Consider the following 72,089-nt stretch of genomic DNA (forward strand, 5'->3'; position numbering starts at 1 on the left):
TCATGGCAATGTGGCATTAAAATTATTTTTTTTCTCTGTAAATGCATTTTGAGCAAATCCTATGATAGCAATTGAGAGATCACATTCAGAAAAGCTTCCTAAAATCTCAAACCCTTCAGTTCAGAAATCTTGCAAGCACTGTAATTTATAGATGGGATAAGAACATTCCAACCTCTATTTGGATTCTGCTTTTCCAACTCTCAGGGGTAATGAGATGATGAACGAGTTAATATTTGTTCAAGGATTTGAAGAACAGCAATGTCTTAAATGCTTATGTGCTATGACCTCAAATTTCATTCCTACAGAATTCCCTTTAAGTGAGAAAAAGAAAGGAGAGAGTGGCAGAAACCATATAAAGTATTTCTATCTACTTCTTCCCAGACGTGCAGAACTCCATGGAGAAAGACAGGAAGTGCCCAGGGATGACAATGCTTGCTCAAGAGAGAGTCTTGTTGGACTTAAACAAAGGACAGAATCTATACATGTGCCCTCAGTGGCCACTGCCTTTTTCTGGGTGAGTCCACTTTGCCATGATACCCAGAGTCTCTTTAGTGTCCGGCAGTGTGATCCTTTACCAGCACTTTTCCATCACAAGTTGATACTATAGTGTCAAAAATTCTCTGTCTTCTGTCCCTCAGAGCCCAGACAGATGACTAAATAGCTTCTCTGCTAAAGTAATTTGATCCAGGGCGTTAATCACGGTAACTATCTCAGGAAAGCTTTTTCAACAGTTATTATGGTAAGGAAAACAGATGCAAAACCCAGAACAATAAAAACAGTAACAATAGTATCATTCATCAAGTCCTGACCGTGGGTGGAGGTCTGTACAAAATGCAGACATTAATTAAGCCTCACAGTGAGGCTTATTCTCATTTTACATATAGGGTTGATAGGCTGAGAGAGGTTCAGTAACTTGATTGCAGTCACACAGCTAGGAAACACCTGGGCTGGGATACACACTATAAATCTCAGGTTTTTTAGATTTGTAAGTGGTCCTCTCATCCCCAAAACCTTGTATGTGCCTTGCAAATAGAAGGGGATAAATCAATGTTTATTAACTAAATAGAGTGGACTTATTTGCTATGTGATTTAGGGAAGTCTCAATTTTCCAAAGCAAACATTTTACATTTAACAAATAAAAGAGTGAATATTATCTGTGTTTTAAATCCCATGGCTGAATCAAAGGGAAGGTAATTTGGGTGCTGAGGAATTTTTCACTCATTCAACTGAGAGTTATTGAATGATCTCTCCCCCTCCCTCCACCCCATGGCCTTTGAAGTCATATCACATAAACAAGCACCCGACTACATTGACAAATGACTTAGAAAATGTTAGCAGCACCAACTGAATGATCAAACATTTACTAAGCACACAGACAGCAGGCTGAGGCAGAAACATGGATTCCGTCTTCAAGGAATGCGAAAGCTGATAGAAAAAAGAAGGACCTCAGTGAACTTCCTGTGTCTGGTTTCATTTTCAAGCACGCCCTTGGCCACTACGTGGGGAAACTCTGGAAGTGAATTCTAGGGGGATTTAGGACTCCTTCGTGAAAATTTCAGGAGATGGGAGTTTCTGCTTCGCTGGGTGAATTCCCCATCGCCCCTATGTCAAGAAGTGATGCAATCCCAAAGGAATGTGGCACTGTATTGCATCCAGCAGGAAACCCACGGGGACCATTCCTTTTCCTCCTAGAGTGAGAAAATGAAATGGAAAGCTGAAATGGTCACACTGTGAGGCCCAAAGCTGTGCTTTTACCAGCAAAGGCTGATCATGAGATGGACTCTGTGTGGTCCCGCGATGGGGGGACGCCTCCTGAAGGTCCCATGAGCCACCAGCACCATGGAGTCTCCTCAGAGCTGTTCCTCACCTCCTCCTGGGCCTCCTTAACCAAGAACATTTGAGAAGGGCCTGAGACCTATTGTCTGCACGGGTGTAGGGAATGCAAAGATAAAAAGATAAGGCTTGTCAAGTGTAGGGGTTGTCCACCTATCGTGACTTCCAGGAAGGCTTCCTGGAGGATGAAACCCAGAACTCCTGTTGGTTCATGATTCTTTCTGTGTGGCAGGTGGATCCATTTAGAAATTCGCGGTGGGCCTGGGCCCGAGCTCAACTTTGCAGCAGCCCTGTGGGTGGGTCAGGGACTGGGTGCTGTCCATTTCTTTGCATCCCTTCAGACCAGATACAAAGCAAACTAAAAGGAAGATCTGTGCAGCTCTTTTACTGAAGGTGAATAGATACCATGGAGAATGGTATGGGCTGGGATGGAGATGAATGGAGATGAAAGGAGACCAGGACTAGGAATTCTGAATTCATCTGATGAACTCATCCCTTCAGACCACCCACATAAGGAGGGCTGAGCAGGGATTGGAACACATCCTGTTTCTGACTCTTCCCTCTTTCCAGCCTTCCTCTGTGCTTCTGTCTCCTTTCTCCCTATTCTCCACCCAGAAAATTCTTTCTTTTGCTTTATAAAACTCCAGAATTCAGATTTGGGTCAGAAACTGGTCGGCTCTGCCTCACTTTTGCTGACTCCAAAGGGCTGGGGGATCAGCTGAGTTCTCTTGGTGGGGTAAGAGAGGGAGACTGTTCAATTTTTCCAGCACTAAGATGGAAAATTAGTATTCACCTAATTTCCTGATGAATTGTGTAAGAGCAAGCACACCTCACCACAGTATTTGTTTTTTTCTGAGGAGAGTACAGGTTTGTTGGAAGTTAGAAAAGCTTTTCCTGCCTCTCGAGATGACTTCCACCTTATTCCTTCTGAAATAATATTCTGGTATTTTTTTCCCTAATTCTTGTCTGGCTGCCTCCTGCTTGCATTACAAGGATGAGCACAGTATCTGAGAATGGCCTCGGTGGCTGCTGGAACCATATGATGCAGAAGAGGGCGTCAACTTCGTACAGACACCTCATGATCCCCAAACCTTGCCCCATACCAAGTTTCTGTGTGGAGAAGCCTCCAGCCATCTGGCTGCTGTTCCATGGAATGTGTTAAGTGCTATGTGAGCTATACAGAGGTGTGGGTAGGTGGAGAGAAGAGAGATTCTGATGGGGCGATTAGAAAAGATTCCTTCACTTTTGAGGACAAAATCAGCCGTGGACTTTATTGAAGAAGTAGAATTTTACCTGAAGGAGACGAGGTGGTGAGTAGCTGTCAGGAGTGAAAGTACTTGAGAACCAGGAAGGAAAACACCTAGAAACACTGAGAGTGGCAGTAGCTACCACTTCTCCTTACTAAGAACTCAACTGTGTTCTAGGGGCTGTTGGGAGCAATTTGTATGCTTAAAGCAATTAAACTTTCATAACAATGGCAATGCTGTAAATGCAGTTAGGGAAGACACCAACTGGATTGAAGGAGGAAGAGCAGAGAGAAGGACATAACAGTGGGTGGAGTTGTAGCCCAGAAAACTTGTCCCGTTGAGTAACTGGTACTTTGTTTTTCATGTAAGAAGCTATAGACCTTCTGTATTTTGTTTTTTAACAAGGTAGTGGCTTGGTTGCTATTGTGCTTGAGGATGGTAGTTCTGGTCGCCACGCGAAGGAGGGATTGGAAGGGAGAGAAACTAGCACAGAAGACCAAGTGGAAAGGCTGAAACAGAAAAAGAAAAGAGAGGAAGGGTCTGAGAAACTTAATCCATTCTGTCACTCATATATTTATTCAACAGCACTTGTTGGGAGCCTATACTGTAGGCTAGGTGTTGAGACACAGTGCAAGGTGCTTAAAGGTCAGATTATGAGGACCAGATTGGGGAGTAGGAGTTACAACGTGGACTTGAAGACAATCTTATTTTGGGTTCCCAGATATCACAAGGAGGTGACATCATTAGCTGAGAGTGGAAACATTAGATAAAGAAGGAATATGAAAAATATGACTTACGTGTTTTCATTCCACTATATATTTTTCTGTACACTCCTAAAATGCTATTTTTTCATCATGTTCCTCCCCTGGTCAAAAAAAAAAAAAAAAAAGGATTCTATCATTTGCTTTCAAGTTGGCCTTCTAGGCCCCATGCTGTAGCTCCAACCTACTTTTCCAGTGACACCTACCTCTTTGTACTACATCACAAGCACCCTTCATTCCAGCCAGGGCTGTTTATTTAGACTCCTTCTGACATAAACTTCAGGCTTTTGTGAATAGTGACTCTTCTCTACACTTAAAAATTATGTATCCCAAAATCTTGAATTGGAGTCCCACATCCTCCTTTAATATCTTGGGACCAAAAACCTAAAGCCTCCTCTAACAATTCTTAGCCCCAGAAATGTCGCCTCCTATAGGTGCCTTATTTCTTGTAAGTGTTCTGTGGAAAGATGACGCCTGCTTAGTACACCTTTGGTCCCAAGCATCCCCAGCATAATAACCTCCACGTTACACACGTCCTTAAGTGTGCAGTGGTTTACTAAGTGAGGTAAATTTGTAATATTCCTGAAAGACATCGTGTTACATTTGAGATCGCCAGAGTGATGTTTCTTTTTCTTTGGAGCTTGGTTTTTCAGATTCCTCTGAATGCACTAATCCTTTGTGGATGCATGGAGCCTGACTTTGAAAATCACCTTCAGAAACAGCAGCGTGTTTATCAGCAATCATCCAACACAAGCCCCTTAGATAAGAACACTGCTTACTTCCTGCTTCAGTGTTCAAAGATATATTTCAGCAGTTGCTGGTATCATCTTTTAAAAGAAAGAGAATTAAGTATTCTTCCCCAAACACACTGGACAAACTTGAAAATAAATGAATTTTGTGTTTCCTATCCTGCAGCCCAATATTCTAGATGTGATATCTGCTAATAAAAATATTATGTTCACAAAGAGAAATAATGTCTTAGATGACCTCCAACAATGGGTAATGGTGCTAATATGACTCGTTGATATCAAGAGATTTGAGAAAAACATGTCCTTGTGAACATGAGTTTCAAAATTAATTGCAAATGAACAGAAAATCCAAAGCAATTTGAACTCTCAATTTTAAATGTTGTAATTGGGTGCCTAATGCCAAAAAGAAAATTGGTTTACTGGCTTTTAGAGAAATCACAGAGTCTGTTACATATTTAAGTTTTTTTAAGCTCCAATAAGACTGTTTTTGTGAATGTATTGATTTGTATGTATTTGTCAAAATTAAATAGAGTTGAATAAACCTGAAATACCTAGGGAACAAATATTCAAGATATACATTTATTTTATATTTATAAGTAAGGTGTCTTTTGTTATAAATGGGGTGTGTGTGTGTGTGTGTGTGAATTAGTATGTATTTATTGAGTATCTGATTTGTACTTATTATATACGAGTCTGTTTGCAGTGGGGATGCATAAATGGATTATAGATTTATAACCTACATGTCAGAATTACCTTTCCCCTTTAGACATAGACAAGATAGAATTGAACCTCATTTTGCTACCTGTGGAAAGTCAATGCCTTTGTGGATGTTAAACAAAAAACTGAGGATGGAGTTTACATCTAAGTTGGAGTGGGAAGAAGATGTTATTGGAGAAGATACGCAGGGAACTTTAAATATTTCGATAATGTTTCTTAGGCTGGTTGGTGTGCACATGGATATTCATTTTATTCATCTCTATACTTGTGTTGCATGATGTCAATGCTTCATACAAAACTTTCAGAAGGTCCAATTCCTTTTTCAGAATGTTTGCGAATTCTTAGATGTCTTATGTTTTCATGCTCACCGATTCCAATATCCTGCTTTTCCTGCATGTGTTCTATTTAGGAAATCATTCCAACATGCTGGTGGGTTGTCCTTCTTCCATAATAACTCAATGCAGACATGAAGCTGGTCTCTTTCCTGGATTTACACACACACTGAACCCACAAATGCAGTAGTCTGAACTAAAGTTTACAGAGATAGAGTCATTTACCTCTCAAGAATGCTAACAACTTAAAAGGCAATGCTGCTCTTCTTAAAGAACTTCTGGCATTGTATCACCAGAACTTTTGTCACTAGCACGACCAGACTATGCAGCATCCCAGCCTTTCCCACTGTGTTGTGTCTTTTTTTCTTTTTTACTCTGCCTCATTCTTCTCTCTCAAGCTGCCTTCAGGAACCCCAAGTTCTTCTTGCTCTATTATGAAGAGCAATTTTGGTCTTTCCAGTCTTGATTCCTAACATCACATCATAGGCATTGCATAAATATTTGTTGAATGGTGAGTAAAACTTGGTTTCTTGTCCACCTGCACACATCCAAACCCTCCAACATATTCAAAATTTCATTCCACAAACAACAAAGGCCCGCAAGGAGCCCCAACATTTCTCTTTATAGGTGCAAATGCCCTCAGAAAGAATTATGGTTTAAAGTAGTAACTTTTCATTTGGTCCATTATAGTAGTAAATTATATACTCATCAAGGGGTTTCAAATCTACTTAGGTTGGCAGGATATATATATATATATATATATATATATATATATATATATGTATACATATATATACATATATATACGTATACATATACATATATACGTATATATACGTATACGTATATACATATGTATATATGTATATGTATATATACATATATATATATATATATATATACACACAATCTTCAAGTTTAAGGCAGATAGGAGTAGACGTAAAGATCACAGGAATTTGGGTGAGAGAATCCCTGTTGATGTTTGGGGGGAGGGGCTGGAAAAGGATGATTTAGGAGGTAAAATTGCATTGATACCTGAAATAGAGTCAGACTTAAATTACTGGAGAGAAGAGGGCATTCAAGGCCGGGGGAAGCATGTGATTGTAAAGGAAAGGAACAAGAGTTTATCTTCAGGTTAGCTCCATTAACAAACCCATAAGAAACTGGTAAAGAATGAGGGATCAACGGTGTGTGTGTGTGTGTGTGTGTGTGTGTGTGTGTATGGGTTGGGTGTACCTCATCATGTTTTACAGAGGAGCATGATTATAAGTGAAATTGCAAGGTCTTACGCTCCCAGTTGTGTTTTCCTGAAATTCACAAGTGGAAGCCATCATCCCAATACCTCAGAATGTGTTATCTTATGAAGATAGACCCTTTAAAGAAGTGATTAAGTTAAATGAGGCCTTTAGGGTGGGCCCTAAATCAATCTGATGGGTGTCCTTATGCGAAGAGGTTAGGATTTACAGAAGGACACCAAGGATGCACACAACAAGCAATACACAGAGGGAGGGACCTATGGTCATAGGACCCTGTGAAGACATAGCAAGAGGGTGGTCATCTGGAAGCCAAGGAGAGAAGTATCAGAGGAACCCAACATGCCAGCACATAGGTCTTGGACTTCCAGCCTCCAGAGCCATGAGAAAATTAATCTCTGTTGTTTAAACTCCTCGGTCTGTGGCATTTGTTAGGTGGTCCTAGCAAACTAATGCCTAAGGTCTTAGAACAGGAGAAAAGGATGGAATTACAAATAAACAGTAGTTTTGGTGAAACTAGAAGTCTCGTCATTCTCAGGGAGAGTATAGTTTTGAAGTTAAAAAAGAAAAGATGAGGAAGTTAATACCAGATAATTTAAATCTACTTAATCAGATTATTTGGTGGGGTGGGGAACAGCAAGATTGAAAACTGGAGTATGTGAAAAATTCATCAGGAAAAAAAACAACAACAGACTTTAAAAAATTAAAAAATAAAAAAGAGTAAATTATTTAGTATGTTTTGCACATAACAATTTTATAATTTTCTCCAATAATGCTTGAATAAGATACTGTAGGACTGAAGTTAAGGAAATTGTCATGCATGGGCAGTCAGAGGGTAAAAGGGATTCTTGAACAGAAGACATCGCATTGGAAAGATGGACTCTGTCTTCCATTTGGCAGGAGGCAATTTAAGCCAAAAGGAGGTCAACAGTGTGTGAGAGAGAATCAGAATTGAGGTATTGAAGGTCATGAGGAGATCAAAGAAGAATTTTGGCCAACAAGAAAAGAGAGAGGTGGGCAATAGAGGGGATATTTTGGACTTAAAATCTTGCTGGGATTTTTGAGTATTATCTTAGTATTACTTCTGTTTGTTTTACACGAGGTGGTGATTTGCAAAGGCATAAACTCAACCCAACCTGTTGGTAGGCATTCCATAATTAAATCATTAATAATCAAAATGGCAGGTAATCTGACACAGTAGCTTTTCTCCTGGTATGTCTTGATTAAATCCAGAATTTGGTATCTCACTGCTTAATTTTAAAAACTGTGCTCCAATGGTAATGATTAAGTGCATTAATTAAAAAGGTTTTAAAAATTTTTTTAAAGAAGAAGAGTTACAAGGCAATGCTCACTAAGATGAAAAAATATGAAGTATTATCCAGTATATTTAAGTTTTAAGTGATCCAAAGAAAATATCACTGACAAAATTCATTCTTTTATTCCAAAAGTACTGATGGCATGCCACTTGTAAGACACTATACTAGGTCCTGTGCAATTTATGACAGTATGTGAGTGCTGCCTTCAAAGCTCTCACATGCAGAAAGATGAGAAGCAGATACCTCTGAGATAGATGCCCTCCCCCCCCCCCAGTTTTTTCCCTTCTTTTGCAATATCAGGAGAAGGGATGTTCTAACAAGCGCCTGGCTCCCACTTGCAGAAGGGAGAAGCCTGCAAATGCTGAAATATTAACTCTCCAGCCCTTTACAGAAAATCTGGCTCTACATGACTCTCTCCTTCCAGGTTCTAGGTCTGTTCCGTCCCCTCCTCCCTGCTCCCAAGTGTGTGGGGGAAGCAGGAGGGATAAGGAAAACCCTAGGGTATGAACTACATTCTGTGACTTCCCCACATTCTGCCCACACCATTTAAAATGGATGTTTTCTCGAACTCTTCTCAGATTATCCTAATTTGAGTATACCATCTGTTTGCTACTGAGACCCTTACTGATAACCCTTACAGACAGGACGTTGAAAGACAGAAATTGTGTCCTGAGTATTCCTGCTTGTCCAGAAAATTGGCAGCTGGAAGCATCACTGGATGTCAGTTCTTTATTTTTTTTCCTAATAGTAGAAGTCATAGACCTTTTCTGTACTCCTTTAAAGTCACCCTCTTCCAGAAAGGCCAAGTGAAAGGAAAACACTCCTATTTTCACTGAGTGGTCATTTTTGCAAGCAAGCGACTCCTGGGATTACAGAATCATCTTACAACCACCAAGTGAGCTCTTTCAGAAGATGGGCAGAGTGAGAGAGAGAGGAAGCACTTGGGTCCCTGACAAGGGCAGTTAGTCACTGATTCATCCTGGCATTACCCTCTCTTTGGCCTTCTTGTTGTAGCAAAACATCAATTGCCAACTCTTTAACCATTTCTGGTGCAGTTTTCTGTTACCTCCAGTAGAAAGTACCCTAACTGATATAGCTTCCAATTTATTGATTCACCCCTTTCTCTCCTTCTGGGCTGCACAGAATTTTATATACAGTATTGTAACATAGTTGAATGGTGGGTTGAGAGGTCTCTTTCCCTTCTTCACCAGGATTATTTTTGTTTTATGTCATGCAGGAAGCACACACTTCCTTACACTCTCACCTTCAGAATTCAGTTTGTGGAATTTGAGAACAAATTCCATTTGAGGGTGTCTTTTCTGGGCTTTTCAAAGCGAGTCATTGAGAGTCATCTTTGTCCCAGCAGATCTTCTTAGCCAGAGAAGTGTGTGTGTGTGTGTGTGTGTGTGTGTGTGTGTGTCTGAATTATGTTTTATTTGTTTAAACTTCTGAGTAAGATTTTATTTGCACAAAGGATGTTCTTTGCCAAAACCAAAACAAAACAAAACATGAAAACAACAAACAAAATGAGACATTGGAAACCACTTTTGGAGGATCTCATGACTTTCATCCCCTTTCCATTCCCATCTGTGGTTAAATCTTGCTTTTTCTTGTGAATCAACTATTTCTTAACCGCTTAAAAGTTATGTGATTTATTTCTTTTCTCCAGTCACTCATTCACTTCAACCAACAGTTCCTGAATACTTATTATTTGTATAGTATTACACTTGGTACTAGAAATACAAGGATGATAGTCTAGCTGGGGAGACAGACACGTAGAAAGCCAGTACAATATAATAAGCATTATTAGCACCAACAACCACAACAATAACAGCACCTTACAATGAATGAGTACTTACTATATACTAGGCCCTACCAGGCCCTTTATATGTATTACCTCATTCAATTTTCACAACAACCTTGGGAAGTAGATGCCTTTTTATTTCCAAATTATAGCTAAAGGAATTGACAAGTGTTTGAGAAGTATATTCCCTTTCCTAAATACAAGAATTCATAGAGCTTCATATATGTTGGAGCCATACACTAAATCATTCATTTAGTGCTTCAGAAGTTATAATCGGTATAATTTCCAACAATATGATAATTTTGATATTTTGAAAATGTTTCTTTTTTTTAAACTTTATTTTGAGAGAGCGGGAGAGAGAGAGAGAGGGAGAAAGAGTGCAAGAGCAGGGGAGGGGCAGAGAGAAGGAGAGACAGAATTCCAAGCAGGCTCTGATGTGGAACTTGAACTCACAAACTGTGAGATCATGACCTGAGCCAAGATCAAGAGTCTGATGCTTAACCGACTGAGCCACTGAGGTGCCCCTAGTTTTATCTTTTTGAGAATGTAATTTAAATGGAATTGTTCTTATTGCCTTCCCTTTATCTTCGTTGGTGATATAAGTGTCTAAGTCTTTTGCTCATTTTTTAATTGGGTGGTTTATTTTCCTATGATTGATTTTTGAGTGCTCTTTGTATATTTTGGATGCAAACTTTTTGTCAGATATGTGATTTACAAATATTTTCTCCCGGTCTTTAGCTTGTCTTTTTATTCTCTTACTAGTGTCTTCCACAGAGCAAATGTTCATTCTGATGAAACCCAACTCATCATTTTTTAATGGATTGTGTATTTTTGATTTCATGTCTAAGAACTCTTTGCCTACTCCCATTTCTTGAAGACTTACTTCCGTGTTTCCTTCTAAAAGTTTTAGTTGTGTGTTTTATGTTTAGATTTATGATGTATTAAGAGTTAATTTTTTATAAGGGATGAAGTTTTAAGCCAGAGCCTGTTTTTATATAAGAATGTCCCAACTGTTCCAACACTATTTATTGAGAAGACTATCATATTTCCACTGAACTGCATTTACACTGTTGTGAAAAATCAGTAGACCTTTTTAAATAGGTCTATTTCTGGACTCTGTATTCTGTTTTACTGATATATGTTTCTGTGCCTTTGCTAATACCACACTCTCACGATTGCTGCAGATTTATAGTTAAGTCAAACTCAGTACAATTCTTCCAAGTTCTTACTGTTCTTTTTTCCAAATTGTTTTGATTAATCTTCATCCCTTTGCTTTTCCATATATCTTTCAATTTTTCTTAATGTTTATTTATTTTTGAGAGACAGAGACAGAGACAGAGACACAAAGTGTGAGTGGGGGAGAGGCAGAAAGAGAAGGAGACACAGAATCCAAAGGAGGCTCCAGGCTCTGAGCTGTCATCACAGAACCTGACATAGGGCTCAAACTTACGAATGGAGAGATCATGACCTGAGCCAAAGTTGGACACTTAACTGACTGAGCCACCCAGGAACCCCTCCATATACATTTTAGAATCAGCTTGTCTATATCTATAAAAGATCCTACTGGTAGTTTGTTTGGGATTGCACTGATTCTGTAGATCAATTTTTTTATATTTACTACAATGAATTTCCAAATCGATGAACATAGTATGCATCTGCATTTCCTTAAGTGATCTTTGGTTTCTTTCATTAGTGTTTGGCAGTGTTTTTGAGAATACCTTACTGAGTTTAATTTGCATTGTTGAGCACTGTCCTTCAAAGAGAACCCAAGAGTTCAACAAATGCCCTCAGGCTTGGTTTATTTGTTCTTACTTGTCCAACTTCCACGATGGCCATTGTTGAGACCCTATCATATCTTACAACTTACCTACCCATAAAATAATTTTTAAAAAAAGGTTGGGGTGGTGAGACAAATTTACCTCTTTTAATTTTACCAGGTAAAACTCAATCTCAAGGCTACCTGTAGTCAAGTCTCATATTAACATAACAAAATCATATTTTCAAGGAAGCAAAAAGAACTAAAAATAATTTCAGTAGAATTTGCATCTTTTTAAGACCCCTTTTTAAGACCCCTAAGAATTCAGTTCACATCACACAATGACTTCTTTAAAAAATCTTTCCTTTTATTTCCTTTCACAGCCCACACTGCTTCTGAGCATTTCTCTTTTCCTTCATGAACGAAATGTCTCTCCACCTAACTACTAAAAGTGGCTGTGGGACCCTCATGTCTCGTCCCATTGCCATCATCACTTTCAGATGCTCCAGGACAAACAGGAGACTCAGCCCCCTTGACCTCTGAAGACCCTTTATCTTCACAGAGAGAAGTTTGTGGAGCCTCGGAGAAAGCATAGGTCTCCCTCTTTGACTGCTTATCTCATAAGAAATTCTTCCATGACCATGGCAACCAGTACTAGCATTTTTTCACACTAATTATAAACTAGAAACAACAGGGAAAAGTTAATGTAAAGCAGTGTTTTGAATAGCAGGAAGCAGGCTGTAGTAAAGCAGAGCAACAGGAATTTGGAGCGACTTTGAGAAGGAAAAGGTCTGGAAGGAGGATAATCAACATATCCATCAAACACGCAAACATTCCTAAACAAAAGCAGGCCACAAATACTTAACAAGTACAGGGGAGAACTGTAAAGAGGGAGATTGGGAATCTATAGTCCAAAACAAGGGCCAGTCTGTGATATAGCCATGTGAATATACCATGCTGAACCCCTTAGTTTGAATAATTCACTAAAGATACAAACTGTTTTTATATTGAAAAGAGAATGTGTAATTTAGACCCAAAAAGATGCCATAAAAAGAAGTCAATCTGTTCAAGGCCAGTCTCTTTACCTTGCCTCCTTATCATCTTTTATCCTATATCTCTAGCTACTCTTTAATGCATCTTTTTTCTTAGCCCAGAAGTAGTCTCTCCTATCCTGAGAAAAATATCCTTTGGTTCTCCATCTTTCCCTCTTCTATTAAAGATGCTAACTGTCTTTAAAAAGCAGGTTATATTTACTTTAATATTCATGGTTCACTCCTGCATCCATTGTAGCTTGGTAAAAGTCATCGAGGAAATCTTTACTATTAGGCATCATGGACATGTCTCAGTGTCTGTCTTACTGGGTCCTCACTGCATTTATTTGGTTTGTGAACTACTTTGTCCTTCCTGGTACCCTCCTTCCTAGATGCCCATGTAGCACCACCTCTCTCAAGCTTCCTGGTTTGGTCTTCCCTGAGGACTGCCCACCCCTTAAGTTCATGTTGAAGATGCTGAAGTTCCCTCCTAGCATTCACATTATTAGTTCATATTATTAGAGCTTATATTATTCTGTGGACTTTCCCTGTCTTTTTTCTCCATATTTGGTTAATTATCTCCATATATTTGTTAAAGTGATCTTTTTAAAATTTAAGTTGGAACATATTTCTCTCCTGCTTAATCCCATCATTCACTCCTTGCTGACTATAAGAAAAACTGAAATTTGTTACCCTAACTTCTAAGGTAATCCTTTCCCTTGGAATTGCAACCTTTTTTTACAATGAATGTTCAGTGAGTGAATGGATAGAGTGTGTTTCTAGCCCTGAACTTTTCTTTGGGTTTTAAACTTATAGACCCGAAGCTTGCTGAACAATTCCAGTTAGATATTCCTCGGAATCCACAATACCCAAACTGAACTCATGTCAGCCCCACTTCTTTTGCTGTATTATCCAAGTTACCACCATTAGAGACTTGACAATCTTCCTTAACATTATCTCATTCCCTGCATCCCTGAATCCTACTGAATCATCTCCCAAATGTTCCTTGAATGTGTCACCTCTCCAGTGCAATAATTCACATTCTTATTTTTTTTCACCTAAACTCTCACAGTAGCCCACCACTGAGTCTTGTTAATTCCGATCTTACCTTTCCCCAAACTCACATCTTCTACATTGTCATCAAAGGGATCTAAATCCCTTTTCATTTCTTCTGCCTAAAATCTTTCACGGACTTCCTCTCTCCCTAGGATAAAATGCAAACTTCATTGTGCAACATAAAGTCACCTGTGATCTTCTTCATACATCCAAACTCATTTGTTTTCTGTTTCAAAGTCCAATACAGCACACCTTGAGATTATCTGAATTGACCGTGATATCACATGGCTTGAAACTTTTCACCATGTTCCATTTTGGGCCAGACTTCTACCTCTTCTTCACTCATTCAACTGCTTCTTATCCTTCAAGATATGTATCAGGCATAATTTTCACCAGGAAACCTTCTCTGATCCTCTTGGTTTGGTTATGTGTTTTCTGTGTTCCAGGAGGCAGAAATGCCTAGTGATTGGTTCCAAACCTAAGTGGGTGCTTAACTCAGAATGATAGGTTATCAACTCTTACAACTGCGGGCAAATGATTTAACTAATATCTCTCAGAGTCAGAAATTACTCAGTAAATATTAGCTCCAACTGTTATCACAAGTAGTCCTCCTCTCCAGTGTAAATTCATGGCCCACTTCCTGTCCCCAAGAATCTCTAGGAAGAGCTAAAAGACTTCACTGTTTTCTGGATTGATTACTATCTTCAAAGGCCATCGTGGAAAAGTGTCTGAATGAGGAAGTAATATGAATGACCCTTTCTCGTTCTTGTAACCACCTTCTTACCTAAGTTTTCTGAGGGCTAAGGGGAGGTGGGTGCAGGGAATCATTCTTCCCAATTTTTTGCTTTCTTTGCCTTCAGTGTGTTTATCCAGGCAGGATCTCCTGCTCCTTTCCACAGGGAATAGCTGGTGACTTCATATGTTTATGTGACCTGAAAAGTCATTCATCCTATATAACATCATTATTTGGACTTTTTATTAAAAATGACCAGAGAAACAAGTTAAAACATAAAACCCATTTATGTTGAGACCAAAGGCTTAAAAAAAAATCCATATAACAGCTATAAAATTTGATTCGTTTCAGCAGCTGAATCCAAGGGTGGTGTTGTTGTTTTTTCTCTGAAATGTCTTTTATCTTCCATGTTTCAAATCCTCCTTTAAAGAAATTCTTCAGTAGAAAGGACTTAAACAAATCTAACATTTTACGTACAAGCCGTAAGAAAGCCAGTGCCATTGGAATTTGGACCTAGAAACTAAGACACCCAGTATGTCATTGCCTCCCACCCTTGCCAGTGTGAAATTAGCGTTCAGAGAGTTTTTCCAGTTCTCACTCCAGATCCATTTTCTTTTTTTCAGATCCATTTTTAATGACTCAAATTATGGGATTTGGATAACTTCCTTTGGCAGCTCTTTTCAGAATATAGTCGACTTCACCATTAGGCAACATCGCCTGATATTTAAACTAATTGTTTTGTTTTGTCAGCTTCGTCTTACTTTTCTGGGTCACATTGTACCAATTTAATTCTAGCTAGATATTTGAGCTCTTAAGTCTGAAAACTCCTCCATCACATTATATGTCTGTGTATAACCTCTCTGGTTTTCATTTTGATGGTGTTTTCAATTTGAAATGTTTGAGAATGAATGGTTTTGGAGAGCTGGTCCTTCTGGCTTCAGTCCTTCTCTATTTGTATATTTACATCACACATTTTATATAAAAGGCATTCTAAAATATGATAGGTACATGCTGCCTTCACTTATTCTTTTAGGTTGAGGTAAAAATTCATATAACATAGAATCAATCATTTTAAAGTACTCAGTGGCATTTAATACATTCAGATATTGTGCAACCATCACCTCGGTCTAGTTCTGAAACATTTTCATCACTCCAAAAGGAATCCCAATAACCAGTCATTCTTCATTCCTCTCTCCTCACAGCCCCTGGCAACCTCTGATTTGCTTCCTGTCTGTATGGATTTACCCATTTTGAATATTTACTATTGCTCTAACTTTAGTGATCACTTCAAAGAGTAGTAAGTAATACCTTATTTTTGACTATTGCTCTGGTTTTTTAGGAATTTCGTGTAGATCACCATATTCCTTATGAATATTTGAGATATGCTATGGTTAGATAAATCCATGTTGTAGTTCTTTCTTAGAAGAGTGACTTAAGATTTTGTTAACTTGGTTGTAAAAAATCTGACTTACCAAAAAAGTATCACTTATGTGTCAAAAAACCCCAGAGATCCAGCTCTTTTCACTGATTCATCGGGTTAATTTTCCCCTCTCTCATCACAGCCTTGCAATTGGTAGATGTTTGAGACTTGTAGTTGTCTGATGATGCAAGTGTCTATAGATTGTGCCTATGTGGTTTGATTCAACGTTTAAGCAGAAGAATGCTGACTTCTTTGTCTAAACTAGGTATGGTGATTCTGTTTCTTCACTCTATCACTGAATGCTGGAGCCCTTAAACCCCTATTCTTCCACCTAGGGAGAAATGCATTTCAAGACCAAATGAACCTTTGAGTGAAGATTCTTTTATTTTTATTCATTTGCTTTAAAGGGTAATAAGTATACACATCTACTTGTTATTCTGTTTGTTCCCCCTTTCTATATCAGTGATAGAATTCCTGATTTTCACTGGATACATGGTCATCTTGAATAAAAAGTATGTTACCACGGAGTGCCTGGGTGGTTCAGCCAGTTAAGGGTCCAACTTCTGCTCAGGTCATGAGCTCATGGTTTGTGAGTTTGAGCCCTGCATCGGGCTCTGTGCTGACAGTGAGTGACCTGCTTGGGATTCTGTCTCCCTCTCTCTCTCTGCCCCTCCCCTGCTCATGCTCTCTCTCTCTCTCAAAATAAATAAATAAACTTAAAAAAAAAAGTATATTACCAGCCTTCTTCCTGCTAAATGTGGCCAGTTACCAAGTTCTGAACTGTCTGGCCAGTGAGATGTCTGTGGAATTGTCACATTCAAATTATGAAAAGGGTCCTTAGTGGGCAGAGCATACCCATTTTTGCTCTTCTTTGCTTTTCTTGCTGGAAGGTAGTTCTTGTGTCTGGAGACCCAGCAGCCATTTGAAACAACAGGTGACCTTTGGAATGGGAATCTGGACCACTGGTTAAAAGTCTTGTTCCCCAACACTCAGAGCAACATACTATCTCTAGACTTTCTTTTGAGAAAGAAATTTTAAACCCCTATGGTAACTATTTTGGTTTTCTGTCACAAGCAGCCAAACCTAATCTTACCTAATACCACTCCCAATGTAGGCAGATTCCACCAAAACCTTGAAGTCTTTCTCTCATTCAATCTTGAGTAGATCCCATTCTCAGAGGAAAATATCTTATAATATGAGGATATTATTGTAGAATAGACTTGATGTCCATCTCTTCTTTGAAGATGTACCTATTTCCATTAAAATATTTGTGTTTTATTATTATAACTGTTATTAATAGCATAAATACTATTTTCCAGGAGAAGTAGGGTTTTAGAGAGAAGAACCACATGATTTCCAAAAGACCTAAGAAGCCATTCAATCCAGTTGCCAAGCTGGGATCCCAGAACCTTAATATCTCAGAAGACCAACCTGAGAGTGTGGAACTGCTTTATTTCAAAACTTATGGCATTTCTATTATTATTGCCATCAAAATCATTCAGTGTAACTAAGATCAAGGTAATTTGTTTTTAACAGTAAGGCTGTTATCTCATGGCAAGTAAAAAGTCTGATAGAAGAAATGATTTTATTATAATAAAAGCAGTTGTATTAAATTTTTTTATTAAGGCTTTATTTTCTCATAGCAGTTTAAGATTACAGCAAAATTGAGGGGAAGGACATAGATTTCCCCTATACTCCCTGCTCCCACACATGTATAGCCTCCCCCACTATCAGTCAACAGCCCCCAAAAGAGTGACCGTTGATGAACCTACATTGACACATCATAATCACCCCAAATCCATATCTTATATTGGGTTTTAGTCTTGGTGTTGTACATTCTATAGGTTTGGACAAATGTATAATGACAGATATCCATTATTATAGTATCATACAGGATATCATCACTGCTCTAAAAGTCCTCTATATTCTACCTATTTATCCCTTCCTCCCTTCCGCAGTCTTTGGCAACCACTGACTTTTTACTGTCTCCATAATTTTGCCTTTTCCAGAATGTCATATAGTTGGAATGATACAGTATGTAGCCTTTTCAAATTGGCTTCTTTTACTTAAAGATATGTATTTGAGCTCCTCCCCTGCCCATGTGTTTTCATGTCTTGATAGCTCATGTCTTTTAACATCCAAATAGCATTCCATTGTCTGGTGTACCAGAGTTTATGTATCCATTCACCTGCTGAAAGGCATCTTGGTTGCTTCTATGTTTTAGCAGTTATGAATGAGGCTGCTATAAACATCTGCGTGCAGCACTTTGTATGGACATATGTTTTCAGCTCTTGGGTAAGTACCAAAGAGCATGAATGCTGAATCATATGGTAGGAATACATTTAATTTTGTATGAAACTGCCAAACTGTCCTACAAACTGGCTGTGCCATTTTGCATTTCTACCAGCAATGAAGCAATGAATTCAAGTTCCTATTGCTCCACACTTTTGCTGCATTTGATGTTATCAGTGTGTCAGAGTTTGGCCATTCTAATAGGTGTGTAGTGGTAAAGCAATTGTTTTTTAAGACAAATATTTCAAAGCACAAAACATGCATGGGGAAATATTTTAAATGTTAAAAAGTGATGAACCACTTGTCTATACTCTTTTAAGACTTTTAACCATTTACGTGATTTTGGAAAGCCACTATAACAACAATAATACTGAAAAGAGGTTGGCATCTTCCTAATGCTTTAAAAGCAAATAGAAGGCAGAGCATTGAATGGAAGAGTTAGCTACCTCGATTCTTACCTTCCTCTTACTTCACCTTGGTGCAAACCATGTATGGACAGAAGATGCTTTAGCCAAGCCGCTTACTCTAACGTCCATGAGAATTATGTCCATTTTAGATAAGTTTCACATATCCTTTTTCACTCTGGGACCAGTTTCCTATTTTCTTAGTCTATAGTTCATAAAACTCTCTCAGTTTAGTTTGTGACAGGGATGGGCAACACACATATGCATACATATTTTATACATATATTTACAGTAGTATTCATAGCCTCTGCCCTTTCCTCTCGATAGTGGAGTTCTGTCTTTCCCTACTTGATGGGCTCCTGAGACTATACTATGAGGTTAGGGATTCATAGCTGCATAGACATTGAAAGGCTAGAGAGCTGGTATGAGAAGGAAACAAATACATTTATGAGGTGAAAAGGACAAGAGAAACAAGAGAAGCTAAATGAGCTGAGCAACAGGCAGAGTGTGAGAGGAGTTTCAGAGAAAAGAGAGAAATTGTTGGGGTCATTGATATATAATAGTTATACATGTTCAAATATGTTCAAATAGGATATTTTAGATTACAGGAAAAATTAATGCAAATATTTTTCCCAAACCCTGAAATTTTTAACATGAAAAATGGAAATGATTGTGAATTATAAATTCTTTTCTATTGTTAACATAACAGTTTTAACAATTGCACTAAACCCACACTGTGTTTTCATATTGTTTTTATGAACTTTAAGACCCACAGTGAAGAAGAAAAAAATCCTCAAGTTGGATGGACAATCCCTGGTTTCCACCATCTCTCTCTAAGAGACCAACAGGACGATTGGTCAGTGTTTGCTTGCACAACTTAGGTCATAGGGTAAGGTCCCATATAACAAAAGACGAGTATATTATTTTTGGCTCAGTGTCTGCAAATATGGATTCTCAAGAGCTCAACATAAGAAAAACATTATTCAGTTGTGAAGCAGAATTATATAGGACCCTGCTTTCAGAAAGACTGCTTTAACTATTTTGGTGTTCCTGAGTCTATTATTATTCTGTGCTGTTATCCTTGGAAAAAAAGAAATGACGTCCATGGAGATGGAGGGGTTGGATGGGTGGGTGAGTGGTGGGGAAATGGAATGGAATGTGAATACCACAAAAAAAAATCTGGTCATAATTACTTCCTATGAATTCTAGAAAGCAGCTTCAGTTATCATCAATAAGGAACCCTGGACAAAAACATTCGACACCAGATTCTTGTCTGTTTCCGTTAAAAAAGTCAACTCACATTTTTCTGATTCCCTTTGATTCATCTCTGCTGAAAAAGACCCAGAATTCGATGTAAAACAAAGACACTTCTCCTGAAACAGCACTTTGAAACTTGAACAAATAAAAAATGTAGCTGAGTCACCTTTCCTTAGTCCACTTCAAAAATAATAAAATAAAATAAAGCAAAAAAAGCACAGCCCAACTCCCACCTCAAATTCACTGACATGCTTTCCCACCCAAAGCCGTCATAGTCAATCCTAAACCTAAAGGGTGAAAAAATACAGCTCAAAGTCTATCAGATGTCTAAATCACACCCACCGCCAGCCTAGATCTAACAACTGATAAAAGCTAACAACCAGGAAACTATCTGCAGCTGTTTAACCTCATTGTATTCAAATTAGTCTTTTCACAACAAGGTCAGATCATCTACATTGCTATCCACTTCCAGCTCCTTCCCCAGCCCCACAGCACCTCTCAGTTCTTTTAGAAATAGTCGACATTTCCCTGACATGAGGAGGTAGGGAGAACATAATCTCCTTTCTGAGAGCTGATTATATCATTAGATTAACTGCAGAAAGGATTACAATGGATTTTGCTTAGTTCCATCTCCCCATTGCCCCTTCTTCTTTTTGAAGCATAATTTTTATCATGTTCATGTTTCTATGCATATTAAAAAATTGCAGAGAATTTAGCAAATCATTTTTCCAGAGCCCTAAACTCTGCTAACATAGAGGGTGCAGAGTGGTAAATAAAGAACTTAAAAGGCAAAACAAAAAGCAGTGATATATCTGGTGTTCATTAATTTCAAGAGCCATTGAACAGTATGAACTGCACCCTTGTTGTCACCCCTTCTGTATGTTTCACAGACTACTGTGGGCGGTAGGTTTCTCTAATCAGATAGGCAGAAAATCTAAGTACATTTGTGGTTTATTCATTAATATTTTTCAAGATTTATATATTGTGTCCTAGCTCATTTTTTAAGAGGTTAACTCCGGGCGCGTGGGTGCCTCAGTCGGTTAAGTGTCTGACTTTGGCTCAGGTCATGATCTTGCAGTTCAAGAGCGCAAACCCAAATGCACTCAATTTAAATATAGTAAAATCTGGGGCGCTTGGGTAGATCAGTCAGTGGCGCCGACTTCGGCTCAAGTCACCATCTCTCGGTGGGTTCCAGCCCTGTGTCAGGCTCTGTGCTGACAGTTCAGAGCCTGGAGCCTGCTTCGGATTCTGTGCCTCCACTCGTGCTCTGTCTCTTCTCTCTCAAAAATAAATAAACATAAAAAAAAAAAAAGGAAAGCTGTTAACTCACCCATGAATTAATTTCTTTTTTTGTGCTTAAGATTTTCTTTGTTTTTAATTTTTTCTAACATTTATTTATTTTTGAGACAGAGAGAGACAGAGCACGAGTGGGGGAGGGGCAGAGAGAGAGGGAGACACAGAAACAGAAGCAGGCTCCAGGCTCTGAGCTGTCAGCACAGAGCCCCACGCTGGGTCGAACTCACGGGCTGCGAGATCATGACCTGAGCTGAAGTCGGACGTTTAACTGACTGAGCCACCCAGGCGCCCCTGTGCTTAAGATTTTCTTAAAGATACATAGGATATTGGCCAATATTTAGTGATTAGAACAGTACTGCCATTGTGTTGAGAAAGAAAAAAATGGAGTGGAGGTAAAGGAGAGTCTACTAACTTTTGAATATTTAGGATTTTTAAACCAAAACCACATTGTTCAAAATTTGCAAATAAATTTAGAACTTATTTATCAGAGGACACTTTGAACATAAGGTGATGTTTTGGCCAGTTAGCCAGGATCTGGAACTCCTGATTGGCATTCCAGGAAGCAGCTTTGGCTAGATTCTGAACATTCCCCTCTGCTTTCCACCTGACAGACCACAGATCTAACTCAGAGCTGGATCTATCCTGTCAGCACAAAACTGGACCCTGTCTTCTATTTATGAATCACCAGATGGCCACTTCCAAAAAAGAAGACAAAGGAAAGGAACAAGGGGCCAAGTCACCTCATAGGAGCAGTGATTTTATGTGTCTTGTTAATTACTACATTCTTAGTAGCAAGGACAGTGCTTAGGATACAGTAGGCATGCCATAAATATTTGTTAAATAAATACACTTAATTCTCACAATAATACTGAGAAGAATGAATGAACGCCCAACTCACTGAGGAACCCTAGGTAAATGGAAAAACTGAGATTTGAACCTAGGTCTAGATCTTTCCACTGTATTATATGATTTATTGGAAAGTCCTCTCCTCCAAAAATTCAAGTCATTCCAAGAGATTTCTTGAATACAGATATCTTCCTTTGCCACAGCTTAAGTGATCTCTAAGCAAAAATTTAGTCTACCATAAGCTAAAGTAGCCAACCAAATAATCTAGGTTTTAACAGATATTTTAAAAAGCATCCAGCTCAACTTCCCAACCAATAAGGAAGAAAATGCATATTACTTTCTGCAATGCCTGCACTTGTGAAGTGCTTCGTAACCACTAATTCCTCATGATGGAAGAAGCTCATGGTAGGCTGAGGTCGCAGCCTTGGCCAGAACACTTTCACTGACTGTTTTACAATTTAAAGAGATACTGTATTGTGATAAAGAACAGTTCTGCCTTGAAGTGTAAGCAATCATGGAATAAGTGACTTTGTTTTGCTCAATGTTGCACTCCTAGTGCCAGAATAGAGCCTTATATGCAGTAGGTACTAAAAAAAATCTGTCTTGAATATATGATGAGTGTGTGAATAGTTGTTGGAAAGGTGCTAGAAACAGTGATTGCTAAAGAAATTTCAGAGGAAGGGCTGGTACCTCAGCACAGCAGGTGGCCCCTGCTGGAATCATTTGGAGTTGCTTGACTGTGGTAGATGAATGGTTCTCAAGCTGTGGTCTGGTCTGTGCCTAAGAGGGTCCATGGTCTGGTCCAAATGACAAGTGTAAGAGGAGCTTACAATCTGGATAAAATTTACAGACAGCATAAGGAAAGGTTGAGAAACTCACCATCCACAAGATGGACTGTGGTCTCCCTCCTTTTGCTGCCCCTCTTCCTCAATCCCCCATCCACTACTCCATAGAGAGCCCAGATTTGTACCCAGTTGCCCTTACCTCTGCAGCATGAAATGATATGAAATCAGGTCATCAAGGAATCCAGAAGATGAAAATTGAGAAAAAAAAAACCTATTTTAATTGGCCATATGCCCAGGTGGAGTTTGGTGCTTTTGCTAGCTGATTCTTAAATGAGGGAAAAAAATGGAAAAATCTTAAACAATTAATTCCTTTGATTTTTAAAAAAGAAATCAAATAGCTTTGTGTCATCTCCTTTAACCTTTATAAGTCCTTCATTGAGGCCAAGTTTCCTACAGAATCTCTGAAAAACATTTATCTCCTATGACACTACCACCAGGTTTCATAATTAAAGAAGAAAAACTTCTTTCTAGGGGTGATATACTCCAAGTCCATCCCTGCCCTGGTTCTTCTTGTATTGGTTCACAAAAGGTTAGTTGTGTTTCTTGGGTATTTGTTGATCAAAGTTCCAGTCATGCTACTGAAAGGGTATTCTGCTCTGTTTTCAAAGTGATTATTAAGCCACTGTAAAAACACTTTAACTTGTGGGTTTGCTTTACTCTATTTGAGTCCAAAGTTCACAATCATACGATGAGGCAAGCCCTATGGTACTATGTCATCTTAATTTATCAGGAAACCACAACCTTGCCCTTCTTTTTTTTCAACTGCATCCGTCTCGCTCCCCAACCGTAGTCACACCCAGGGCTGCCTTTCCTCCGGCTTGGTGCACGGCCTGAGTTCCAGGACTGAAGACTCACCGCATCCATCCTGCAAGGCTGCAAATCTCCCTTGCCACTTTCCTACCAGCCTGCCCCCTCTTCCTGCTGTCAACTTCCAGACACTTCTGTGCTCTTTGAGTAATCAAGGTTTTATTGTAGAAACGTATTTGAATCCCCCAAAGAGCTCTGAAATATTTGTATCATTTTTCTGTCTGCTTCAATGGGTATTTTGTCTGAATTGTGAGCATGGGAAACATAAAAAGAAAAAATTAAAAAGAAATATGTAGACTGTAAGACTTGGTAAGGAAACCATGAACAATGTTTCAGTGAGTAAACCATGAATAAAGAACACATTTAACCGATCTGCTGTTTTCTTTATGATTTGCTCCTGTTGGAATGACTGAACATTTATTTAGTCTGTAGATATGATCTTCACATTGTTTAAGCACTGGGCTATTTTACTTTAGAATCATTTGACCAATTTTAAAAGGTACTTAATCATATTAAGAATGTATTTTAAAAGAGATCATTGGCCTTTTCTTTCAGACACATCAATTTCCAAATTTTTCTGACTACTCATGGCCCACAAAAGGCAAAGGACCTTAATTTCCACTCATGATTCTGATATATTTTAGAAAAGTGAATTCAGAAATTTCCAGGTTATTGTTCTTAGCTAACTTCTATTAGTAATAAAAGAATCCAACGGCCCATATTGTATTAACTGAAGACAGAAATAATATCTATTCTACACAGTATTTTAATTTTTTTTTAATCTTTATTTATTTTTGAGAGAGAGACAGAGCACAAGCAGGGGAGGGGCAGAGAGAGAGGGAGACACAGAATGAGAAGCAGGCTCCAGGCTCTGAGCTGTCAGCACAGAGTCCGACAGGGGGCCGAACCCATGAACCCTGAGATCATGACCTGAGCTGAAGTCGGATGCTGAACCGACTGAGCCACCCAGGCGCCACAGCTCTACACAGTATTTTATTTTATTTTATTTTTATTTATTTATTTTTTTCTACACAGTATTTTAAAGAACAATTGCTAAGCACATAAAGAAATTTAAAGAAAACCAAGTCTTAGGAAAGCCTCTTGACCCCTCTGGGCTTAGGTAAGATCCAAAAGGTTAGACTTAGCACCGGATCATTCACATTCTTTCACTTTTGGTCACATCTGCATAAGAAAGGTTTCCTTAATATATATATTAAAAATATATTTTTATATATTTATTATATATTTTTTAAATATTTAAAAAAAATTTTAATATTTTTAATATTTATTATATATTTATATATAAAATTATATATTTTATATATTTTATATATTTATTACATAAATATATATAAATAAATATATTTTTATATATTTATTATATAAATATATATTTATATATTTAATGTTTATATTATATTTTTATTTTATATTTATATTGAAAATAAAATATATTTTAAATATATATTTTAATTAAAATTTTAAGATATATATATAAAAAACATCGAGCTAATGAATTTTAATGTTCAGTACTTCTTACACCTTTGGTTTTCCTTTTAAAAATCCCTTTCTATGAAGCTGTGGGATATATTTAATGAAGCAGCAATTCTTCTCCTTAGCTTTGACCTGAAAAGGTAAACAACCCATTCTTGCATAATCAAGAGCCATTTTTTCTTCATAGCTTTTATCTCATATTCAGAGAAAATAGATGTCAAGTGCTAGAACAAAAGAAGTTGTATATCAAAGTGAAAGTCTTTGTCCTTTTGTCTATTCGCGGGAAAAAAAAAAAAAAAACCCAAAACTGAAACATCTTCTTCAGCTGATTGATTTCTAAAAATTCAGATTAGTTTTCTTTCTGTCTTCATGTTGAGTTTGATCTTACTTAGCCTACCAGTACAATTCCTCCTATCTACCTTTTCTCGATTTTATGTGAGTCTCACAGTCCTTCAGGATTCTTTCTTACAGCACCTCAAATCCTTAGGATTTCTGAACACTTTTTTTACGTTTGAATTTGAATGCATACATGTTTCTGTGAAGAAAGGAAGTCATCACCATGAGTCATCAGATATATTTTAAAAAGAAATCTGGAAGCTGAGAAAGGAAATTACAAGGATGTTGAAAATCCAGAGAGATAGCCTACAGGAAACCAAAATTTTAAAAGGCAAGAAAACCTCAGACATTCCAGAAGTTTTGCATGACACCCAAGAGTTCTATTCTATTCTTCTTCTTCTTTTTTTTGTTTTGTTTTTTTTTTTTGGCTCACCCATCTGTTATTTTGATTTATTAATTATTTTTGGCAAGACTGGGGACATGCCATCTTTCATATAAACTTACAACTTTAGCCCTTTCTGGAAATAGAAGCTTCTAATTTCCTTTAAAACATGAGTCACTGGATGGAAGTAAAAGCACCATAAGACAGGAGAGAGAAGGAGGAGGGAGCGAAAAGGATGCTCCTTATACAGCGAGACCGTTGAACTTTGCTGTGCTGGTGCTTGCGTGCGCTGCTGACGGTCCACTTCCCCAGTGATCGGGCTCCTGCCTGGGATTCCCAGGTGTAAATGAGGGGTTTTTGTTGTTGTTGTTTTGGTTTGGTTGTTTTGTTTTGTTTTTTTCCTGGGGGTAGCTCTGTCCTAAGTAACACACATTCCCTTTTCTCTGCCCTACTGGGGGGAAAAAAAAAGGTACATGTCAAAATGTCCTCTGTTCAATCTTTAATGAAACAAACTTGGTACAGTTCAGTTTTATGATAATTTTAGGAGTGGAAAAAGAAAGAAGTGGTATTATCAAGACACTAGAAACAGAGGTGTTTCTGCAACCAAATGCAACCTACCCTATTAGAGGCTGACCCTATTAGAGGCTGGAGTGGGGCTTGGGCATGGATTTTTGTTTAAAAATCCCAAGATGATGTTAATGTATAACTAAGTTTGAGAATCATAGATGTAGAATTAAGGGCTAATTCTTAGCTGTTTACTTTCATTTTAATGAGAGTTATTAAAGTTTAGCTTTTTAAACAACTAGGGTGTTACAATATTTCTTTAACCATTTTCAACCTGTTCTGCAAATAACAGGATATAATGTCTTCATCAATTTACATTATTATTAAATTTTTCTTTTTTTAATGTTTAATTTTGAGAGAGAGAGAGAAAGAGCACGTGAGCAGGGGAGGGGCAGAGAGAGGGAGACAGATGATCCGTGCTGTCACTGCAGAGCCAGATGCAGGGCTTGAACCCATGATCTGTTAGATCATGATCTGAACGGAAGTCAGATGCTTAACCTACTGGGCCACACACGTGCCCCTCTCCCCCCGCCCCATAAAAAGATTTCAATAAACAACCCTGACTACCCCATCTTCTAATTCTGTCAAATCCTATTTACCCTATTTTCTGCTTCCAAATGAGTTTGGCATCCTGGGATGATAGCATCTAAAAGAAAAATAAACCTATGGAGAGAGAAGCATTACAAAGAAAATAAAAATTCTGTTTTATATCATGGAGAAATAAACCAATTAATTTGGAGTATGGTTAAGTCCCTTACTTGATAAAGGGTGTCTTCCTAATGCTAATACAAACATAATATTTAATAGTAAAATATAAGAAATATTGCCTTTAAATTCAGCAATAAGACAAGGATGCCTACTGTCAATACTTCCATTCAACATTGTTGAGAGATCATAGTTATCAGGATAAAGCAAGAACAAGTTATGAGTAATAGAAAGAAAGGAATAAAACTGACAGTACTCATAGACGCTATACACAGAACCCCATGAAAATCTACAGAAAATTATTTGGAGTCATTACAGTGTACAAGGTTGCAGAATATTTCAGGATAAAACAACCATTACCAGGGCGCCTGGGTGGCTCAGTCGGTTAAGCGACCGACTTCAGCTCAGGTCACGATCTCGCGATCTCGCGGTCTGTGAGTTAGAGCCCCACGTCTGGCTCTGGGCTGATGGCTCAGAGCCTGGAGCCTGCTTCCCATTCTGTGTCTCCCTCTCTCTCTGCTCCTCCCCCGTTCATGCTCTGTCTCTCTCTCTCTGTCTCAAAAATAAATAAACGTTAAAAAAAAAAAAAAGATTAAAAAAAAAAACAAACCAACCATTACCTTTTTTTTTATACTGGTAACAAATAGGGAATTCTTACTTTTTAAAAATTGACATTTACAATACCTGAAAAATCCCAAACAACTTGTGCACAAATGTAACAAAATTTGGGCTAGACATTTATGAATATACTAACAAAACTTTATTTAAAGACAATTACAAAGACCTTAATAGGTGGAGAGAAAAAAAACCATTTGTAAGAACACACCATATTATAAAGATGCTGTTTAATTCCCTACGTAATTGAGGAATTCAATGCATTGTTAATAAAAGTTCTGTGAAGAATATCTGTTAGCTGAATTCTAAAATATGTATAATGTAACAAAGGTACAGTGAAAGTCAAGCCAATTTTGAAGAAAAGCGTATTAGAGAAGGGACTTGTCCCAATATAAGTTAAAATTTATTATAAAAGTTGAGCAGGTAAAATGGTGTAGAACTGTCAGAGTAGGGACAAATAAACTAAAACAACAGAACAGAAATATATCACAAGGTGGCTTTGCCAACTGGTAGTAAGAGGCATCCTATTCAATGCATGGTACTGAGACAACTGGTTTTCTCTATGAAACAAAATTCAACTGGATCATTACTATCCATACAAATCAACTGTGGATATTGAATGTTAAAAATAAAACTTTAAAACTTCTAGAAGAAAACATAAGAGGATATCTTTATAAATGTAGGGAGAGGAATAAGTTTTTAAACAAGACATGGCAAGCTCAAACAGTAAAGGAAAAAGTTGATAAATTGATTATACAGACTATTTAAAAATGTTTTGTACATTGAAAGATTATGTAAACAAAGGATAGAGACAAGCCACAGACTTTGAAAGTATATTTGCAATGCATGAAATTAACAAAAAAGTTAGTATCCAGAATATGTAAAGAACTTTACATTCAAGAAAAAACAAAAAAAAATTTGGAAAAAGGACATGAACAGGTGATTCACAGAAGAGGAAAACCAACCAGAGACGCTTGGGTGGCTCAGTCAGTTGAGTGTCTGACTCTCAGCTCAGGTCCTGATTTCAGGGTCTTGAGTTCAAGTCCCATGTTGGGCTCCACACTGGACTCCATGCTGGGCATGGAGCCTATTTAAAAAAAAAAGAAAGAGGAAAGCCAATCAAATAGACAATAAATGTACAAAAATATTCTTAATACAAATCAGGGAAATACCAATGAGATGTTATTTTACATCCATCAGATTGGCAAAAATTAAGTTTGACGATGCAAAATGTGGCATGTAGAAAGAAAAGATATATAGCAGTTGAAGCAAATAAATTACAGCCAGGTTTTTAACTTGAGAGATAAGGGATAATTTGTTCCCACAAAGAAGAAAAATTGGCAATGTCTAGAGACATTTTTGTTGTCACCACTGGGCAGGGGGTGCTGCGGTGCATATTACTGGCATCTAAGGCTGCTGTTTCACAATAGAGATTTCTCTTGCCCAAAATGTCAATAATGCTTAGCTTGAGAAACCGTGAATTAGAGCTACAATCAACATGGATTATTATAATAAAATAAAGATAATTTATCATTTTTTTTCTGTGATGTGTTTTTGGGGTTGCATTTAAGAACTTTTTGCCTAGCCCAAAGTCTCTTATATTTTCTTCCAAATATTTTAGTTTTATATTTTCAAATTTCACTCAGTTCAAAAAATTTACTAATTTCCCTTGAGACTTTCATTTTGACTCGTGAGTTACTTTAATCCCATGGCTTTAATTTCCAAAACTTCTGAATATTTGGAAATTTTACAGATATATTTCTATTTTATTTCTAGTTTACTTGGTTATAATTGGAGAACATACTTTGAATTTTTAAAAGTTTGTCAAGTTTTGTGTTATGGCCCATGGTATGGTCTATCTTAACAAATGGTTCCTGTGTGAAAAAAAAATGTGTATTTTGTTTTTATTGGATAGAAATTGTGATTTAGGTCAAGTTGGTAGATGGCGTTAGGTCTTCTGCACACTTGCTGATGTTACGTATACTTGCTCTGTTGATTGCTGAGAGAAAAGTGTGAAAATCTCCACGTATATCTGCGGGCATGTCAATTTCTCCTTGCACTTCTATCCATTTATGTTTTATGCACAGTGAAGCTATATTATTAGGTGCATACACATTTAGGACTGTTATGTCTGCTTGATGAATACACCATTTTGTCATTATTGAATATTCCTCTCTATCCCTGGAAATATTTCTTATTCTGCAGTCTACTGTGATATTAATATAACCCCTCTGGCTTTCTTTTGATTAGCATTCATAGTACATAGCCTATTCCATCCTTTTACTTTTAACTTATTTGGATCATAATATTTAAAATGCATTTCTAAACTTTTTTAGTGTTTTATTTATTTAGATTTGAGAGGGAGGGAGAGCACAAGCAGGGGAGGGGCAGAGAGAGAAAGAGAGAGAGAGAATCTGAAACAGGCTTCAGGCTCTGAGCTGTCAGCCCAGAGCCTGATGCGGGGCTTGAACCCACAAACTGCACGATCATGACCTGAGCTGAAGTCAGGCACTTAACTGACTGAGCTACCCAGGCACCCCTAAAATGTGTTTCTAATAGAATAGTTTGGTCTTTTTTAAATCCAATCTGACAATCTGTCTTGTAATTGGTGTTGAAATCATTTACATATAATGTATTTATTGATAGGGTTGAATTTAAGTCTACCCTATGTTTTCTGTTTGTTCCCTTTGTTTTTTTTCTCCCCCCCACTGACTGTTTCCCTCTTCCTGTTTTTTTGGGGTTACATGAATAGTTTTAGTATTCCTTTACAACTTATCAATTGGCCTTTTGATGATATCACTTTGTATTAATTTTTAGTTGTTGACCAAAAATATTGCAACATACAAAGCTAATTTCCAAAGTTTACTTAAAATTAATATTTTACCATCTCAAGTAAAATGTAGAAGCCTTGCAACCATATAAATTCCTAAGATATTTCCCCAAGATATTTACCATTTGAGATGTTTTTGTTTCACTCCCAAAGTTCCAAGTTTCTCTTTGTTATCACTTCTCTTCAGCCTGGAAATTTTCCTATAGCATTTTTTTAACATGTCAGCTGATGATGAATTCTTAGGTTTCTTTCATCTAAGATCTTTATTTTGTCCTCATTCCTGAGGATGTTTCCAGCGTTGACTGTTCTTTCCTTTCGACACTGTAAAGATGTTGCACTCTCTTCTGGCCTTCTGAATGTCTAGATATGAGAAATAAGCCATCTTTCAAATAGTTTTCCCCATAAGTAATGTATCATTTTTCTCCCCCCTCGCTGATTTCACATTTTTTTCTTTATCTTTGGTTTTCAAAGTTTGAATTTGATGTGTCTGGACATTTCTGTCTATGAATTTATCCTGTTTGGGATTTGAGGGGCTTCTTAAATCTGTAAATGTATGCCTTTTACCATATTTGGGAAATTTTTGTTATTATTTATTCAATATATTTTCAGATTCAATAGCATTCTCTTTTTTAATTAGGGCTCCAGTGACACAAATGTTACATATTTTCCTAATGATTTCTGAGGTTATATTTATTTTTTAAAGTGTTTTCTTCTGTTTGTTCTTGAATAATTTGGATAAACTGAATAATTTATATTGATTTATCTGTAAGTTCACTGACTCCTTCATCATCTCCATCATTCTACTGAGACTGTCCAGTGAATTGTTTAGTTCAAATGCCATGTTCTTTCCATTCTAAAATTTTCATTTGCTTCTTTTTTTAAAGTTTCTATTTTCCTGCCATAAGCTTCTGTTTTTCCATATATCCTATTCATGCTCACTTTTACTTTATGAGGGATGGTTAATAATAGTTGCTTATAAAATCTTTGTTCAAAAATGTGTTTAAGGCTTCTATTTCCGACTCATGGATTTTACTATGTCTTGAAAGGTTTTCTGACTTTAGTTTTCTGGTCTGCTTCTTTTTTAGGAAGCGAGTATCTGGAAAAAAATCATTTCATTGTGATATTCTTGCACATTCTAGGATCACTAGTCATGTAAAATAACAGAAAAATTGTCAGGACTTCTATGTAGTACCTAAATTATATACTCAAACCTATATGCTAATCTGTATTTCCACACTGGGAAATGCACAGGAAAACATCAACTGTTTATTCTATTATCACCATGATCCCCCAAGTATGACTATCCTTCTTTCTTACTGTTGCTCAGCTCTTGGTTATAAGTATTTAACACTAACTTGTAATTATCCACTCCCCGCCCCCACTTCTCTCAGCTCCTCTCAATCTCCATATTACTCTCCAATTCTTCAACAATTTCATGAACACTGAAAAACTCCTTATTTACACCAGTGCTACTCAAAGTCATTAGCAATGCCCAGCACCACTAGGAACTTGTTAGAAATGTAAATTCTTAGGCCCTCTACTCAAACCTGTTGAATTAGAAACTCTGGGGGTTAGGCCCAGAATCATTTTGAAGATCTCCCAGTCATTCTTCTGTGCGCTAAAGTTTGAGAAGCACTGGTCTAGGTGGCAAATTCCTTAAGCTCTTTCGAGTAGTTGAGAAAACACTGAGGAGTTGGTAAAATTTTGCAAGTGGAGGAGGGAAACAGTTAATATCAATGACAAAATAGAGAGTGGTCAGACAGGCAACTCTCAAACAACCAAGAATGGGCACGGAGGGAGCTGAAAAATCAGTGAGGATGATCCTAAGAGTGGCTGTCAGGTCTTTTGAGGTGTCAAATGATACAGACATAAGGGCAAAATAACATGTTTGTTTATAGGTTATTTCACGCAGTTATTGGAAAACATGCATTATCAACTCCACATTGTTTTTATAGAGTAAGAAAGTGAGGAGAATTTTTTTCTGCATCTTATTGATAAATAAGCCAAATCCCTAAAGTGACTTGGCCACCATGTTATATTAGTGGTAGAGGTTAAACCTGTAGTTGAGGTCAGAGTCTATTACACCATACTGTGATTGTAGGAATTCCTAGGTGAGCCTAGACAAGTCATCCTGTGAGCAGTTCATCACCACTACTAACTCAAAAGACTGGGTAATAGAAAATTACTTTATTCACCGGAGAATACCTCCCTTGCTACCAAACTTTCAGAAACAATGACTGAGCAAATGGTAGTTGTGGACTGATTATTTGTTCAGACGATGTGAGTCCTGGGGAAGGTGAGTCTTCAAAAATTCCCCTTTTGCATTCAGCACTTTTAAAACTGACTATTTTCTAGAGAAAAAAGCTTTACTATTTTCAAAAACTAGTTTGCAGGAACATTGAAAATGCAATCATTAATCAACCTCCCATCTCTGTAGAACATTAAAATGAATTTAGAGTGATTTGTCATCCCTCTGCATTGCCGACAGGCAGAATAGCCTTTGACCCAAGGTGCTTGGGTGTAGCCATGTTTATATAATAATTAAGGCGAGGATTTGAGCTTCAGTGTTGATAGGTAGTGTTAAGGTGGAGATAACAGAGTCTCTAAAGCCAAATTCTGCAGTTCAATGTAGCCTCATTTATCTTATTTTAATAGCTCCATTCATTTTGCTCTGGAAAGCATTCCCATTTGGTTTTCCCATCATGGTTTGTTGTGATATGCAAGCATAAAACGTCTGAAAGTAAAAAGATTAAAGAGAGGGATTTAGGACGCCTTGAAGCAGAGAATATCTAAAGCAAGGTTACCATCCCAGGTTTCAGGAATAAGAAGACCCTCTTGCAGTAGGAGAGGGGAAAGACTCCTCCTCCATAAGCATTTGGACAGGAAAGTTAGAGAAGATGATTAGTTCCTTTTTTTTTTTTTTTTTTTTTGATGGGCCCCATGAATGAAGTGGGATGGATCAGAGAATCTTTTTTTCTAAACCCAAAATGAGTAAGTAATAGAGTATCTCACCAACCTTAGGAAACATGGTCATGGGAAGCCAGGCACAAGAGGTGGTTATTCTGGCAGATGCTCTTTACGTGGTCCAGACCACAACCAAAGCAATGATTGATACAAGAATGGAATGTCCAGACCTGGAGAAAGAGCTAGCCCTACTAAGAAGACAAGTAAGCTTCTGGTCTCCAAAGTTCTTAGGAGGCTAGATGGTCAGAATTGAGGAGGGGCATCAGAGGTAGAAGCTCAAGACACATGACAGGGCAGTGGGACTTCCATGTTTTGATAACAACAACCAGGGCTTGGTAGTGAGGTGCTGGTTTAGGTAGGCCAACCTGGAACCAGATTCAGACTGTCAGGTGGGGAACCTGAATTCATAGTCTCCTTTTTGTGCCAAACAATTTCGTTTTTCTTCTTTCTTACAGTCTCTCTCTCTCTCTCTGTCTCTCTTTTTAACTCCTGGCTAAGAGAAGAGAAAGAAGCTGAAGTTCATTCCTTCAGACTCATGGTTTGTAAGGATTCGCCATGTTCCCATTCCTGCCAGTTTATTCAGCTCTCTTCCCAGGTACCACAGCAGTGCACAGGACTCCATGTCTATGCATGGCTTGGACAGCTTTCCTTTCTCGCCCGTGTAAATGCACCCTGCTCTCACCCCACTTCCTGGCCCTCAGAAGGAAGGAAGATCAGGCAGATGAACCGAGAAAGCCTTAGCCAGGTCTAGGGATTCCCAATACTGGGTCTATTTATGCCCTCCAATTTACCTTGTGTACATTTGTACCCCAGAAAAGAAAAGTATATCATTTATGCTTTATATTAACCAGCTGGTGGGGAAAAAAAAAAGTTTCCTCATTTTTCACTTCTGTCTTCAGAGCCTAAGACTATTATTCTATTGTGGCTGACTTGTACAGGGTTCTGGAGTAATAAGTAATTTGTTTCAGGCCCTCTTGCATTTTCTGACAAATCCTCTGTTAGATTTTGCTGCCCTGTTAAAGCGTTAATCTGAAACGTCCCCCGCTTATGTTAGCAACTGGTGGTGTGACCTGTCACTGCTTTGAGAAAAATCCACAGAAAAAGACATCATATTCCGTGCCTTTTCCTTTCCTTCAACTTTTTCTTTTTGTATAGGCAGTGCTAAAACAGCTCAGAGCATAACTTGTCTTCCAGGAGGAAACTGTATGGAGACCAGGTTTCATTAGCACTGAATAAAAGGAGTGCTCTGGGAAATCTTGGGAGTCAACTCTTCTTTCCAGGCCTCTCTTCCAAAGCTAGGTCTCCCTGGGATCATATCATATGTGAAAAATAGCTGGGTTTTCTCCTAAGAGGATGCTGTGTGCGCCAAGCACAGAGAGAGCCCGGAGACAGTGGATTTCCTGAGCTGTATCACTGGGGGTGTGCCCCGGACGTTGATCAAATATCTGATCAAGTTCTCACATGGCCCCAAACAAGTATTGGAAGCATTTACATCCACTGGAGTGTGACAATGGCAAAGATAGTTTTCCTGACCTGTCACATATCTCCTCAAGTTCTTCATCACCATCAAAAGGCCTTCAGTTACACCCTTGCACATCTGCAATTGTGTCAGGGGAAAACGACTGGGGGAACACGCTTTTGGGGTGTGAAAACAAGAGAATTTCCTTAATTGACATTGTTTTCCGTACCCTTTTAAAGTTTCCACTTGGAAAGTCGCTTACCAGAGAGGGATTTACATATTCCCAGAGATTAAGTTACCAGATGCAATTTTAAAGTATAATGTAAAAATAACCTGCCTGCTATCAGCATTACATCTCTGACAGGAATGCTGTCAGAGAGGAGAACAGTCTGTTAGAAACACTCTCTTTAAATGTGTTTCTCTGCAACTGGTCACTGACATTGACAGTGATTTCCTGTACAATGTAGGATTTCTCAATTTCACCTTTAATTTCTAAAACAATGTCACTTGCGGTGAACGTGGGTCTTTGTTATAGAGGTAAACGCCCTTCTGTTTCTTTTCAGGGACAGTGAATACGATTGCCTACGAACACGGGACCGCATCTCCCCAGACGGTTGAGATTTATTAGAAGGACAGCTCCCTGTGGTGCCAGCAAATCTTGAATCTCTGGCAAATAGACAATGTGCAGAGTGAGGAATATCGCCATCACGAATTCACACAGTCACAGTAGGTTTTGTCTCATTATCTTTTAAGTCTTTGGGGATGAACATTTCTTGCCAATGCTGGTAGTTCAGACTGCCCTCAGGAGCTGTGATATTAAAGGAGAGTCCTAGAACATCAGCCTTTAAAAAAACCCTGAAATGCCCCTCTTCCTTTTCACCTCCTTCAGCTAACTATTGTGTTTTCCTCTGTTCTAACTGCTTAAATGCACAGCTATTTTTGTGGAAATTACCATGTCTTTTAAATCATTTGGAACAGTTGGTGTTCTTCTGCTCTCCCACTACTCAAAAATCCGAGAAAGCTTGTTCCCCAACATTCTCGTTTTCTTCTGGAAACTTCAAGAATTGAATTAGGAAAGGATTGTGAACTGAGAGATGGTAGAAGGGACTTTAGGCAGACAGAAAATAGAAGGTTAGGATGAGGAAGAAACTCTGTAAGTGTGGAAATAGCAAATGTCTCCAATCATATCCAACCATGTACCCACTTCCCTGAGTGACCCTTTTGCACCTTAGTTGTGTGAAAGGAAAATGGCGGGTTTAGCATTTCCATCATCTCTGCCAGGACTCTTCCTAACCCCCATGTATCTCCATTATCAGCCTTACACTTCAGGATGCCTTTTTTTTTTTTATCTTCAGAAACACAATGTAGAAAATGTTGATTTAAGGTAATGAAAATTCTTGCTGGAATGTAAAGATATCATCGATGAGAAGTAACTTATTAAACTAGTGTTACCCTAGAAAACAATAGGTTATCAGGTTGCCTTCCTTAGTTAACAGAATCCTGGGAGAATGAGATGAAGGAAGGGTCAGCTTTGAAGAATGTTTGGGGGTTTAATTATAAAGAGATCACTTTGTGGGTTGTTATTTTGGAAAAACAGAAGAGAGTAAGGGTAATGCTTAGGAGGAAAAGACAGAGGGAAAGGAGAATATATAAGAGATATTTATTTACTTAAAATCTGAAGGACTACTCTTGTCTTAGTTTTTCATGGATAGGTGGACACATAAACGGAAGTCTTAAAGAATTCAGCATTTATGGAATTAGAAGATACAAAACTAAAACTACTAATTTCATGTTGCTAAACACATTGTGCTTTTATTCTAAATTGCAAATAGGCAGAAGGGACTGTCCTTGGCTCTTGACCTAGGGAATAGTGTATAAACCAATTTACAGAGACACGAGGGATAGCTTCCCTGACTACATTTGTCTATAAACTGAAAGACCAACATCTGCTTTCCTCTTTACAACTGAAGGAGAATATTGGAGAGAATTCATGTTGGGATTGGAGAAAATTATTTAGCTCACAGGCATCCATCTGAAGCAGTGGTAACCTTTAGTTATTATTTAATAGAATTATGCTAATGAGATAAAGCAAACATGATGATGTCTGTGGTTGTTTGCTTGTCTAATCTAAAAGATAACATGCTTTTGCCATTTTACTGTTTGTCTACAGTGAATCTTTAAAGAAATGAAGAGACGAAAGGTAGGAAAAAAAAGTTCATTTTCCTGTTGTTATCAGGTTTGGTGGGAAAGAATGTTAAAAATCTAAGCAAAAGTCTAAATCGGGATGATGAGCAGATTCAATATGTCCATGCTTTCTCTTTCCCTGATAGCCAAAATAATTAAGAGTTGGCTGTTTGACATGCTGCAAATGTCACATTTAGTCAATAGAAAACAGTCATTATTACTGTGCAGTGAAGTGTTTCATGAGCAAATGCTGAACAGGTAGAAAAAGGAAATGGACTGTACTTTGATGGAAACGCTAAACCTAATCCACAGTAGAAATTGGCAAGTTAAGAACAATCTTCTCAACAAAATCGTTAAAAAAGGAACTGTATGATATTTTATTGTATACTTTGTCTAGATCACTTGATTAAGTCTGGAGTTATCGAAACACTATATTTAGAAAGTTAAATTTTTGTTGTTGTTAGGGCAGGTGGAGATATTGTAATTGAGATGGTATTAATCATAGAAGTTTTCTAGAAGGCAAGAAAGGGCAGAATACCATTAATTCCATGAATTGTAGATCTTGTTGAAAGCATACCGTCTTTCTTTGCAAAATGTATTTCCATGAAATCCATACGCAGTTCATAAGATGTGTCAAATTAAAAGGCTTCATTGTCAGCTTGGTTTCAGATGGGGTACTTCAGTGTCATTTGACAGAGAATCTTGTTAATTATACTCTATTTGACCAGACAGACCAATACAAAATTATAAGTCAAAATGAAAGTGAGGCCTTATTTCTGTCATCCAGTAATTTGCGATTTCTATTTTTTTTTTAAAAATATCAAAATTGAAATGACTGCCACTCGCTAATTTTGTGTGCCTTATAGTAATACCCTCCAACCCCCACTTATAAACTGGGACTCATCCAAATTTAATACCAACATTTAGGCAAACAGCAGAGTGACATTTTCTGGGACTCAAGTATTTCCTAGTACTGGGTCACAAGTCTTCAGTATCTCCTTCCAATAATAAACATAAAGCTAATTTCCTGTTCTCTCCTGAGTGTGAAATATTTGTCACTCACTTAGCTGTTCCCTTTGGGCCAGAGGACCCAGCCTCATTTAAATGAGTCATTTTGTGAGGTTCTGAAGCAATGTGCTGGTGAGAAAAAGAAAAAAAAAACTGTTCTAAAAGGGTTGTCATCATGGTTTATACAGCTAATTGATGATGGCAAATCTTAGTGCCCGCAAGAGGCAGACACTTGAGTAAAAGTGAGCAAAACGGAGCTGCCACATCCACGGTTTTCATGCAGCTTTCCAACGTGTTTGTTTTAATAACCTATTTTTTAAAAAGAAACCATTAAGTTCTGTATAAAAACAATTTTTTTTTCTGAAATACAAAGGCAAGAAAACCCAAATTCTTTCTGACTTTGTAAGGTACACAATGATCTGATATGATGTGAAACATCCAGAATATTATAAGAAGCTGAATTTAAGTAGTCCTTAGTGGACCTAGAGCTACACAGTCAGACCATCTTTCTATCTATAGATGTTTTAATACAAATTTTACTATAGAATTTAAATACTTAAAAGGATTTTAAGAATGAAAATATGTGAGCAGAGGATCTTCTTATCCAGTGCAAAATGGTGATAATATGGACTCCATGGTGAGGACAGGGAGGGGTTGCTTCCAGGCATCATTATCATCAACATGCACGCGCACACACACACACACACACACACACACCCCATAATGGATTAAATAGGTCTAGAGCAAGATAATTTAAGATAGTTTACTTTTTCCAAAGTTAAAATCCCTTCCAGTATCTCCAACTGCACTTTCCTTTTCCCATAGTTTCCTTAGACTTGGCATCTCTCTGGGCCAGACAAAACTGATGGGTAGGGCTTGTCTTTGTGTTTTCTAATTTGGTATCATATTTTCCAGGCTTTCTTGCTGTCTCCACTGACAAGATCTCCTCTTCTTTTTTAATTTTTTTTAACGTTTATTTATTATTGAGAGACAGAGAGAGACAGAGCATGAGCAGGGGAGGGGTAGAGAGAGGAGGAGACACAGAATCCGAAGCAGGCTCCAGGCTCCGAGCTGTCAGCACAGAGCCGGACGAGGGCTCGAACTCACAAACTGCGAGATCATGACCTGAGCCGAAGTCGGACGCTTAATCAACTAAGCCACCCACGTGCCCCAAGATCTCCTTTTGTTTGATGTTGTCTCTTGAGCCTGACATCTTCATCTCAGGCAACATTCTATTCTTCTTCCACCAGACATTATTTGTTCTGTGAGTTCTCTCAAAGTCCTCAAGGGTGACTGAACACCAATATGGAGTACGATGCTTGGTGCTAAGATTTCAAAGGACACTTATGCCTTGGTGTGTTTCCAGGCCTCTATTTTAAAAGGCCATTTGGGGCCAAAGTTTTGTAATCCAAAGGATTGATTCTCATAGCGAAAGTTGCAGATCTGTGGCAAGATGGGTCTTTGTTTCCTTAAAATATGCCTTCTACATGAGTGCCTACTCCACTTGGTCTCTGGGAAGCCACCTTTCCTCCTACTTAAACAGTAACTCACACAGGCTCCTACCACAATCTGGAATACATCTTCAGTGCAGGTGGGTGGATTGCCTACTGCTTTTCTATGGCAGGAGCTCTGGCCAGGGGCTTCTCAAGAAGCATGACTCAGTGTTAACTTTAGTAAGAGGTCATTGCTGACTCTGTAAAATTTGCAGACACTTAAGGCATCAGCTGTTTTCTTCTCTGTCTTAACAGCTTTATCCTTCCTCGTGCGTAGTTTCATAGAGGAGGCATCATCAGAAGCAGCTAAAGTGACAACAGTGGGTTAACCAGACAATTTCATACTAAATCTTCCTTTCCTCTACGGCAGACTCTTTTCCAAGCGTGGAGTTGCTGTACACAGGATAGATGATCTCTTAAAATCTTGGAGAGAACATCTTTCAACTGTGTTTGTGGGGAATAAACATGACACAGAAAAAGAAAATCTGGGACACTCTTCTTTCTTGACTGCCTGGTTGCCTGACTTCCAAAAACCAGTTGGAGCTATAAATGTTAAATTTGGCTTAAAGAAGTCCTCAGTCAGAAATACTACCCTGAATTTCGAAAAGGAAAAAAAAATTAAAACTTTTATTAAAAGTTAATAGTGGTTAAATTTACAAGTCTGTGCGTGTGTAAATTCAACACTTCAATCTGCTAATTTGCCAAGGCATAATTTACTCACAGTCCATGAACAGACTGAGGTGCTCAGAGAGAATCATGTGGTCTTCTCAAAATTTATGGAAGATGGAAAGAATCAGTTCCCACCTTCAGGGAGTTTGCAGTCTAAGAGGTAAAAAAGATCATGATGTACAGTTTGTAAGCAGATACTAGTATAAGCAACCTGGCAAATTTTGAGGGGCTTAATTAAGAATTAGGCTTGCAAGTTGGGGCTTCTTATATTCTGAGATGGGTTATCTGAATTATTACTTTAATCATGGGAAGGATTTGACACTTTTAGTGGACGAGCTGACAGCTGTTTCCATGATTTGAGCTCTTTAGAAAGCTGTAGGCTCCAGGAGCCTGTGGGTTATTGTAGAAAAGTGAAGCTAAAGCAGATTTTATGGGGGTAGGGGGGAGGAGATGCAGAGATTGTAGACGTCAAGGACATAACGGTTCATAATTTACAACCCAGATACAAAAGATCGAGTTTGTTCCAGGGAGATTTTAGAGATATTTAAAGAGAATGGGAAAAATTTCCCCTCTTAGGAAGGCAGTGCGTATTTATTATAGAAAGCTTGTAAACTCTAGAAAGGCAAACATTAGAATAAAAGTTGCTTCTGATCCCACCAAAGGCAACCACTGTTAGTGTATTGATATTTATCCTGTACTTTTTTTTTCTATACAGATATTTCATTTTTCTTTCATTAGAATGGTATCATTCTTACAAAATGTGCTTTTTGAACTTTTTTTTTCAATGTACCCTGTCTCCTGAACATCTGAAAAGAGATTTCTGAGGAAAGGGATTTGAGATCAGCTGAATAGGAAAGGAACTAAAGAGACAGCAGCTGGTAACAAAGAAACAGCAACCAAAAATGTCTTACAGTCCACTGGGAACATACATGCCAGGGTGGATCTTATTATTTTATTTTTTTTCAAAGCATTTAATGAGTCAATGTCTAGGGGTCAGCAAAGATTTGGGAAGCAAAGCCTGATTCAGGTCTCAGCTCCTTCCCTCACCAGCTAAGTGCCCTTGACAAATTCCTAAACATCCCTGAACCTTAGATTTAAGAACATTAACTGCACAGTTTATTCTGAGTCAGTCTACACTCACATTCTTATCATCACAATAACTTTGTTGGGAGGGAATCAGTAACCATGCTTTCCAGGTGAATAATTAGCAGCTTATAGGGCTATTATTTTTCAATACATCCCAAGCTGCAATTCAGTTCTCTTTCCCCAGCATTCTGGGAGTCTCTTGACCTCTTCTCTTGTCTCATGGGGGAAAAAAAGGTGCTAAGATTATGTGTGCCCTTTACCTCATTGTGAGTTGTGAGGATATATAACCTAATGCACGTGAGACCTTTTTTTTTCTTTTTTAAAATAATTCTTTTTTGCACATGAAACTTTTTGTAAGCTGCTAAGCACAGCAGATAAATTTCATTCTCTTAGGTTCTTAAATACTATTTCAAGCTCTCCACTTGAGTGCGTGCTCTGATCTCTCTGTAACCACCCTTCAGGCATCTGGATCTGTGTAGTCCCAGAGAGGTATATTCAGGTTACCTGAGCACGAGCTTTACCTGGCATATGAGTATGCAATGGCCCTTTCATTTCTCCCTTTTCCTCAACAGCTGTGCATTGCGACTCAGTAAAACTGGTGTCAGCCTGCATACCGATGGCCAACCCAAAATTTCAGCAAGTTAAGACATAGAGTCTGTTGCAATGTGGACAAAAATAAACCACATTCCACACCAAGTCCAGACACTTTGAAGAAATCTAAAATGATTTTTAAAATATTGCTTTAGATAAATAAAACTTGAGCTAGTAAAGGAGGCCGTTTCCAGATGTCCAGCCAGGAAACCCCAGGTGCAAGTGAATCAGCAGACGTGTCGTCTCATCTGAGACGGTGCAAGATCCGTGTGTCCACACGCAGCCAGGGTGTGGCTGAGCTCGTGGCCCTGCCTTCCTTCAGATGTGGCCAGGCTTGGGCTGATTCAGGGAGAAACACTGCTCATCGAGTCATGAGGCTGTTCTGGAGCTTTGCTGGGCTTTGCTTGGGTAACTTGCCCAGGATCCACAGTCCAGACCTGTAGCTGAGTCCAAAGTGACAGAGCAGGTGGTCTCCTGGGGGTGATGGGGGTGGTGGCAGGGGAGGTGGGGTTGGGGAGTAGCAAGATACTTTTCAAAAGGTTCAGTCAGTGCAGGGAGGTTTTGGAGAAGAATTTAAAATTCATCAGACTGACCTAAGAACAGACACAAATACGAGGGAGATTTATTAAAGGCCCTCATCTCTGTTTCCACTTGGCCACTTTCATCAGGTAGAGGCACCACTTCCAAGGTGATCTTCCAGCTCACTTGAACAGCTGATTTATATTTTATCCTTGTGAAATTTCCCTTTAAAGTCTGATGTGCTCTTGGCAGCTCATGATCTACTGAACTGGTCCATTCATTCGGGTCAGTCTGTCTTTCGGTGAATAGTTAACAAGCTTTCTGGTGTCAGATGCTATGGTAGGCACTGGGCACACAGTGAATAAGAGACACTGACTCTGGGATGTTGTAGTAATTTTCTGTTGTACAACAAATTACCACAAACTGGCTAAACCAGCACTCATTTATTATCTTGCGCTTCTGTAGATCAGAAGTCTGGGCAGGGTCCTCTGCTCAAGGTCTCACAAGGCTGCAATCAAGGTATTGGCCAGAACTGCTATCTCACCAGAGGCTTTGAGTTCTTCTCCAAGCTCCGTGGTTGTTGGCAGGAATCAGTTTCTTGCAGCTGTGAAACTCGTAGCTTGCATTTTTTAAGGCCAGCAGGAGAGCGTTTAGGGAACACCTCAGTGCTCTTCTAAAGGGCTCATCTTTCAGTCCAGCCTGCCTAGGATAATAGCTCTTTAATTAAATGAAAGTCAGCTGATTAGGGACCTTAATTACATCTAGAAAATTCCCTCACCTTTGCCATATGATGATGCATAATCATTAGGGTGAAGTCCCCTTCTATCTACAGCTCCTGCCCACACTCAAGGGGAGGTGATTATACCAGGCTTGTATATCAGGGTGTGGGAATCTTGGGAGCTATCTCAGAATGCTATCTACCACAAATATTAAATAGGAAATTGCAGGGGAAAAATATTAAGCAATTAGGACCGGGCAAAATTCTGCAAAGGAGAATTATGGGCTCCTACCAGAGTAAGAAGGGAGCACAGCCTCCTCTGAGGGGCTGGGGAGACTACCTGAGACCCGCAGACGGGCCAGCATCAGCAAGGCCAACATGGAAATGGGTGGGAAAAGGGAGGGAGCAGAGCTGGAGTGAGAGGAGATGAATGGGTTAATAATGGAGCCCTGAAAACAAAGTGAAGTAAAATCAAAGTGAATCTCTGGCCTGCCCTATTATTCCCAGAAAGTGAAGTTGAGCATTTTCCATATGATAGGAAGCAGGCAACAGATGCAAATGTCTCCCCTTTCCACTGCCTGGAACCCAGGGGTGTCTGTCTGTAGCAGGATCTGGGTTTCTCCTGCAACAGGGATGTGAAGAACCACCAAAGATCAAGCTCAATTCTAGGAGGAGGTAGCATTGAGCAGGTTTAGTGCATATTTTTCAATCTGGCAGAAATATCTGTAAGCCTGAACTTTTGGGTGGTTCCATTAATTCCAGTGCTGAATTAGAAAACTAAAGCATCTTTTGTATGTCTTTGAACACTAAGCCCTCTGATCAGAGTAAATGGAGAAAAGAACTTTAAAAATGCATATATTCAATTTGGAAATCAGAATGCTATTGTCAGCAGTCTGACAAAACTAACAGATGGGAAGATTCATGCCCACCCCTTAATAAATATGTGCTGATTTTGGCCAAGAGTTGTAAAATCCCACAAGGTCTCTAATGTACGCCCTCCCCTCTCATCCCAATCAGCCAAATTCAACTTGTTTGCCAAAATAGGGGGAAGAAAGATGAAATGACTAAAAATGACCCCAAAACACATGAGAACCTAAGATGTATGCCAAATTTTAAAATGGAGAGGGTTTTCATTTGATTAAATTATAGGTCTCTTTTCACCAAGCTCCCTTTCTGTAATTTTTAATGAAATGTCTTCTACTGGAAAGATTCTGGAAAGATGAATTGGAATACACATGTTTGAGAACTAAACTACAAAAATTATACCCATGGACCAACTTTACCAGAAACTTCAATGGAAGACAAACACACCACAGAGGTAGTAAATCCCTCTTCCTCTCAAATAGGGATTATAGAATAAATGCTATTTAGAACCTTGATGTCTATGTCACTGTCTGGTAGAAGATATCAAATATATCCCAGGTGACCTCCATGTGAAAAAAAGTCTTCTGTGCTAGGAGAATGATAAAATAGTCCTGGGCCATAGTTCTTCCAAAACCCAAATGGCCTGTCTCTTCTTGTGTCTCACAATGTCACTTTTCCTTTGGACGAGTGGCCCAGACCTTTATTCCCCACCACGTCTTCTTCACTAACCTGTGACATGGGGTGAACAGACTAGAGACTGATTCTTAGAAGCACCTAGGAATGGCCATCTAAGAGTCAGCAGGCAGCCTCTCTTCTTCCAATTGTGTTGCGATGACTAATTCCTAAACACAGGGTTATGAGTCACCCCCAAATTCCCTGAGACCCTGATGACCATGTTAGGTAGGCAGAGGAGAGACTCTGAGACTCAGCTCAAATCTGCTATTATTCTGCTAACAGTTCTGCTATTATTTTAAACACCGTTTATAGCAGGCAGTGTCCTCGTGTTGATATTGCAGGCACTATTTTCTTCTTTCTCCTACCAGTGGACCCCATTTACTAAGGTTTTGTTTCCCTAACTCACCTGATCATAAAAATTCCTGGGAGTTGTTCTCAGGATTCTCTTTTGGAGACTCTGATTTAGAGATTGGGTCCAGGGATCTGTATTTTTAACAGACTCTCCTGAGGTATTCTGATAATCAAGTGAATATGAGAAACATCCTACCAGGGATGTTCAACTGAGTAAATTTTCATTCTTTTGCTTCCCCAATAGGATTTTATGGAGAAACATTTGTTAAAAATGTATTTATTCATTTTGAGAGAGAAAGAGAGAGCACGAGCAGGGGAGGGGCAGAGAGAGAGAGGGAGGTAGAGAGAGAACTCCAAAAGCAGGCTCTGCACCATCAGCACAGAGCCCGACACGGGGCTATAACTCATGAACGGTGACCTCATGACCTGAGTCGAAATCAAGACTTGGACGCTTAACCGACTGAGCCATACAGACTCCCCTATAGAGAAACTTTTAAGAGGAAAAGAGTTCCAAGATAGGAAGTTTATGGCCCATAGAATAAAGTTAGAAGTAGGAGGTACCAGCTATTTGTTTTGTTTGATGGGCATGTCTGAATCATAGATCTGCTAACAAACTCAACTTCCCATGCAATCAGCTTCCTAGCTATAGAGTAAGCTTCTCAATAAATCTGTTAATTCATTCATGCACTCATTTGACAAGCATCTCCTGAGCATTTGGTCTGGGCCAGCCACTGATCTTGGTACTAAGGATACAATGGTGAAAGACCTGGTTCCTCCTTAGGGCACTCATACTCTGAGTAAATTTTAGTCTTTTCTCAAACCATAGCCCCATATAGTACCAATAAAAATATCGTGTCCTTTTCAGATAACACCCTGGAAAGCATATTGTAGAATCACACATGTGCACAATTCACCTCTTCCAGATATGATTGAATGCCTATCATGCATCAGATTCTGTTATAGGTACTTAGGGTACACCCGTGAACACAATAGGCAAAGGTCTCTGCCCTCATGGGTCTGACATTCTAGGGGGAGGATGAGACAGTAGATAATAAACCTAACAAATTCACATCATGTAATGTAAGGGCATTAGTATTATGAAAGAAAAAAATTACTCAAGGAAACAGGGATTAGGTATGGGAGGAGGTCGTCACAAGAAGGCTCATTTTTGGGGCAATATTTTTAAAAAGATTTGAAGAAGGTAAAGGATTTTGCTGCATACAGTCTGGGAGAAGAGCATGTTAAGCAGAGCAAACAGCAGAGCAAAGACACTGATCAAGGAGAGACCTGGTGTGTTTGAGGAGGAGCAAATGAGAGATAGCCATTGAGGTAATACGGACAGGGGAGTGGTAAGATCAGCTAAGGCATCCGAGGCCATTTGGAGTGGGATGGGGACACATTGAAGGGTTTTGAGCAGACTATCATGATGTGACATGTTTTAATAGGGTCACTGATGTGTTGAGATTCAATTGTAAGGAGACAAATGTGGAAAACATCAGAAAACCATTTGGGAGAGCATTTGGCAGTATCTAGATCTGGCAAAACTGAAAATGTGAATACCCTAGAACTCAGTAATTCCAGGTTCTCTAGGAGAGAACCCCTCTCAATGTACACAAGGAAATATGTGCAGGAATATTCACTGTGGGAATGTTAGCAGTGACAAAAAATCAAAATAGCCTCAATGCCCATCAATAGGAAAATGAAACTTATAAATTATAGTAGCTCATACAGTGTAATGCTATCGCGCAATTAAAAGGAATGAACTAGAGTTATGTTGTCAAGGTTGGTATATTCCTTAAACATAAAATTGAACAATAAAAATCTAGTTGCAGAAGGATAGTTACAATATGATGTCAAGTTTAAAACACCACAATACTATTTATTTTATGGCTATGTACATACTTAGTAAAACATTTAGAATATCAATTGAAGACTACCCATTTCATGAAAATAATTGCATCTGGGGAGGGAGGGAGAGCAAAGGGTTTGGGGAAAGGTATAGAAAGAATTCCAAATATAATCACAATTGTGTTAGTGTATTAGTGTCCATCTTCCCTTCCTTCCTTCCTTCCTTCCTTCCTTCCTTCCTTCCTTCCTTCCTTCCTTCCTTTTTCTCTCTCTGCCTCCCCCCACACCTCTCTCTCTCTCTTTCTTTCTTTCTTTCTTTCTTTCTTTCTTTCTTTCTTTCTTTCTTTTTCTTTCTCGTCTCTCATTAAAAAGACTCATGGGGCACCTGGGTGGCTCAGTCAGTTAAGCTTCTGACTCTTGATTTTGGCTCAGGTCATGATCTCATGGTTCATGAGATTGAGCCCTGCCTTGGGGAGCAATGTGACAGCATAAAGCCTGCTTGGGATTCTCTTCCTTTCTCTCTGCCCCTCCCCGCTCATATGCTATCTCTCTCTCCCTCTCTCTCTGTCTCTCTCAAAGTAAATAAACTTTGTAAAAAAAGACTCAAACTTTGGAAAATATTAAAACTTCTATATGTTTCATTAAAATGGAATCCATAAAAATCAATAAAATAAATAACAAACAGAAATATTTTATTAAACTAGAGAATAAAGAATTTATTCATTTGGCAATTGATTTCTATCTCTCTCTCCAAAACAGCATGCATAATATTTATATATTCCGTGGAGTTTTCATTTTGCCTGTATTTACAATCAAAACTGTAAATTTCCTGTAAGAATTCTTTTAAAAAACATCTTTCTACCTAGAGAATATGTACTATTCTTCTTAATATTTAATGATCTTTATAATATTTGAGGTGCACGGCAGCCATCTGAGTTAAAAACAATGCTTGCTGACATGTAACTGGAGAAGAAGGTTTCTCCGGCCAGGCCCCCTGGGTTTTTGGACCTGCGGTCACCCATGGGAATGGGCAGTTAGTGGCCCCAGTCTCACAGGCTCAGGTGATTTTTTCCCTCTACTGTTTGTGGAAACGGGCTGGGAGATTCAGGATCCTTAACTATTATTTGGATAGCTGTAATGATATTAGCAGAGGAGCAACTTGAGCAAAGTGTATTTTAGCAAGTGACAAGTGTGTTTGCTGTAATATATTGACAATAATTTTTCTTCTTCTCCGTCTCTCTTTTCCTCCTGCCTTTGGAGAAGAGACTTCTTTTAAAACAAGTGTTCTCATATTGGAGCGTGTTATGGCAAGGAGCCCAGAAGAGGTGGATTTAGTGCACTGAAGTCCTGTTTTCAATTATCTAGAATCCACGAAACCACAGGCTTAGGTTTTAGATGGGCCAATTTAAACGTTTGCCTTTCCAATGTAAATGTATAAAATATAAGCTGTTCAGCAGTACTGGGGTCTTTCGCGTTGACATGGGTCCTATCTCTCTAGCCGAGCGCCTGCTGCAAGGGCTTATCACAAAAACAGGTTTATAGGGCCTTCATTAATATGTCTGCAAGCTGACTAGACACTAGAATGTGCTATTCATTTTTCTCTAAGCTATTGCCCACCATCTATATTCAATTTAATATATTTCATTATGCTAATTTTGAAAAGAAGATGAATTTTTCTTCTTATAAGTTCCAGCGCATTTTCCAAAGACAAAGAAAATCTGTTGCCGTTACCAGTGCTTTATTAGATTGCTGTAGAAGAATTACCATTTTAATGTAGAAATTTTCTGACTTGAGATAGGAAAGGAAGTGGCACAAACAATGGAAAGGTGAGAGAGGGAAAGGCAGAAAAAAGAAAATCATGGCTTGCAGAGCACTGATGGAAGCAACCATGAGTGGGTTTCCTGTTGGACCCCACCCATGTCGGAGAATCATTAAGTTGGTCTGTGATGGTAGTGGAACACGCCTGAGCAAAATTTGACCTAGCTCTTTACTTTGCAAAAACGTCCGGTGTTGGGTCTGTGGATTTGCATTCTCTCACTCTCTCTCTCTCCCCCCACCACAAGTTTGTCAAGTTTCATTTTATTTTTTTTTAAGTTTATTTATTCATTTTGACAGAGACAGAGATGGTGCAAGTGGGGGAGGAGCAGAGAGAGAGGGAGAGACAGAGAATCCCGAGCAGTCTCCTCAATGTCAGCATGGAGCTTGACACAGAGGTTGGAACTCACGAAATCATGAGATCATGCCCTGAGCTGAAACCAACAGTCGGACGCTTAACCTACTGAGCCATCCCAGCGCCCCATTCAATGTTCATTTTAGATAAGCCTACAGGTAAGCTCCATGGAAGCCACCATATGCATTCGTGTTTTCTCTTGTAGTTTGGTAGAAAGCAGTTTGGGTCACAGCTCACCTAAATCATGTAATATGTCTGAGAGCATCAGTTTCCTCACATGTAATGGAAGTGATCGTGCTTATCCTGTTGACTTCAGACCGTTGTCTGAAGAAGTCAGTGGGAATGGTGAAACTACCTGTAAGTGCTGCTGTGATATTTACATTCTCAGTTACATTACTATCAATAATAAAATAACAATTCAGACCTAATTTATCTCACTAGCACAATGTATGGCCCCATGTCTCTGTCCAATAGGGTAGCCATGAGCCAATAAAGCTATTAAAATAGGAATGAATTATAAAAGTAAATAATATTTTAAAAACCCAGTTTCTCAGTCACAATAGCTACATTTTAAGTGTCAAAAGCTACTGTATTAGATGGCATAGATATTAGGACATTTCCATCATTGCAGAACATTTTGTGAATAGCACTGATCTAAAGTTTTAAGGCACTGACTTTCAATTTGCTTGAATATAGAACTACATACAAGTACCCTCCTTTATTAGCAGGCTGTATCTATACATTAGGGAAGATTCTTTTTTTTTTTTAACTAACTTTGAATCTCAGCTATGATCCATCTAAGAGTAATTTAGAGCGCCAGCAATCATTTTTTTAAAGGTGAGTGTTCTGTAACTCATTGCGACAAACACTGAAGTAATAAAATGTTCTATACATCATAACAAAATCATTCTCTAGCCTTGTTCAGTGGAAACTCATTTAAATCTGATTTACTGTGACTTGGAATTTAAGACTTAAGATGATATTAATGAGCTGCTTTTGGTTACATCATCTTCATGGATTGTCAAATGGAGCCTGCACTGAAGTCACTCAGGACAGGTCTGTTTTAAAATAATGAAATTTACTGTTTCCAAGTAACTTACCAGATAACACAACAGATAGATCATGAGAGGCATGAATTTGGCATTTCTTACCCACTGCTAAGGCGAGCTTGGATGAGTGTTTTGCATAGTAGAGAAGCCTTATAAGAGCATTTAAGGAGAACCAACATGGGGCATGCTCAGTTCATGGATATCAGCCTGAAATGCAGAGATGTTTTCCTTGTCTCATACTTAAGTACTGTTTAATACATCTTTATTACCTTTTTATATTATAAGTATATGAGGCATCAGTCATTTGTAAACATTATTTCAGGTTACAAATTAATATCTTTGGTAACACATGCCTTTCATGTTTACCACTTACATATAAAAAAAATCCATGAACACCGATGTAAGATTTCTGACCTTTGTGCTTTGGCTCTGTAACAGAAAACTAAATTACAATAGGAGAAAGATTCTCATAAGGTCTTGATCCATTTGTTTATTCTCACAAGAGAGTTTCTACCCCACTGAATCTATGATCTGAGAGTGTGAAGTCTATGCAGTGAAGTCTATGCAGATCACTGGGTCTTTGGGTCCCCAGAGGAGTCTTTGTGTCCCCTAGGTAGAATGCACAAGGGACCTGATGTTAACTTGTGGTGGGTGCTCCATTCTGGCAAGAAGGCTGGGATACCAAAGAATTTAATCAGGTTTATAAAGAGATGTTTGAGCCAGAGAGAATATGGCAGAGAAACATAGGTAAAGGGGTATTATAGAAGATTGTCTACACAGTGGGGGAAAAGCAAATGCAGGTAATGGTGTGAGAAAATGAGTGGAACCCATAAAGATGATCTTCTTACTTCTTGCTAAAGAACGGGGTGCAAGAAAGATATAGAAAAAACTGAGGAAGCTGGTAATCTTTTATGAGATGCTATGTTCATAGATGGAAAGAGAAAGCAGCACTGAGAAAGAAACTCAAGGTTGTGAAAACTTGAGAGACCAAAGAAGAGAACTAAGAAGTCATTTTTGAATACTGGCTAATACCAAAGATGATTCACACTCTTAGTGTTGATGAGGAAAGGGATAGAGGTTAAAATCAGGGATGATTGTAGCCTTTTCTTCCTTTCTCCCTCCCTCCCTCCCTCCCTCCCTCCTTCTGATTCTCCCTTCCTCCCTCCCTTCCTTCCTTCCTTACTTCCTCTCCCTCTTTCTTTCTTTCTTTCTTTCTTTCTTTCTTTCTTTCTTTCTTTCTTTCTTTCTTTCTTTCTCTTTCCTTCCTTCCAACACTTAGACCTCCTGGATGTCATTAGTCTTAGAAAAAGAGCAATTTGAAAATCATCAGAAAAGAGAATATGAAAACTCTACCATTTTCTTAGTGCAATGGCAGTTTTTCACTATTAATCAGTGAAGTCTCAAAAATTGTTCACTGAGTTGATGAGGTAAGGGAAGGAAAATGTAGTGGGAAACAAAGATTCAAATTTCTTCCAGTTATTATCATGAGCAAAGGACTAAAGAGATATGTTTAGTACAGTAGAAACACTTAACAAATGATTTTGATTCCAGATCAACTAGGTTTAAGAAAAATAGGAAAAACTGAGATGCTCAAATGAATTGCTCACTGTGTGGCCCCAGGAGGACATGAGACCTCCTAAGTGGTTATCTTAGTATTTTTTTGAGAAAACATTTAATAGAGATGAATTTCTCCTTGTCAATAAGACATACTGAAACAGAAAAATCTTGATCAAGGCAAAATTAAAAGCACAATATTAATCATGAGGATAAAACTAAACATTTAATGAAATGTTACCTAACAAATGTTATAGTAATATGATGATTCACTGAAATAAACTGAGTAGATTCAATTATATTCAATTACATTCAATTATAAATATATTTTATAAATATCTTAAGGCTCTCATGGTGATGTGAGAAATCAAAAAATTATTAGTAAGATTGTGGAGTATACTTTTGGAAGAGGAGTTTTTGAGATGTTTCTTTTAATAACAAAATGTGAACTATTTTAAACTTTGAGGAAGTTCAAAGAATAATGTAATGAAAAAAACCAAAGTATATAATTATTTGTATTTTTAAAAATATAAAGTTTTGTTTTGTGTACTTTTGATCTTTATGTGAAAGATATGGGGGGCATCTGGATAGTTGAGTTGGTTAAGCATCAAACTCCTGATTTCGGCTCAGGTCACGATCTCATGGTTCCTGGGATCAAGCCGCTGCATTGGGCTCTGTGCTGAGAGTGCAGAGCCTGGTTGGAATTCTCTCTCTCCTTATCTCTGCCCCTCCCCTGCTCATGCTCACTTTATCAAAATAAATAAATAAACTTTATTTTATAAAAAAGAAATGGTACTGGGAGCACTATTTTACATACAATTTTTTATGCTCAACATTTTTATTTTTATTTTATTTTTTTAATATGAAATTTATTGTCAAATTGGTTGCCATACAACACCCCGTGCTCATCCCAACAGGTGCCCTCCTCAATATCCATCACCCACTCCCCCTTCCCTCCCACCCCCCCATCAACCCTCAGTTTGTTCTCAGCTTTTAAGAGTCTCTTATGTTTTGGCTCCCTCCCTCTCTAACTTTTTTTTCTTCCCCTCCCCCATGGTCTTCTGTTAAGTTTCTCAGGATCCACATAAGAGGGAAAACATATGGTATCTGTCTTTCTCTGTATGACTTATTTCACTTAGCATCACATTCTCCAGTTCCATCCACATTGCTACAAAAGGCCATATTTCATTCTTTCTCATTGCCACGTAGTATTCCATTGTGTATATAAACCACAATTTCTTTATCTATTCATCAGTTGATGGACATTTAGGCTCTTTCCATCATTTGGCTATTGTGGAAAGTGCTGCTATAAACACTGGGGGTACAAGTGCCCCTATGCATCAGCACTCCTGTATCCCTTGGGTCAATTCCTAGCAGTGCTATTGCTGGGTCATAGGGTAGATCTATTTTTAATTTTTTGAGGAACCTCCACACTGTTTTCCAGAGCGGCTGCACCAGTTTACATTCCCACTAACAGTGCAAGAGGGTTCCCGTTTCTCCACATCCTCTCCAGCATCTATAGTCTCCTGATTTGTTCATTTTAGCCACTCTGACTGGCATGAGGTGGTATCTGAGTGTGGTTTTGATTTGTATTTCCCTGATGAGGAGTGACGATATGCTCAACATTTTTAAAAAGATTTGCCTTTATCTTTCTCTCTCTCTCTACCTTTCTCCCCACTCTCTCTCCATCTCCCAGCCTCTCTTCTCCCTACCTTTTTCTCTGTCTCTGTCTCTCTCTCCCTCTCTCCCTTGCTTAACTCCTAATTGTGGCAGTCAGAAGTCTAGAATCAAGGTATTGGCAGGGCCATGCTCTCTCTGAAGTCTCTAAGGGAGAACCATCTTTGTTCTTCTAGCTTCTGGTGTTTGATAGCAATCCATAGCATTCCTTGGTGTGTAGATGGCACCACTCCATTGATAGGGATATGATCTCCCTGTGTGTCTTCACATTGTCTTTCCTCTGTGTCTGTTTCTCTGTCCAAATATTCCCATTTTGAAAGGACACTAGGTATGTTATTAGGGACTGCCCTAATAACCTAATTTTAATTTGATTATCTCTTCAAAGACCCTATTTCCAAATAAGCTTACATTCTGAGGTACTGAGGATGAGGCTTTTTTGTGTGTGGGGAGTGGGGGTATACATTTCAACCATAACCAATAGGTACTGTTTTATTCTTATTTTCTCCCTCCTCTTATCTCAATTTGGCAGTTGATGGTTTTCTAAAAACTGGGTTTTCTCAACTAAGTTTTCCTATTATTAGCATAAAATTGTGATTTTTCTAAATCTCCAATTTAAATGTTAGAGTTTATTTGTTCTTTCTTTGATTTTTCTTGATTGATCTTGCCAGAAGTATGTTTAGTTAATTCATCTTTCCAAAGAATCACCTTTAGATATTCTTGATTTTCTCTTTAGTTATTTCTTTATTCCATTTTGGAGGGAAAAAACCCACCTTAGCAAGAGCTCTCTTCTGGTGTCACTGACATATAATAAATTACACATGTTTAAAGTGCATTATTTGATAAGTTCTGACACCTATTATCTATCTTCTAACTATCATCTCTCTATTGATCTATTGATCATCTATCTTTATGTATCTGTGAAACCATCACTACAGTCAAGATAACAAACCTATCCCTAAAGTTACTTAATGTTCCTTGGCAACCTTCCCTTCTGTCAAATATGCCATTCCAGACAGCCACTGATCTGCTTTCTGTCATATCAGAATATTATATAAATGGAATCACACAATGTGTACTCTTTTCATGTAACATATTTCAATCAGCATAGTTATTCTGAGACTCTTCATGTTCTTTATGTTCAATAATTCTTTTTATGCGGAGTAGTATTGCATTACATAGATATATCATTCACTTGTTGATGGACATTTGGGGTGTTCCTAGTTTTTGACTGTTACATATAAATGGATATGTGAACAAGCATTTTTTTTAACTAGCTTTAGTTTTTGTGGAGTGGTTTTAGATTCACTGCAAAATTGAAACAGAAAGCATAGAGTTCCCAGAGTAATAACATTTGTTACATTGGTGAACCTACAATGACATAACATTATTACCCAAAGTCCATAGCTTACACCAGGGATCACTCTTGGTGCTGTACATTCTATGGCTTTTAATAAGTACATAATGACATGTATCCACCATTATAGTATCATACAGAATAGATTTACTGCCCTAACAATAATCCCTTCCTATGCCCAGGCAACCACTGATCTTTTTACTGTCTCCGTGTTTTGTCTTTTCCAGAATGCCATATAGTTGGAATAACACAGTATGTAGCCTTTTCAGATGGCTTCTTTCACTTAGTAACATGCACTTGAGTTTCTTCCATGTCTATTTATGGCTTGATAGCTCATTCCTTTTTAGTGATGCACAATACTCCATTGTCTGGATGTACTGCAGTTTATTTATCCATTTGCCTACTGAAGGACATCTTGGTTGCTTCCCAGTTCTGGCAGTTATGAGTAAAGTTTCTATAAACATCATGTGCAGATTTTTGTGTGGACCTAAGTTTTCAACTCATTTGGGCAAATACCAAGGAGTGTGATTGATGATCATATGTTTAATTTTTTAAAGGAACTGCTGAACTTTCTTCCAAAGTGGAATCCATTTTGCATTCCCACCAGCAATGAATAAGAGTTCTTGTAACTCCACGTTATCACCACATTTTGTGTTTTCAGTGATTGGATTTGGGCCATTCTCATAGGTATCTAGTGGTGCAAGAGTCTTTTTGTGGACATATATTTTTTTCTTTTAGCTAAATACCTATAATTAGAATGCCTGGATCGTATGGCAGATGTATTTTAAAAATTAAAAAAAAACCTGCCAAACTGTTTTCCAAAGTGGTTTTATCATTTATATCCCCACCAGAAATCTATGAGGGTTCCAGTTACTCCACACCCTTGCTAACAGTTGGTATGACCAGCCTTCTAATCTTAGCTCTTCTAATAGGCAAGTAGTCGTGCCTCATTGTGGTCTTAATATGCACTTTCCTCATGCTCATGATGTTGAGCATCTTGTCATGTGGTTATCTGTCATCCGTATATTACATTGGGTGAAGAATCTGTTCAAATTTGGTGAATTGCTGCCCTGCCAGGATTTTGAATGGAATTGTGTTGAGTCTATACATCATTTTGGAGAGGATTAATATCTGAAGAATATTGACTCTTTTAATCCATGCTCACATCTCTTTTCATTTAGATCTTCTTTAATTTCTCTCAGCAATGTGTTTTAGTTTTCTTTGTGTTGATCTTGCACATCTTTTGTTAGACTTCTCCCTAAGTAGTTTATATTTTTGAGGCTAATACAAATAGGATTATTTTTAAATGTTAATTTCTGATTGTCTGTTGCTAACATATGGAAATGCAATTGATTCTTTGTAATATATTGCTTTGTTGCTTTGTTTACTTTCCTGCCTCCTGCTGGATTGTTAGTAAATTATTTTCTTTGCCATCATCATTATTATTTTAAATCTGCTCTTTGGAAGCTATAAAGTCTATTCCAATGTTTGTATTAGTTTCGACTCTTATATTTTTATCATCTATGTTTTGGGGCTTTATTGTTTCTCTCCAGAAGCCTGCTGTATGTCAGATTAGGTTTCCTTTGTAGGTAATCTTTTTTTTTCTGATAGTTTTTCATATATATATGTATATATATATATGTGTGTGTGTGTGTGTGTGTGTGTGTATATGTATACATATACACATATGTATACATATATACACACACACACACACATATATATGTATATATATACATATATATATTTATTTATTCTGAATATTTTTAAGTTTAGCTTTTCTGCCTAGTATAGATTCAACATTACTCATCCTGCTTGGTATATTACTTGCACTTTGAATCTGAGGACTCATAATTCAGTTTAGGTGCATTCCCGTCTTACTTCTTCTCATAGGGCTCTTTGCTATTTCCTGTATTCTCTTCCCATAGAATTTCTGTAAGAAGTCATACTCCATGTCATTGTTCATAATTCTGATCTTATTCCTTCATACTTCATTCCTGGTGAATTTCTCAGGGCAACCTTCCAGCTCAGAAACTCTTTACCTATGTTTCGACCTATTGTCTTGTCTACTGGATTGTTTTAAATCTTAATAACTACGCTTTTCATTTTCAAGATTTCTTTTTTTATATTAAATGTGATTTATTGTCAAATTGGTTTCCATACAACACCCAGTGCTCATCCCAACAGGTTGCCCTCCTTAATGCCCCTCTTTCCTCTCACCCCCAACCCCCATCAGCCCTCAGTTTGTTTTTGGTATTTAAGAGTCTCTTATGGTTTGCCCCACTCCCTCTCTGTAACTTTTTTTCCCCTCCCTTCCCCCATGGTCTTCTGTTAAGTTTCTCAGGATCCACATATGAGTGAAAACATATGGTATCTGTCTTTCTCTGCCTGACTTACTTCACTTAGCATAACATTCTCCAGTTCCATCCACGTTGCTACAAATGGCCATATTTCATTCTTTCTCATTGCCACGTAGTATTCCATTGTGTATATAAACCACAATTTCTTTATGCATTCATCAATTGATGGACATTTAGGCTCTTTCCATCATTTGGCTATTGTGGAAAGTGCTGCTATAAACACTGGGAGTACAAGTGCCCCTATGCATCAACACTTCTGTATCCCTTGGGTAAATTCCTAGCAGTGCTATTGCTGGGTCATAGGGTAGATCTATGAGATGGAAAAACATTCCATGCTCATGGATTAGAAGAATAAATATTGTTAAAATGTCAATACTACCCAAAGCAATCTACACATTCAACACAATCCAAATCAAAATTGCACCAGCATTCTTCTAAAAGCTAGAACAAGCAATCCTAAAATTTGTATGGAACCACAAAAGACCCCAAATAGCCAAAGTAATATTGAAGAAGAAAACCAAAGTGAGAGACATCACATTTCCAGTCTTTAGTCTCTATTACAAAGCTGTAATCATCAAGACAGTATGGTATTGGTACAAAAACAGACACATAGACCAATGGAATAGAATAGAGACCCCAGAATTGGACCCACAAATGTATGGACAACTAATTTTTGACAAAGCTGGAAAGAGTAGCCAATAGAAAAAAGACAGTCTCTTTAACAATGGTGCTGGGAGAACTGGACAGCAACATGCAGAAGAATAAAACCAGACCTCTTTCTTACACCATTCACAAAAAGAAATGTGATGAAGGACACATCCTCAAAATGGATGAAGGACCTGAATGTGAGACAGGAAACCATCAAAACCCTAGCGGAGAAAGCAGGAAAAAAAACCTCTTTGATCTCATTTTCAAGATTTCTAATTGGCTCTTTTTCTCATTCACCTATTGTCTTATTTCTGTCTGTTTTGTTTCATTATTTCTTATTATTTTATAATGATTGCTCATAATTTATCATTTTGAAGCATTTAAGCGCACACTCATTTTCAGATCTTTCTCTTCTTTCCCTGCTATTGTAATCTTACCTGGCTTGAATTAATCTCCCAGTAGTTGATTTTTTTGGCTTGTCCTCAGCATTTTAGTTCTTTGTGTATTTGAGCATTTTGGTTTATAAGCTTTTCTCATATTATAAGATCTTTCTGTCTTCATGCCAGCCCCACTACCCTCTTCCTTCTGAGGAGTTTTGTGCCTGCTTTCACGTGGTCTTCTAGGGCTTTTTAATCCAGAACCAGTTTAGGGGATATTTAAGATTTGATTACCTAGCCAGACGTCTTGTCTGTTTGGTAGGCTGTATTTGTGTGTGTGCAAAAGGAAAATACCAAAGCGTAATCTTAAGATACCATATTGACTGAAATTGTGTTTTTTTGCGTGCAAAATAAGTGGCCACTTCAAAGAGAACTCTTTTGGAGAAGCAATGGTATAAATATTTTCAGAATCAAGTCAATATTCACAAGCATAAATGAATGTTTTCCAAAATTCTATGAAAGTAATTTTATTTTCCTCATGCACTATCTCCAGAGATTTTTAGATTTTCATTTACCTCTGCAGGAACAAGGTTTTCTATTTAAGCCTTGGTTATTTTGTTTTAAAAAACATGGATTAGATAACTTATTTATTTCAAGGCAATACTCAAACTCATGGTATTCAGTGATGTGCAGGGTAGCCTAGTGAGAAGGCCAATTACAAGTATGTCAGGAGTTCACCAGAGTCTATTTCTTGTGAGGATTTCAACTGGAGGATGGGACTGGGCAGGGAAATAACCATTGGATATTTTTGATTTCCCCATCATCCTAGAATTAAAGCCAGTACCTGACAAACATACCAACAGAGTTCTGAAATGGCAGTTCTATGCAGGAAAAATAGCATGTAGGCATATTTAGATGCCAGATCCATGATGGTAGAATTATCTGCAAGGGAGGAGGGGCAGGCCTATTTTAATTCAATTGCTTCCTTGGAAAAACATATTTGTCAAGAATCAGTACTGTGTCCCTGACTGGAGAGTCCAGGGTATTTTTCATTGATTCCATAGCTGGAAAACTCCCAGGTGTGGGCTTAGGGCCACCAAAACGAATAATTTCACCTAAAGTTGGATTGTCCTTGCTCAGTGATAATTCCCTCCGGAAAAGAAAAGTAGAATTGACACTGCTTGCTGAACCACCCAATGCTAGATCCAAAGAAATACAGAAACTTGATTTTTGAACACTTTCATCTGAATTTAAGCCTCTTGGGTGATACAATGGAAAACAACATTTCTTTACAGTGAAAAATGTGTCTGGCAGCTCCTCAATATACAAAGTTCAACTTTAGGGCAAAGAAAAAGAAACATTCATTAGGTAATCAGGTCAAATTATTGGTTACTAAGAAGAATTCCCAGTTTAAGTCTCATCTATTATATGAAGTAGATATTGAGTCTTCTATTCTGCCAGTGCCATTTTAATCCCAGCAGTTCTATATTCTAAATATTTTAACCTTGGAGAACTTTCCCCAGGGCCTCTTACTTAGTTAGGTATTGTTATGTATTCACACCATAGCATCAATGAAGACAGGATTGATCCCTTCTTACTGTTCACAGGACTTGCCAATAACTAAATGAAACTGATGTTATTAATATAAAGAGGTAGTTTTCTAAATTCCCAGGCAAAGAGGGGCAGGAGTGGGAGGTGAAGGCAGAGCAGAGATCCCTCCAAATTGCAGTTTAGGTGATGGATGTGGAGACTCCATTTTTCTCTCTCTCTTCTCTTTCCTTCTCCATTTAATTCAACCTTTGTAAATCTCAAGACATACATTTTCAGTCTCTCCACCTACAGCAAATCACAGGCTGACATTATGTTTGCTGGGTATGAAAGGTTTTGAAAACTTAGACCACCTGACGAAAAAATCATAAACATCTAAAAATTCAAATTTTTTACTTCTCATGAAAAACTAGAGAATCTGGCTACCCAAAGCTCATACTCCATCAAGGAAATAACTGGCAGGTTTTCAATAGTGGCAAAAGTTCTCCACTTAGGCAAGGTTCCAACTTTGCTTGTTTCCATCATTGTATTAACAGCTAGGCCTTTAGGCATTCAAGCTTGTAATTTATGGTACAAAGCATATCATTTCCATTATTATTTGTTCATCAGCAAATGCTTATTGAGAATCTCTGTTCTAAGATCTGAAGCTACAGACATAGTCCCTGCCCTCACAGCGCTTCTATTCTAGTGGGGAGAGGCAGATAGTCACAAATAAAATCTATTATAAAATGTTAGGTGAAAAGTATTATAAAGAAAAATAAAGCATGATGATTCAGACTATACTACATCTCCTTGGACACATAGGGAGATGATACTTCTCTGCCCACTTGTATTTTAGTTGGTTTTGGCCAGTGAAATGTGAGTGGCCTGTGTCACGTCTGGATTTAAGCATTTATTTGCTGGCCTTGACTCTCCACCTCACTTCACCTTGCCATGGCAAGTTTGCTGGCTCATACTGATGAGTACTCACGGAGAATAACTGGCTGGAAGAATTGCCCAGATCGGCAGTAGATTTCTATTGGTGATGAACCTTTTTTAAAAAGCCACTGACGTTTGGGGAGTAGTTGTTAAGGTACCATAATGTATATTATCCTGACTGAAAGCACAGTAAGGAGTTAAGGAGTCATAGGAGAGAGGTGCTGAAATTGTAGATTGGATTCTTTCTGAGAAGGTGACGTTTGATTGGAGTAAGTGGATGTGCTGTTGGAATATGTAAAGGCAGACTATTCCAGATCAGGGAATAGTATAGTGCTGTGTATATTCTTGTAAGGTAGGCTCAAAAACTCAATGATTATGGGGTTTCACTCCTCTTCTCCAAGTTTTTTACTAAAATGAACATACTAAAGTAAATGGAATAGTCTGTAATTTTACTGCTAGCATTTTGTTCCCCACCTAGAATTTTGTGATTGCTGTGACCTACTTTCTATCTGATTTCAGCCCATGATCAGGGATTTCGGACTCCATCAACACATTCATGTGAACTGTCAGCAGCAACAGGGCCAGACAGCTTTCATCAATATGTGAAGATTTGAGCTTATTCCCAAAGGAACAAAAGACAGAATAACATGCTCTATTTCATTTGTTTCCATTGGCCTGTGATGATTCTGTTTTAAAGAAACATATAAAGTAAATCAGCTCAAAGATAAAGGCAATTTAATGTGTTTTTCAGTCATGAGAATTGTCTTGGATATATGCAATTACTTTTTCTCTGTGTGTTATACTGATGTTCAAATGATACCATGAATAAGCATTATTTCCCTGTTCCCCAATGCCATCCATTTATCCAGTCTATAATAATCTAAATCCTGATTTTTCTTTTTTAAACACACAAAAGTACATGTTTTCTGTGTTCTCCTTTGTATACTTTAACTCACTGTGGTGAACTTGATGTTCTTGTGTACTTTGGCCACCAGTTTAAATATGAACTGATGATAATAGTGATTAAGATGGAGTGGGCTAACCTCATTAGCCATCTCTAACTTTTTCTTTCATTTACTATTCTCTTCATTTCTGAAGACATCTGAATCTAGTCATTTCTTGATTGCATATTTATTTCTGACTTGCATTCCTGGAGCCCAAGAACTGTGTCCTCTTCCACCCTTTCCCTCAGCACCATGTACCTGAACACAGGAAATGTTAGAATGCTAGAAGGTAGAGTATAGAGTGTGTCACATTGGCAAGAAGTTCTTTTTTTTATTTTATTTTTTTATTTTTTTTTTTTTAACGTTTATTTACTTTTGAGACAGAGAGAGACAGAGCATGAATGGGGGAGGGTCAGAGAGAGGGAGACACAGAATCTGAAACAGGCTCCAGGCTCTGAGCTGTCAGCACAGAGCCCGATGCGGGGCTCGAACTCACGAACCGTGAGATCATGACCTGAGCCGAAGTTGGCCGCTTAACCGACTGAGCCACCCAGGCGCCCCACATTGGCAAGAAGTTCTATGAAAGATGAGGAAGAAGATGTTGGTCTTGGCTTCCTGGAAGGGTGAATGAGGAGGGAAATGGGTTTTGTGGAACGGAAGGGATTTTGGTGAACAGGGAGGAGGGCAGAGACATTCCAATGGTCAGAAACAATCTACATAATGAAGAGTTACTCTCAGGGTAAGGAAATAACCCAGACACTGCTCTCCAAGCTTTTGTCTAATTCCTCCAAAATTACATAGATTTAAATCTTAAACTGGACCAGAATAAGGGAGAAAGTGTAGGCCCTTTTGACTAGAGTTATTTATTTATTAGTGGTCAAGAGAGTGAAAATAGGGTAAAAATAACCCTGAATAGAGAAAAAAAGGGAATAAGACAGCCAATTTATTAAAATAGCAGAAGTATGTGAAGCAGATGGAGAAAATGTAAACCTCCACATGCTTATCAATAATATTTCTCCCATGAGAGGAAAGCAAGGACACAAGAGAATGAAGAAGGTAAAGTAGACCTGTCTGGGAATTTTTCCATATGTAAAATAAGGATACTATTATTTCATTGTTTCATATTTGGGTTTTATCCTGAAATGTTAAACAATATTTCATGAAACAGGATATGCTCTAATGAATAGCATAGGTTAGCACTATTTTTTTAGTATTATAATATTACAGAATAAAACAAAATGTGGACTTTTTCTTGCCCTTTTGTCATAGGGCCGAGAGATTCACTTAAGTGCATGAGAGCTTTAAAAAAAATCATAAATATGGAGAACAAACTGAGGGTTACTGGAGGGGTTGTGGGAGGGGATATGGGCTAAATGGGTAAGAGGCACTAAGGAATCTACTCCTGAAGTCATTGTTGCACTATATGCTAACTAATTTGGATGTAAATTTTTAAAAATGAAAAATAAAATTAAAAAAAAAATCAAGTGCTCTGGATGAGGCTTAGATTCCAGTAGTTACACTATTATTTGAACTAGGTCAACCAACCTGTTTTTCCTCTAACTCCTTACAGAAGTTGGTAGCAGTATGGAACCTGAAGTTTTCAGAAGTGAGAGGACCCAGGATGGGGGGAAAGAATGGACAGTGGGAGATGTGGAGGGCACCAGAGCAGGACACTGAGTAGTCAGAGGGCAGTAAGATAGTGCTGGTCACCTTTGGTAATAGGTTCCAAAATTTGGGAAAGATTTGCTAAATGGAACATGGGAGAGACAAAAATATCTTTATACTTCACAATTTGATTTAGAGTAAAACTGATTCCAGGACAGTTAGAAAAATGGTTCATGCATCCAGATGGCAAACAGACACATGAAAAGACGCTCAACATCGCTCATCATCAGGGAAATACAAATCAAAACCACACTCAGATACCACCTCACACCTGTCTGAATGGCTAAAATTAACAACTCAGGAAACAGCAGATGTTGGCAAGGATGTGGAGAAAGGGGAACCCTCTTGCGCTGCTGGTGGGAATGCAAACTGGTGCAGCCACTCTGGAAAATTGTGGACGTTCCTCAAAAAATTAAAAATAGAACTACCCTATGACACAGCAATTGTACTACAAGGTATTTATCCAAAGGATATAGGAGTGCTGATTAGAAGGGACACATGCACCCCAGTGTTTATAGCAGCACTATCGACAATAGCCAATGTATCGAAAGAGCACAAGTGTCCATTGACTGATGGGCAGATAAAGACGTGGTTTATATATGCAATGGAACACTATTTGGCCATGAAGAGAATGAAATCTTGCCATTTGCAACAACATGGATGGAACTGGAGAGTATTATGCTAAGCAAAATAAGTCAGTCAGAGAAAGACAGATATCACATGATTTTACTTATATGCGGAATTTGAGAAACTTAACAGATGTTCATAGGGGAAGGGTAGGAAAAATAAGATAAAATCAAAGAGGGAGGGAGGCAAACCATAAGAAACTCTTAAATACCGAGAACAAACTGAGGGTTGATGGCGGTGGGGAAATGGATGACGGGCATTAAGGAGAGCAGTTGTTGGGATGAACACTGGGTGTTACATGTAAGTGACAAATCGCTGGATTCTACTCCTGAAGCCAAAACTACACTGCATGTTAACTAACTTGACAATAAAATAAATAAATAAATAAATAAATAAATAAATAAATAAGTACTTTAGCAAAAGAAAAAAATAAAAGTCATTTTATCAAAAAAAAGGGAAGGAAAAAATTGTTGATGAATGAAAACTTGAGAAGGAGGTAGTACAAGCTAAATCACTCCAGTGGTACATGTCACAGCTAAGTGCATAAGTGGTCCCTCAATTTGAGAACTGCTAGGGGAAGGGAAGGGGAAAGAGAGATAGGCAAGTGGGGAAAGGTTGGCCTCTTAATTTTTGCTATTAGTCTTATCATTCTTCTGGGTTCACTCAGTAGTGGATTCAGAGAATCAAAAAAATCCAGGCATGTCAAGAAAGAACGACAAATGGTAATGTGGCAGTTAACGAGTAGTCAGTCACGCCAGCATGCCAGTCTGCAGAGAAAAGCAGGGCTGAACCTCGGGCTCTGCTGGCTTTTGGCCTTGGACCTTTGCTCAGATACGGGAGCCTGACAAAAAAGCTTCTTGGCAAACCATCCTGCCAATCTCCCACTGCTATGGTTTTACATTTGTTTCTCTTGCTTATAGCTTGAATATATTAAAAAGTTTAAATTTTTTTAATGTTTATTTTTGAGAGAGAGACCATGAGCAAGGGAGGGACAGAGAGAAAGAGGGACAAAGTATCTGAAGTGGGCTCTGTGCTGACAGCAGCGAGCTGGTCACAGGGCTCAAACCCACAAACTGTGAGATCATGACCTGAGTTGGAGTTGGGTGCTCAACTGACTGAGCCACCCAGGCACCCCCTGAAAAGTTTACACTAAATCATGTAGCATAGGGTGAAAACAAGTCACATAAAGACCATAAATTTTTCAGGACTGGCATTTTGTAATTTTTATAAGAGGAGAGACCTGCATTTTGAATTGCTTATTATCTGTCTTCACCTGTGTGGTCTCATCTACATCTTGGACTTGGTAATGGCCATAAATAAATGTATCATTTTCTTCCCATGGCAGTTCTTTCTACAAGATTCTCAGTTTCTTTAATGATACCATCAATTCTTCTTTCCATTCCAAGAATGGAAGTGCTATTTAACATCGCTGTTATTGTCACTGTACCATTATCACTCATTTTCCAGGTCCTATTGGTTCTTCCTCAATACATCTATTATGCTGCTCCTTCTGATTGGCCCCATGTCCTAATGCTGGTTGTTTCTTGTAAGGGCACAGTTTAAATTATGTCAATCCTCTGCATATTCCCCTGTTTAAAATTTTGTCATGGTCTCCATTGACTAAGAGTCCATTTATACTCCCTCTTTACCTTTTTGTGCTATTGTTGACACACATTTGACTTCCACAAATATAAACATATACATTTTTCATTTTTCTTTAAACATTTAATTGACTTTTCAGAAATTTAATTTAAAAAGAAAAATCTTTTATATCCAACTATATGTTCAGCTATCTTCAGTGTCTTCATTCCTTTCTGTAAATCCAAATATCTACCTATTATCATTCCCCTTTAATCTAAATATTTTGTTTTAGTATTTCCTATAGTGTTGCTCTGCTTGTGACAAATCGTCTCAGTTTTTGTTCATCTGAAAATGTCTTCATTTAACCTTAATTTTGGAAAGATACTTCACTGATAATAGACTTAAAAGATAACTTTACATTGTTTCCTGGTCTCCATTATTTTCTGATGAAAAGTCAGTTAATATTTTAATCTTTATTCCCATGTATGTAATATATCTTTTTTCCCCCTCTCTCAGTTAAGATATTTTTTCCCTTAACTTTGTTGTGCTTAATTGTATATTCTGCATTAGTTCACTGAGATTCCTGGATCAATGGGTTGTTGTTTTTGAATCAAATTTGGAAAAACTTTGTCATATATTTCTTCAAATTTTTCTTTCTTATTTCTACCCTTCCACAACTTTAGTTCTTTCTTGGACACCAAATACATAATTTTAGACTACTTGGTATTGCCCTCACAGGTTGGTGAAGCTTTCTTGATTATTTTGCAATTTTTTTTCCTCTCAGCTTCAGATTGAATGATTTTATTGACCTGTGTTCAACTTCAGTGGTCTTTTTTTCTGTTGTGTCCACTCAGCTGCCAATCACATCTAATGAATTTTTTTAATATAATATAATGTATCTTTCAGTTCTAGGCCTTCCATTTTGTCCCTTCCTGTGGTTTTCATATCTTTTCTGAAATTCCTATTTCTCCACTAATTATATTTAATTTTTCATTTAGGTCTCTTAGCATATTTTTCATAGTTAATTTTAAATCCTTCTCATATAATTTCAGAATTGCCATTATTTATGAATCTGTTTCTTTTGACTCATCTTCCTCTTGACTCTAGATCACATTTTTTTTTGTTTATTTGTGCTTAATATTTATTATTCTATAATTAACACAATGACTGAAACATAGTAGAGAAAGTTAATTCTGTCATTTTCTTCTGGAAAGTGTTTTTTCCTGTTGAATTTTGTCCCAGTTGGGAATTAAATTATTGGCATATTATCTTGAACAAATGTTGATTTGCCCTCAGTCTTGAAACATGGGGCCTTTGGGAAGTAATTAGGTCATGAGAGTGAAGCTTTTATGATGAGATTTGCACCCTTAGAAAAGGAGACAGAAGAGAGCTTGCTTCCCCCCCTCTACCTTCTCTGCCGTGTGAGGACACAGAGAGAAGGTAGCTGTCTACAAGCCAGGACGCAGCTTCTTATAGAAGCCAACCATGATGGCAACCTGATCTCAGACTTCTAGCCTCCAGAAGTGTAAGAAATAAGCACTTGTTGTAAGCCATCCAGTCTATGGTATATTTGTTATAGCAGCCTGAGCTGACTAAGACAGTGGAGAAGGCATGGCTCTTCTGGAGATTGTTGATAGATTGAACTTTTGCTAAGTCCCTCTAACTCCCAACTCTGGCTCTCCTACATTGGGAAGCTGCTACAATCTTTTCTTAGGTCTTTCAGCATTCTCTAGGTGATTTTTCTTTGTTCTTCCTGCTGAGTTTCTTGGAGTCTCGCCTCTCACATGAACAGTTCAGCAGTCAGCCAAGAATTAAGAGTAGTTTATATGCAGGTTTTGAGGTTCCCTTTCTGTAACTTCCTTCTCTCAGGGATTTGACTCCTCAATTTCTAGCCACTCTATCAGTCCCAAACTCTCTTATCTTCTGATCTTATAATAAGAGTAAGGTTTTGTTTCCAGCTCGGTGGATCTGGAAACTGCCTCCAGTGGCAAAGCCATGGGTGGATCTCAATCAGTGTGGGTCCTTTTTGTCAAGACTCAAAGCTCTTTCAGTTTCTGCCTGCATTTGATTACTGCCCAGTGTTTCCAAACAGTTGGTTTCAATTTTTTTGGTCAGAGTTTATAACTGTATATTTTGGGAGTGTTAGTCAAATGCAAGATACTCTGCCAGTTGCATAAAACCAGAACCTTTCTATTAACTATGAATGAATTCAAAACTCCACATCTGGCTTTTAAGATTCTCTAGGAAAAATCTCCACTGTCTTAGTCAGCTCAGGCTGCTATAACAAATATACCATAGACTGGATGGCTTAAACAACAAATGCTTAGCGCTTACCCTTCTGGAGGCTAGAAGTCTGAGATCAGGTTACCAACATGGTTGGCTTCTTATAAGAAGCCGCTTCCTGGCTTGTAGACAGCTACCTTCTGTCTGTATCCTCACATGGCAGAGAGGGTAGAGGGGGAAAGCAAGCTCTCTTCTGTCTCCTCTTCTAAAGGTACAAATCTCATCATAAAGGCTTCACTCTCACGACCTAATTACTTCCCAAAGGCCACATCTCCACATAACACCACTTTGGGAATTAGGATTTCAATACATGAGTTTTGGAGGAAAACAAACATTCAGTTCATAGCATAAATCTTCCTTTTTTACTCCATCTTCCGCGTTTCCCTTTATTCATGCTCAATTCCTGCCAATTTGACACTTTGTGTTCTTCTCAGGTTTGTATCTGGGCCTCTGCTTGTCTTTCCCCCTCTCTTCTTCTATCTTAACATGTCCAAAGCTATTGTCAGAATTCTTGTGAGCTACTAACTCTTCTCTGGTAGACTCAGGAGTCAGGCACAGATTAAAATGATCGCTTTTAGTATTGATAAAGAAACTTGAAGAAAGATGCTTTAAGGATCTCTTACTGCATGGCAGAAAATAGACCAGAATGTAAGAGTCATGCAGATGGGCTCTAGCTGAAGAGAAACCGGAAGGGGTTAAGCTGAGCATGTTCCATTTCTGCTCTCAAACTCACTATTTAACTCTTATGGGAAGAGTAATGAGAGAGGAGACAGACCAGGAGTGTTCCTGTGGCTGAGGTTCTTCCATGTGGAAGCATGCAGAAAGGAGAATAAATGGCCTCTTCATCCCCGCTCCCCAGAATGTTAACCAGGACTCAATTCTCAGTCATCCTTTTGGCAAATCCTCCACTGTGCACCTTCTACCTTGATGTGGTCTCTCTGTGAATGCTCATTTTAACTTATCTGAACTTTTTTTAAAAATTTTTTTTTAACGTTTATTTATTTTTGAGACAGAGAGAGACAGAGCATGAATGGGGGAGGGGCAGAGAGAGAGGGAGACACAGAATCGGTAGCAGGCTCCAGGCTCTGAGCCATCAGCCGAGAGCCCTACGCGGGGCTCGAACTCACGGACCATGAGATCGTGACCTGAGCTGAAGTCAGACACTTAACTGACTGAGCCATCCAGGCGCCACTTAACTTATCTGAACTTTTTAAATAGCACTTATCCTACCTTGTAAGTATAGTAATTTATCTATTTCACTGTGACCTCTCCTCTTTTCTAGAATCTCCTTAAAATGGAGCTATTTATTACTATTCATGCTCTCATATTTCCCAATTATTAACACAGTAACTGACGAATGGCAAGCCCTCCGTGAGTATTTATAGAATGAGAAAATGAGTAAGTGAAATGAGCCATGAAAAAAAAAATGCAGGTAGCTTAACCCAAATAAGTTCAGGCAAAGAGGGATCTAATCATTTAAAGCAGAATAGACCAAGCCATAGTGGGAATGAAAGAATGCATTTCTGTTTAAAGTAGCTAATTGCTTCTCACTGGAGAAGGTGGTAATGACATCACCAGCACAGATACTGCTTACGACCATTATCTTCTACTTCACAGCATGAGAGATGTTCTAGCAGGTGCGCTGGAATTGAACCCATGGGACATCTAACAGCACTTCTTGGAGCCTCAGCCAGCCTCTCTAGAGGTTTTAAACATCTTAAATTACATAAGAAATTTAAATGATGGAAATGAATGAATTAAAATGGGGAATTGGGATTCCTCTTGAAGGTTAATTTGAGACTCTTTCTTAACTATGTTTATCGAATTCTGAGTTCAGAAATAATTATTCATTTTTACCTTTATCCTTAGGTACTATCAAAGAATATACTGGGAAGAAAGTTGTGAGTCAAAAAGTAATTTTTACTGTCCCCCGTGACAGAATTGTTACATACTGTGGGCCTCTTAAGAATTTTTAGGAATTGTAAATATGAGATATAATTCTTGTTTTTGTACTTAAATCAGTGAAGTATTCTGTCCCAAATGAAGGCTTATAATACGTTTTTCTTTTTGTATTATAAAGTTAAATATAAGGATGAACAAAATAAGAAAAAAAATACTCTAATCTCACCACTAGCAATAACCAGTCTTAATGTTTTGATATCTAGCTTTTCATCATTTTTCTATGCATACGTGGGTACAGCTAGCCATGTATGTACCTATATACACATTTAGGAAAATTATAGCACATAACTCTTTAGTTAATTACCTTTTTATTTTATAATGGCTTTAGATTATAGAAAAGTTGAAGTTGTGAAGATACTGCAGATATAACCCATACCAGTTTTCCTATTACATACTAATATTACATATTACATAATTAATATTACATATTAACATAAGTTACTAATGCCACATATCTAATAAACCAATTTTGATACACTGTTATTATTGATACCAATATATATTATACCAATATATACCAATTATATTATCACTAACTGAAATCTATGATTTATTCAGACTTCTCTGGTTTTTACTTAATATTCTGTTTTTGTCCCAGGATTCCATCTATGATACTACATTACATTCAGTTGTCATTTTCCTTGGGCTTCTTGGACAGTAACTATTTTTTAAACTTCTGCATTCCTGGTGACAGTTTTGAGGAGTATGTGCCACCTGGCCCACAGGAAAGTTACTCTTTTCCAGTATGCAAGTGTTCTGATTTCTCTACATCCCCACCAATACTTGTCTTTAATTGGGTTGTGTTTTCTTATTGTTGGGTTTTGTGAGGTTTTTGTACATTTGGGGTATAAGTCCTTTATCCAATATGTGATATTTGGCCTTTTTACCCTCTTAATCATATCTTTTTCAGCATATGGTCTTTTACCTTGCTTTTTTATTCACTCGACAATAGGTCATTAGCATCTTTCCATATTATTCTTCTGCAATGTCACTTTTTAATGGCTATAAATTACTGTATTTTATGAATGTACCATACAATGTATTATTATTGAACAAAATATTTAGATGGATTTCAGTTTTTTATTCTTACCAAAAAAGAGGAAACTGTGGTGGATACTCTTATAACTAGATATTCTGTTAATATTTACTTAAGATAAATGTCTTTAAGTTAAAATTCTATATCCAAAGGTATCAACATTTTCTTTTTATTAAGTTTATTTATTTATTTTGATAGACACAGAGAGCAAGTGGGGTAGGGGAGAAAGGGAGAGAGAGAATTCCAAGCAGGCTCCTTACTGTCAGCTGGAGTCTGCTGCGGGGATCGAACTCATGAACTGTGAGATCATGACCTGAGCTGAAACCAAGAGTCGAACACTCAACCAACTGAGCCACCCAGATACCCCAAAGGTGACAACATTTTAAAGACTTTTGATGGGACTGATTGTCTTTTTTCCTGACTTCCATCCTTATCAAGCATTTCATTTCTTCTCTAGGTTAGAATCAGAGGTAGGACACAAGTGCATTTTGAAGTATCAGATGCTTTGATAACTAGTATGTTAAACACACATAGATCTGAGACATCGGATGTATTCAGCCTCAGGGGAGACCTTCATCCTAGTCTTTCCAAAAACACTTCCATTTGTTTCAGTTCATGTTCTATACTTTAATTTAGGCCTCATGTCCTCTAGGAAACCTGCCTACTAGTCCTCCCATCTTGTTGATGACTCCAAGTGAAGGTGCTTAATGAGGCAATCTGGATGGTGTGTGTCCAATTCCTCAGTTTGTGGAGTTATCTGGGGTCCCTGTGGGAATGGTCTTGGCCCCTTTGCTCAACATTTCTTTCTCTCCTTTCTCAAGCTGGGTTCGTGTCCATCCGCTGCATTCCCTTGGCATCGAATCTTAGCGTGCACTTTTTAATGTTTCTGCTCTCTAGGAGATTTCAAATGTCTTAAACTGAACTTCCTGAAAAATATTATTTTTATATTTTAAAAACAGAGTAAATAGAAACAAATGTTTTGAAAATTCCATAACATTCCTCAAGAGCTATTACAAAGCAGGCTTGGGCATCCCCCTCCTGCAGTGAAAGAATCACCGAGGTTTTCGCTTTGCTGTTACACATCCAGTGTAGTCCATAAGCTTCTACTGAAGGCAGCATGGACTCGGGCTTTGAGTAGCAAAGAGAGGAAGCCAGAGCAGGAACTGAACTCCCTGGCCGAGTTCTCATTTTAACTTCTTAGGTTTGGTTTTTGTGCTCAGACACTG

The sequence above is a fragment of the Panthera pardus genome, unplaced genomic scaffold, assembly GCF_024362965.1.
Source record: "Panthera pardus isolate Hobbes unplaced genomic scaffold, ASM2436296v1 HiC_scaffold_10, whole genome shotgun sequence".
NCBI classification, from domain to species: domain Eukaryota; kingdom Metazoa; phylum Chordata; class Mammalia; order Carnivora; family Felidae; genus Panthera; species Panthera pardus.